Source organism: Alnus glutinosa, chromosome 11 (assembly GCF_958979055.1).
Source record: "Alnus glutinosa chromosome 11, dhAlnGlut1.1, whole genome shotgun sequence".
In the NCBI taxonomy this organism is placed as follows: domain Eukaryota; kingdom Viridiplantae; phylum Streptophyta; class Magnoliopsida; order Fagales; family Betulaceae; genus Alnus; species Alnus glutinosa.
This window is the reverse complement of record NC_084896.1, coordinates 20,275,185-20,347,273: the sequence shown is the minus strand read 5'-3', so window position 1 is coordinate 20,347,273 and position 72,089 is coordinate 20,275,185. Positions and strand designations below refer to the sequence as shown.

Sequence of the window (72,089 nt, the reverse complement as noted above, 5' to 3'; positions counted from 1 at the left end):
GATGCAGTAGAAGTGATATTCTTAGCTGAAATTCACTCGGAACTTGGGCTGTTTATTTGGAAGAAAGAGCCCAAATTTTTTCTCATATTCTGGATTTTTCTGGTTTTCATCAAACAAGGCAAACACGTAAGTTTCTATAGGCTTTCCAGGCTTCTTTGGAGTCCCTCCCTTCACGTGTTGAACCAAATTCGTAATATAAGTTCTTTCATTGTCAAGAGATGTCCCTGTCCCACCACCTGAAGGCCAACCGGATTCCGATATAACGATCTCCAAAGACCCCCCGCCAGTTTTGTCTAGCGCTGCGTAAACAGCATCCAAAATGGCGTCGAAAAGATTATGGTAATTGAGCGAGCCATCAGTCACTACAGTTGAACGAGCTGTGAAAAGAGCATAGTCAAGACGGATGCCTCTGGTGTTGCCAATGTAACCAAAGTAGGGGTACAAGTTAACGAGTAACGGAGATCGGTTGTTCACTAAGAAGCGGATGATCGGATCGAGGTGCGGCCGGTGATCGGACTTGAACGAACCTTTTGACGGAGGGAAGGATTCTCCAAGGACTCCGGTGTCAATGGCGGTGGAAACTTTGATTTGGTTAGCAAGGCCAACCGCAGAAATTGCGTTTTGAATGTTTTGCATGGCGGGGACAAGGAATTTTGCAAATCCATCTGAAGGCTTCACTTCGTTTCCGACAGCAATGTATTTGAACTTGACATTACCAAAGTTTTTCACATTGTTTTGGACCCAAGAATTTGCATTGGCTTGGCTCGAGGCAATGTTTTGAAGGTTATCATTTGGAAGGCCAAGAATGAGCTCAATATTGGAGCCTCGAAGGGCTTGGAGAGTTTCTTGGTCGGCAAAATAGATTCTCATTCTTTGGATGTTGTTTTGCTTATAAAGTGCGACAACCTCAGATGGCTTTGGTAGGTTGTTCCCGACTCTTCCATAACAAACACCAATTTGGGCACCTGCAATATTAGATTGAACAATAAGTCAACATTTAATTTTCTCTATCAAAAGTAGTTATCATGGAAAAGTTGCATATTTTGTCCTTTAACTCAGCTGAACTAATATCCTAAACTCAATTATTTGTGGCTGTGAGAGGCTGATCATGGCATGTGATAAGTTCACGACCTCCTGAACTTGGAATAAAAAATGAAAATGATTCATTTTACGGTCAAGATTTTGTTATGTTGCATCTAGTTAACGGTATACATATTGTCATGCCATTTAAAAATGTTAAATGACGTGGCAACATATATACTTTTAGATATTTGAAATCTAATATAAACCTCGAAAATTGAAAGAGGATCTTATTCCCGTAAACGATTTGTTTAAGACTATAACAAGGTTTAAGAGAGAGAGAGAGAGAGAGAGAGAGAGAGAGAGAGACCTGTTTGGCCTAGGGTGGCCATTAGCAGCCCAAGTAATAGCATTATGGAAATCATCGAAGGAGAGCTTTTGCCAGCATAATTGGATTTAGCCATTTGAACAAACATAGAAGAAAATAAGCTAAGAAGTATGCTTTTACCAATATCAAGCAAGCTGCCCTTTTATAGAGGGAGATAGAGGCTTCTGGAGTCCCCACCTTTGAATTGTCTTTAATTTGTCCATCTCCCTTACAAGGCCATTCATGTAGCTATCGTGGCGGATCTAGGATTTTAATTCACAGGGCGTAAAATAAAAATATAGAGCTTACCAAAAATTAATTAAAAGTATTAATAAATATAACTAACGAAAATAAATAAATAATTCGAAGAAAAAACTTGTCGTTCAAAATATAAAAATGCAACTTAAAATTTATTTTTTTCAAGCCTTTGATAAATTTATTTAGTAGGCTAGCAGCAGCTTCCATTAGAGTCTTCTTAAATGTAGAGAATCAAACTACTTTTTACTTCCCTATTCAATTAAACTCCACAATAACTTCCCTTATAATTTCTCTATACTATTTAAATATTTTTTAAATTAAATGGTAGGAGAAAGAAAGAGGAAAGATAAACCATTTAAATATTGTTTTAAATAAATGTTAGAGAAAAAATAAAAATTTCTTTATATATTAAAATAATGTTAAGGGAACTAATTTTGCTTTCCTAAATTTAGGGTACAACTTTTAATTCCCTTAATTTATGGAGGTAACAAGAGAGTTTGTTCCAATGTATTTTTTTAAGATTTTTTACTTTACATTTAGAGAAAGAAAAAAAAATGAAATTTAAAAAATCTGCTGCTAGTGCACGTATAACTGTTTGTTATCTTGTGGAACTTTCTCCCTACCTTTGAATGGTCTTCAATTTGTCCATGTCCCTTGTGAGGCTGCATTCATGTAGCTAGTCATATATACGAACACACTATGACATCACTAGGGCATGGAAGGACTCGGAGAATCGAAAAAAAAAAAAAAAAAAAGAAGCATTGTTCTATATCCTAAAACGTGGAAAAGCTAGTAGTTTTCTTTGAAAAAAATATTGTTCGAGCAGGGACGAAACTAGGATTTATTATTAGAATGCATCAAAACATTAATAAGGGGTCAAGTTTAATTTTAATAGGGCCAAACTAATTTTTACGTAAGAAAAAAAAATATTTACTTAACTATGTATAAATATATTTTTTTAAAATATTTAACAAAAAAATACATAAATATTTTGACTATATATTTATATATAAACATTTTAGTTAAAACAAAAATATCTTACGACCTGAGCTGTACAAAATTTTCTCCAAACATTTACTATCATATCTCTTACAATATATTGTTGTCCAACATAAATAATTGTTGAACAACTCTTATACAACTCTAACAATTTTTTTTCAAAAATTAATTATTGGTCATACATATCTAATGATTGATCTTATATAAATGTTATTAGAGTTATGCGAAAATTATAAACGTGTCACGAAGAATTGAAGGCGGCCAATATTGGACTGTAATGCATTGCCATTTTCCTGCCAATTCGATGCATCCAATATGGGGCTCAAAATTGATATCCACATATATTGGTTTATAGCTGGTGTCCAACGTAGACTGTTCAAAAACTGACGATTAATTTGATCATATTAGGACACCAGGATCTCTCTCTGGACATGGTCTGCTTGACTCTGTCGGTGAGTTGGGGGGCATAGAAAGCGATTCGATAAATTTGTGGATAAGACTTTACTTCACTCCAAAAGTCTTTGTTTATATTTCTGTCAAATCAATCAGAATAACGATAAAATTAGCAATTTTTTTTATCACATAATCATCTCGTAGATGCAGCGACTAGAGAGTAATGCTATAGGGAACAACGGAATATATCCAGAAGGCATGAGTTGGAGTGGCATTATTGTAATTTTGTATTTAACTTTATATTACCGCAATGCCCCTCCACCTATGCTTTCCGGAAACACTACCGAACATGTAGTAATTTCAGGAAATAATTTAACAAAAGTGTATTGAATTATACACCGTTTTAAGATAAGAGTACTGAACTAACAAACGTCTTAAATTAGAATATTCATGTTTCCAAACATCTCACTTAAGGGTATTCTATTAGAACTTTCTGTTAAATTCTGTCAAAATTTTTAAAATACTACTATATTTTTTTAAAAAAAAAATTATAAAATTTTTCAAAGATTGAGATATGGGTATTTTTGCGAATTCCGTTAAATTCTTATCAACACCTAATTCCTAGTATTTTTTTTCTTTTTCTTTTTCCTAAAAAATATGGGTATTTTAAGTACTCCGTTAAGATTTGCTGTCAAATCTTAACAGAGTACCCATAAGTGAGACGTTTGAAAACGTGAATATCTCAATTTAAAACGTTTGTTAGTTCAGTACTCTTATATCAAAACGACATATAATTTGAAATCTTTTTATATAGTTATCCCAACTCTTAAATCAATCTTTATCCTAGTAGTCTGAAATTGAGGAAATCGTATTTCATGCTCGGAGTGGCCATTGACTCCACTTTTTAACGAGTCAAGCACGCCATGGAAATTGCATCATTATTGCCTTTTATCTTGAGGGATTTCTCAGCACCATTGAATATTTTGTGCAAGTACTTTTCTCAAACAGGAAGCAAGGATGCCTTTCTCAATGTAATAGTTATTTATGGACAACAATTTTTCTCTTATGCGGAAGATATTTGTTTGGTTTAGTCTCTTAAATTGGCATTTGGATCATCTACAGTTCAAATGAATTCAAGGTATCCGGTTAGTGTTATTTGAGAGGTAAAATTGTCCATAAAAATGTGAAACGATCCTTATCCATAAAAACTAACTAGATCCCTTCTAATTCATTTGAACTTGGAAGGATCTTTGTCCCTTAAATTGACATATCTTCTTAAAAACATATAATTCTCATATGCATATTGACAAATGCTTTGGGCCCTTTATTTATTTATTTAGTAGATTTTTCGTGCTCTTTTAATGTTATAAAACTTATATTCTCCCAAAACATATAAAACTTTATTCTTTTATTGCACATTTATGAGGCAATGTATATTAAATATATTGGGCAGCAATTGCAATTTGATACATTTTAAGACGGTGGACGAAAACTATTTTCCAATTACTTTATTGTATGGTTGTATTGTTGTATGCCATGCTTACTTTTTTCCTTTTTTCAATGAGAAAATGCTTCAGTAGTGGTGCATGTAAAGTGCGTTTGATATTGAGCTTTCTTAAACAAAAAAAAATGTGATTTTAAACTAAATTGTAAAAAATTGATCATTTGGAATGGTATTTTTACAAAATTGAAATTTGAAAACATAAAAAATTTATGTTTTCAAATTGCAGGTAAGAGAGTATTTTTTTGAAAAAGCACAATTTTAAAGGCTAAACTTGATTTCAAAAGTTAAATTAGAATTTTATCGAACGCACAACTGTAATTTTAAAAATCAAATTTTTAAATCGCACTTTCAAAATCGCATACTCAAACGGATCAATAAAAGAAAAACAAATTTCCTATGTGTATTGATATCACGCGCAAACCCTATTGATGTTGCTAGATTTGAATCATCGTGATTTTGATACCCACAATAACCAAAGACTCGACTCAAATACCACAAAAGGCCCCCTTTTAAATCATTCATAGAAAAATGTTAACCATACAATTTATCTACAACTTTTGACACATACTTATCTTAGGGCGTTAAATGCTTACAACTTTCACTTTAATCATATACTGACATGCGTCAAAAGTTGTAAAAAAGAAATTATAAAAGAGTTGTATCTGTAACCTTACTCAATTTCATAATACTCTTCCAAGACCTTTAGGAGTTTCATAAATGAATTGGGTTTGAGGGCTTGTCAGTTGTGTGGATTTCAGGGTGTTCTTGTTGTATTGTTTTGGTTTCTTCTACTCGTTTGGAGCTTCTTGTGTATATTGTCTGTGTAATTAGGAACATCTTACGCTTTTTAATAAATTACATTATTAATCAAAAAGATAAATGAAATGAATTGAATCTCCCACTATCATTCCCATATTTGTCTCTTTAAATTCTGGTAAACTCTTAAGTTACATATGATACACGGAATAACAATTCCATTAGAAAAATAAACAATTTTTATTGAAAATATAAAAATGTGAAATTAAATAGCGTTAACATAGCCGTTCTCATGGCCCATTGTTAAATAAATAGTCATTCCTATATATATATATATATATATATATATATATATATATATATATATATATATATATTCTAACACCAATACTATTATATTCGACATTCTTCAATTCCTAATAAAATTATTCATTTTTTCTCATTAAAGAGATAAGGGCAAAAAGAAAATAAATAAATAAATAAATAAATTGACTCAACTTTTCATCAAATTTGAAGACGTTAGGGTAAGCGACATGATGTCTTATCACTAACATGGGCAGTGCACATTGGAGCTGGTCACGATTCCGTCCAGGCCCGGCTCAATGGCTAGGCGAGTTAGGCACTCGCCTAGGGCCCCCAATTTAATAAGGCCCCAAAAAAAAAAAAAATTGGGCCCAATTTTTTTTTTTTTAATTAAAGGCCCAAAAATACCTAATCATAATCGGAAATAATTTTTTCCAGTGAAATAAAGCCTCAAAGACAAGTTTGTTTGAAAAAAGAAAAAGAAAAAAAGTTTAATCATAAGATGAAACGGTTTTTTCTCAATAGAATAAGGCCCACAAAGATAGATTTGTTTGAAGAAAACAAAAAGGCTCAATCATAACCTGGAATGATCGATAGTATCCGATCCGAACGTAGAGTATGAGGTCATGGATCCCATCCCAGAGTTGGGACAATATGACCCGGTAGTGGAGTACTTTTTGTTGCAACAGGCTATAGAAAATAATTTAGCAAACAATGAGATTATGTTAAATCATATGATATGGGGTGTTCAACATGGAGACCCTGCTCCCTTTATTCCTGGACAGCATGTCGTGGGACAGCCCAATGAATTGGCTCTCATCGATCCTAGGGATGAGATTCCCTTAGCCCCTCCTGAACATGTCTTCACTGACGCTGAGAACGATTAAGTAAGCGATTATTTATTCTGAATGTTTAAGATTATTAAACATGCATGGTAGGATTTAAATCTCAGGAATGACATTCAATTAAGGGGGTGGAATGTAATGCCCAAGAAAATAATCACTTAGACTATATGCATCAATATATATATGTATATACATTAAATGGTATGTGTATATGTAATGCAACCGTAGGAGAAATAATTGTTCAGATCCATAGCGATCGATCCACATATTGCCGATCGATCCACCGATTGGAGATCAATCCATAGTGAAGATCGATCTCCAAGTTGGCGATCGATCCTCTACATCTGACGGTCGATCCACCTAGGGCGATCGATCAACACCGAGTTGCTGATTGCAACATGCACGAAACACTTATTACTGGTTATATAAAAAATCATCTTAACTAGTGATGATTTTTTGTTTATACAGGAACCCATTCCGTCTCTTAAATACTAGAAGGATAAAAACAACTAAAAATATAAGTTAGTAAACTAACGTAAGTTCACTTAGTTAGAAGCTAATCCCTTGTTAGTTAGAGATAACATATATTTATCAAGACTTTTTTGCTATCTGCTTCAATCCATGAGACACTTGCTTTCCCCCCAACCTTTGATCACAAAAACACCTGGGAGAGATCTAACTGTGAAGCAGTTCCATAAGAACCCATGCGTCGATCACTTGCTCATCTTCATTTGAACTGAAGCTCTCCTCCTCTCAAATTCTCTGCAACTCTTTTCTGTGCAGAAAAACCAGAGAAACACTCCTTCCCTTATGTTTCTCCTCAGCCAGAACCCAAAAACCAGAAAAGAACTACCTCTTCTTTCTCTCTTTGTGTGTTTCCGTCTATAGCAAGAAAAACAGAGCAGGAAAACCCAGTTTTTCCTTTCTTTGTGTCTCACAGTCGGTACTAGAAAATAGGAAACAAAACTAGGAAAATTCCTCAAAGAATCCTCTCTGCATCTCACGGCCAAACACCCTCCATTTATAAAAATCACTCTTATTTCTGTTGGTGTGGGTGTATGCCGGCCAACACTTAAAACAGAAGAAAAACCTCTCTGGGGCTCACGATTGCATCTCTTTTTAAAAGAAAACATAAGAAGCTCTCCCTCGTGTCTCCTGGCTATAATCAAAGAAGTGGAAAAATCCACTCTTTCAATAAGCTTTTTCTTTCCCTTTTTATTTAGATGGATTCCTTTTAGAAAATATTTAAGAATCTCTCTCTTTTATTTGGAGCTTTTGGTGAGCCTCAACAAACCTAACCTATGATTTCATGTGCCTGAAATAAATATATTTATTTGACAACTAAAATATTTTAAAAGTGTCATTATCTGCCCAAATATTATAAAGTATTTTTAACATTAGCTATAGTAAATTAGTAATGCCGTTACTTTGCCCAAATTAAATTAAGAATTGTTTATATTTATGCTGTTGTACTTCCATCGATCTTTTTCAAAATGTAAAACTCATTATTTATATTAACGAGGTCACTACGTTTATTTTATACTAAATGTATAAGTTTTTAATAGTAATGCCGTTTTAATATAAAGGCGTTATACTCATTAATTAAATAGATGCAATAATAATGCTTATTATACTTTGTACAATACATATATTATATATGGGTGTTGTTATGTCCACTTTAAAAAAAAATTAAAAATAAATATCGTGGTAACTTTCTTATTGAGAATAGGTGGTAATACTGCCAATCGATTTTATACCCCAATATAATTTTTAAAATAACATTAGGATTATAGTAAATTATTTGGAAGCCAAAAAGCGATAAAAATATAAAATAACTTTCTTAACATTTTGTACTAAATTATTATGGCATGTATATAACTGTATAGTGTTTAACAGTTTATAGTGGACCCCTATATATGATTAACTAGTTTGCTTCCAGAAGACTATCAAGCAGGCAAGGCACATATACGCTAATACTTAATTCAAGTTAAGACCTTTAATTGCAGATAATAATTTTCTAATTTTCAAAATGAAATTATATAACAGGAAGCTTTTTTTTTTTTTTTGTTCTTTTTTTGAAATCAACAGGGAGCCTTTTTATACAAAGGCAATAAACAACTTTAAATAAATATTCATCACAAAAGTAACAATATTTTCGCACATACATGATTTCAGAGTTGACATAAAAATAAAAAATACTTTAGAAATTAAAGCATTGGACAATGTCACGATATAGCTGGCATACCTAACCAATCTAGACTATATTAATCACAAAAGAATCATATTTTTGTGCATACATATGAGTTCAGAGTCTTCATCAAAAAAAAAAAAAAAGATTCCTTACAAAAGCTGTGTACTTCCTCCTTGATGCAAGGTTCATACCCATTAACACTTACACAAATGACTAACAGCAGTGTCATTCTTTATTAAAGGAACATTATGCTCAAGAACACGTTTTTGATGTGGCGGATGGTAGTGCGGTAGAATGAAGTTATGGGTGATAATTTGTGTTTGGATATAGGTTTTGGATCGTATCGATATATTAGTATAAAATTATATAAATTAATCAAATAATCTGACCTATTTAATTAAATGGGTCAGACTTTTCAACCCTAACCCGTTAATTTTCTACCGAATTTGTTTCGAGTTCGTAAGTCGTGCTAGAAATTGCTAGCCTTAGTATTGTGTGTCGAATTCGGGTCATATTGAGACATGATTATAAAACTATATAGGTTAACTATAATTCAATCCATTTAATTAAATGAGTCAAATATGTCAATCATAATCTACTAATTTCATGTTGGATTGTTCGTAAGCCATGTAAAAAATTATTAATCCTAAAATAAAGTATGAATTCATTGACACTTAAAGTGAGGCTCAGGTTTATGAATTTATAGATTATCCAATGAAACACTAAATGAAATTAAAGATATTTGCTTGAGACAATTTAATGTACACAAAACCGTTCAGAAAAACGGACATTAAAATTCAATTATAGTATGGAACAGTGATAGAGTAATGATGGAGACTCGAGCGAGATCAGTGAAATAGTGATGATTTATTTTATGGTTCAGATTAAATTTTCACATTTAACAATGTATGTAATTATCATGTCATTTAAAACTTTAAATGGCGTGATAGCACGCATGTTGTTAGACGAAAGAAACAGAATTTGCACTAGCTAGTTAATTCTTGTGATAATAATATTAGATCATGAGATCATGATCGACATTGCATGACTTCGGCTGCTTAACCAATCAGTAGCAAATTAAAGGGAAAATCAAACTGTTACACAGGAAAGGCATTAAAGTGGCATGATCAAGTCTGAATGTAATTAACTACTTCCCCAGAAAGTAAAAAGTATTTGCCATAGAACATTTGATCTTTATTGAAATAACCATAGTTTTGAGTCTACGGGATTACAAGTAACTCTTTATTTGTTGTCTTATTGTGCACTAAACTGCACTTATTCCAGGATGTAGTAGAAGTGATATTCTTAGCTGAAATTCACTTGGAACTTGGGCTGTTTATTTGGAAGAAAGAGCCCAAATTTTTTCTCATATTCTGGATTTTTCTGGTTTTCATCAAACAAGGCAAACACGTAAGTTTCTATAGGCTTTCCAGGCTTCTTTGGAGTCCCTCCCTTCACGTGTTGAACCAAATTCGTAATATAAGTTCTTTCATTGTCAAGAGATGTCCCTGTCCCACCACCTGAAGGCCAACCGGATTCCGATATAACGATCTCCAAAGACCCCCCGCCAGTTTTGTCTAGTGCTGCGTAAACAGCATCCAAAATGGCGTCGAAAAGATTATGGTAATTGAGCGAGCCATCAGTCACTACAGTTGAACGAGCTGTGAAAAGAGCATAGTCAAGACGGATGCCTCTAGTGTTGCCAATGTAACCAAAGTAGGGGTACAAGTTAACGAGTAACGGAGATCGGTTGTTCACTAAGAAGCGGATGATCGGATCGAGGTGCGGCCGGTGATCGGACTTGAACGAACCTTTTGACGGAGGGAAGGATTCTCCAAGGACTCCGGTGTCAATGGCGGTGGAAACTTTGATTTGGTTAGCAAGGCCAACCGCAGAAATTGCGTTTTGAATGTTTTGCATGGCGGGGACAAGGAATTTTGCAAATCCATCTGAAGGCTTCACTTCGTTTCCGACAGCAATGTATTTGAACTTGACATTACCAAATTTTTTCACATTGTTTTGGACCCAAGAATTTGCATTGGCTTGGCTCGAGGCAATGTTTTGAAGGTTATCATTTGGAAGGCCAAGAATGAGCTCAATATTGGAGCCTCGAAGGGCTTGGAGAGTTTCTTGGTCGGCAAAATAGATTCTCATTCTTTGGATGTTGTTTTGCTTATAGAGTGCGACAACCTCAGATGGCTTTGGTAGGTTGTTCCCGACTCTTCCATAACAAACACCAATTTGGGCACCTGCAATATTAGATTGAAAATAAGTCAACATTTAATTTTCTCTATCAAAAGTAGTTATCATGGAAAAGTTGCATATTTTGTCCTTTAACTCAGCTGAACTAAATCCTAAACTCAATTATTTGTGGCTGTGAGAGGCTGATCATGGCATGTGATAAGTTCACGACCTCCTGAACTTGGAATAAAAAATGGAGATGATTCATTTTACGGTCAAAATTTTGTTATGTTGCATCTAGTTAACGGTGTACATATTGTCATGCCATTTAAAAATGTTAAATGACGTGGCAACATATATACCTTTAGATATTTGAAATCTAATATAAACCTTGAAAATTGAAAGAGAATCTTATTCCCGTAAACAATTTGTTTAAGACTATAACGAGGTTTAAGAGAGAGAGAGAGAGAGAGAGAGAGAGAGAGAGACCTGTTTGGCCTAGGGTGGCCATTAGCAGCCCAAGCAATAGCATTATGGAAATCATCGAAGGAGAGCTTTTGCCAGCATAATTGGATTTAGCCATTTGAACAAACATAGAAGAAAATAAGCTAAGAAGTATGCTTTTACCAATATCAAGCAAGCTGCCCTTTTATAGAGGGAGATAGAGGCTTCTGGAGTCCCCACCTTTGAATTGTCTTTAATTTGTCCATCTCCCTTACAAGGCCATTCATGTAGCTATCGTGGCGGATCTAGGATTTTAATTCACAGGGCGTAAAATAAAAATATAGAGCTTACCAAAAATTAATTAAAAGTATTAATAAATATAACTAACGAAAATAAATAAATAATTCGAAGAAAAAAAAAATTCTTGTCATTCAAAATATAAAAATGCAACTTATAATTTATTTTTTTCAAGCCTTTGATAAATTTATTTAGTAGGCTAGCAGCAGCTTCCATTAGAGTCTTCTTAAATGTAGAGAATCAAACTACTTTTTACTTTCCTATTCAATTAAACTCCACAATAACTTCCCTTATAATTTTTCTATACTATTTAAATATTTTTTAAATTAAATGGTAGGAGAAAGAAAGAGGAAAGATAAACCATTTAAATATTGTTTTAAATAAATGTTAGAGAAAAAATAAAATAAAAAAATTATATATTAAAATAATGTTAAAGGAACCAATTTTGCTTTTCTAAATTTAGGGTACAACTTTTGATTCCCTTAATTTATGGAGGTAACAAGAGAGTTTGTTTTAATGTATTTTTTTAAGATTTTTTACTTTACATTTAGAGAAAGAAAAAAAATGAAATTTAAAAAATCTGCTGCTAGTGCACGTATATCTGTTTGTTATCTTGTGGAACTTTCTCCCTACCTTTGAATGGTCTTCAATTTGTCCATGTCCCTTGTGAGGCTGCATTCATGTAGCTAGTCATATATACGAACACACTATGACATCACTAGGGCATCGAAGGACTCGGAGAATCGAAAAAAAAAAGAAGCATTGTTCTATATCCTAAAACGTGGAAAAGCTAGTAGTTTTCTTTGAAAAAAATATTGTTCGAGAAGGGACGAAACTAGGATTTATTATTAGAATGCATCAAAACATTAATAAGGGGTCAAGTTTAATTTTAATAGGGCCAAACTAATTTTTACGTAAGAAAAAAAAAATATTTACTTAACTATGTATAAATATATTTTTTTAAATATATAACAAAAAAAAAAAAAAATATTTTGACTATATATTTATATATAAACATTTTAGTTAAAACAAAAATATCTTACAACCTAAGCTGTACAAAATTTTCTCCAAACATTTATTATCATATCTATTACAATATATTGTTGTCCAACATAAGTAATTGTTGAACAACTCTTATACAATTCTAACAATTTTTTTTTAAAAAATTAATTATTGGTTATACATATCTAATGATTGATCTTATATAAATGTTATTAAAGTTATCCAAAAATTATAAACGTGTCACGAAGAATTGAAGGCGGCCAATATTGGACTGTAATGCATTGCCATTTTCCTTGCCAATTCGATGCATCCAATATGGGGATCAAAATTGATATCCACATATATTGGTTTATAGCTGGTGTCCAACGTAGACTGTTCAAAAAATGACGATTAATTTGATCATATTAGGACACCTGGATCTCTCTGTGGACATGGGCTGCTTGACTCTGTCGGTGAGTTGGGGGGCATAGAAAGCGATTCGATAAATTTGTGGATAAGACTTTACTTCACTCCAAAAGTCTTTGTTTATATATCTGTCAAATCAATCAGAATAACGATAAAATTAGCAATTTTTTTTATCACATAATCATCTCGTAGATGCAGCGACTAGAGAGTAATGCTATAGGAACAACGGAATATATCCAGAAGGCATGAGTTGGAGTGGCATTATTGTAATTTTGTATATTACCGCAATGCCCCTCCACCTATGCTTTCCGGAAACACTACCAAACATGTAGTAATTTCAGGAAATAATTTCACAAAAGAGTATCGAAGTATAAACCGTTTTAAGATAAGGGTACTGAACTAACAAACGTCTTAAATTGGAGTATTCATATTTTCAAACATATCACTTAAGAGTATTCTATTAGGACTTTCTGTTAAATTCTGTCAAAATTTTTAAAATACCACTATATTTTTTTAAAAAAAAAAAAAATTATAAAATTTTTCAAAGATTGAGATATGGGTATTTTTGTGAATTCCGTTAAATTCTTATCAAATCCTAATTCCTAGTATTTTTTTTCCTTTTTTTTTTTCCTAAAAAATATGGGTATTTTAAGTACTCCGTTAAGATTTGCTGTCAAATCCTAACGGAGTACCCATAAGTGAGACATTTGGAAACGTGAATATCTCAATTTAAAACGTTTGCTAGTTCAGTACTCTTATATCAAAACATTGTTAGAAAATATAAACGAAAGCAGAAAAACGAAATGCTCCTAAGGCGCGTTACAACGTCGCTTTCCTTAAGAAATTATTTGCCCCCACCAGAAAGGTATGCAAAAAGGTTACAGCAAATATTTCTCCAGGATACAATGGAGCCCAGAAACCTCTGTTTGTTTTAATCTCGTTTTGCACTTACGAAAAAATTAAAACCGAACACTTTCAGATTTTTCTATTATATCAAGAGACAGAGACTTTTTTAATTTTAAATACAAAAGGTATCAGAAAAAAGCATTGAAGATAAAAGAAATTATATTATTTCTTTTATTAAACATTGTACAGCGACAGCAGTTACTTCTGTATAATATTGAAATAACTGCTAATCGAACCGTCCATAACTGCTTAAGTAACAGTCATAAACTGCTGTTTTAACACACTTAAATCTGACCATCAGATCAAATAACTGTCTATGATTGATTAATAATAACCATTAGATCGTTATTTATTAATCTCAACCATTAGATCAAATGTGATTTGACCTTACAGTTTATTTATTTGATTGTCCAGTAAATCCAACCACTGGATTTACCTAAGAAGCATCCTATGGTTTAGATTAAACCACTAGATCGATTGATCAGGACCATCCAAAATCGAAAGGTCATGATTAAATCCAAGTGCACCATCAAAGCGCCACTAGCGCCCTACAGCCCACTGCCACGCGCGCGTGTGCGTGTGCGTCCGGTGCTTCGCACCGTACTAGAGTATACACTCAAGCATTACTTTAAATGCTTAAAGTGTGTTGGTCCTTATAAATGCCAACTTCAGTTTCTCTTTTTCCCATGCGGGACTACCTTTCATTTAATGCTCTTTAATACCTTCCTTTTAAATCATTCCCAAGACACAAAATAAATATATATACATATTAATTTTGAAAATACTTTAACAAAAACGTCATATAATTTGAAATCTTTTTATATAGTTATCCCACCTCTTAAATCAATCTTTATCCTAGTAGTCTGAAATTGAGGAAATCGTATTTCATGCTCAGAGTGGCCATTGACTCCACTTTTTAACGAGTCAAGCACGCCATGGAAATTGCATCATTATTGCCTTTTATCTTGAGGGATTTCTCAGCACCATTGAATATTTTGTGCAAGTACTTTTCTCAAACAGGAAGCAAGGATGCCTTTCTCAATGTAATAGTTATTTATGGACAACAATTTTTCTCTTATGCGGAAGATATTTGTTTGGTTTAGTCTCTTAAATTGGCATTTGGATCATCTACAGTTCAAATGAATTCAAGGTATTCGATTAGTGTTATTTGAAAGGTAAAATTGTCCATAAAAATGTGAAATAATCCTTATCCATAAAAACTAACTAGATTCATTTTAATTCATTTGAACTTGGATGGATCTTTGTCCTTTAAATTGACATATCTTCTTAAAAACATATGATTCTTATATGCATATTGACAAATGCTTTGAGCCCTTTTTTTTTTATTATTTATTTAGTAGATTTTCCGTGCTCTTTTAATGTTATAAAACTTATATTCTCTCAAAACATATAAACTTTTATTCTTTTTATTGCACATTTATGAGGCAATGTATATTGTATATTGAATATATTGGGCAGCAATTGCAATTTGATACATTTTAAGACGGTGGACGAAAACTATTTTCCAATTACTTTATTGTACGGTTGTATTGTTGCATGCATGCTTACTTTTTTCCTTTTTTCAATGAGAAAATGCTTCATTAGTGGTACATGTAAAGTGCGTTTGATATTGAGCTTTTTTAAATAAAAAAAATGTGATTTTAAACTAAATTACAAAAAATTGATCATTTGGAATGGTATTTTTACAAAATTAAAATTTGAAAACATAAAAAATTTATGTTTTCAAATTACAGGTAAGATAATATTTTTTTGAAAAAGCACAATTTTAAAGGTTAAAATTGATTTTAAAAGTTAAATTACAATTTTATCAAACGCACAACTACATTTTTAAAAATCAAATTTTTAAATCGTACTTTTAAAATTGCATACTCAAACGGACCAATAAAAGAAGAACAAATTTCTAATGCATTAATGTTGTTTTACCTGCCACTAGCCTATGTGTATTGATATCACGCGCAAACCCTATTGATGTTGCTAGATTTGAATCATCATGATTTTAATACCCACAATGACTTGACTCAAATACCACAAAAGGTCCCCTTTTAAATCATTCATAGAAAAATGTTAACCATACAATTTATCTACAACTTTTGATACATACTTATCTTAGGGCGTTAAATGCTTACAACTTTCACTTTAATCATATACTGACATGCGTCAAAAGTTGTAAAATAAAAAGGGATAATTGCACCGTTGGTCCCTGTGGTATACTATAATTATTTTTCACTCCCTATGGTTTAAAAAGTTCATAAGAGGTCCTCGTGATATGCAATAATTACAAATTGATCCCTGGCGTCAAATTCTGTTAAAATTTTTAACAGATTCTGTCAAATGCTATGTTAGCGCCACGTGTCGTCATCTTATTGGTGACACGTGGCGCTGACATGTCTAATTTTAATAAAATAATATAATTTTATTAAAAAATGAATAAAAAATACTTATTTTTTTTTTAAAAAAAAAAAAAAAAAGAAAAAAACAAAAATGGGGAAAGGGGTGGCCGGGGGTGGCCATCGGGCCACCCTTAGTAGATCTAGGGGTGGCCCGAAGGCCACCCCCTGGGCCTTGGGGGTGGCGCGCGGCCACCCTCAGTGGCTGGGGGCGGCCAGGCCACCCCTTCAGCTTTTTGTTTTTGTTTTTTTTTTTTTGAATTTTTTTTATAAAAAAAATAAGTATTTTTATTTATCTTTTAATAAATTTATATTTTTTTATTACGGTAGACACGTGTCGCCATCTTATTGGCGACACGTAACGCTGACGTGGCATTTGACGGAATCTGTTAAAAATTTTAACAGAATTTGACGCCAGGGATCAATTTGTAATTATTGCATATCACGAGGATCTCCCATGAACTTTTTAAACCATAAGGAGTGAAAAATAATTATAGTATACCATAGGGACCAACGGTACAATTATCCTAAAAAAATATTATAAAAGTCAAAGATATGGTGAATCTGAACCAAATGAAGCAACTTCACGTGACACAGGGTTGGAAAATGTTAGATTTACAACACCAATACAACAACTGTACAACAATCCCTCACATGAGGGTAGGTCCCACATACTGGGGCCCACCCTCATGTGAGGGGTTGTTGTGCAATTGTTGTATTGGTGCTGTACAAGAATCAAATCCCCACAGGGTTTTCAGCCTTGTCCCGCACGCATAGGACCGCAGCGGGTCTGGTTCCTGTTGACAATCTGGGGATCGAGGTGTGAGTGACACGTGGACGGTGGAGGGACTGTAGTCCGCGTTTCACGGCAAAAGGAGACGAGTCTGATGGAGACGCGACCTGGCAAAAAAACACTCTCTCTCTCTCCCTCACTCTCTGTCTTTTACAAAAAAACACTCCCGAGTCCCATCAGACACGTAGTACTCTACGTTCCCTCGTATTCCTCTTTTGCCCCTCCACCAAACGCTCTATTCCTTCCTCGCCCTGCACTCTCTTCTCGCTGGATTCGTAATCGTTCTTCTTCGGCTTTCTCAATTTCATAGTTATTATATATTTCTTTTTATTTTATTAAAATATTAATTAAATAATTACTGATGCTCACTTTGTTAAAATATTTTTAAATACACAAAAATAATTTTTAATTTTATGTTACATTAAAACATTTTTTCAAACAAAAAAAATACCAACTAAAAAAACCTTATTATTTTAAAGGGTAAATGTCTAATAAATCTCTAAGTCAACGCGCGATTTGAAATCAATCACTCACAGTTTAAAAGGGAATTTTTGCACATTAAATTTGTTACAAATTTGAAATCAATCATTCTGTGATTTTTTCATCCATTTTCCCAACTTCCATTTGTGCCACATCAGTCTTTTCGCCATTTCATCTTAAAATGTTATTTTTTATTACAATTTTTTTTTTTTTTTTTAAGAAAATAAAAAATAAAAAATAAAAAATAAAAATAAAGGGTTTGGGAGCACCCTTCGGGAGGGGGAAGGCTTGTGAGCCACCTCAAAGGTACCCTATTTTAAAATTATAATAAATTTAATTAATATTTCCATGTACTCCTATATGTTGAGTTAAAAGCTAAATTAAGAAGAAAAAAAAAGCTTTAACTCAAGACAATTGCTCTGATAATATCTTAAATCACAAATAAAAAATTAATTTAATCATTTAATTAATATTATAACAATTTCTACGTGTATAGTTACATAAAATGAATGAAATTACCAAACCTTTCGTGCTATTGTTTTAAATAGGAGAAATAGTAGAGAATGGACACTTGACTGTCCCTCTCCCCATCTTTTCATTAGAAAAATGGATTTTAATCAAAAAAGTAAAGAGTAAAACAAAAAAAAATAAAAAATAAGAAAGTGACAACGGATTGTACTTTTTAATTAAAATTCATATTTTTAATGAAAAGATGGGGAGAGGGGACGGTCAAGTGACCCCTCTATTATTTCTCTTTAAATAGTGTGTAACCACCGAAGCCTAATTCTATTAGTTTGTCGATCTAGACGACTCCACTTTCATAGTTTTAAAGAATTTGTTTAATGTTCAATTATGATCATCTTTCTTTAATACATTAATCTATTCCTTATAGGACGGTAAAAAATAAAATAGAAAATGAAAAACTAGTCAAATAAACTGATAATAAGAAACCAAAAAAAAAAAAATACCCTTACATATCCGGTATCATTTTGAAGGCAAAGAAGCAATGAAACAAAATTGGAAAATGATTTATGGGGGACGGTTTTTGTTCTCCAACCGGCATTTTTTATTAAAAAATAATTTTTCTATCAAAAAGTAAGTTCTGATGTGACATCAGAACTTACTTTTTGATAAAAAAAAAATTATTTTTTAGTGAAAAGTGCCGGGTGGGGGACGGTTTCCCGTCCCCTGTGAATCGCGCCTCAACAAAATTAAGCATAGTTGGAAGTTTAACATTTTTAAACTCGTAGTGAGAGGGCAAGGCTCGTTTAGTAAATATATCATGGGATAAAGGGTAGGTAAAAAAATGTGTGACGTTGCGTTGTCGTTCAAGCGTGGGGTGGGACGGCAGCAGGCCGGTGTTTGGTACGTTTTGAGACACAGTTTATGGTCAACAAGTCATGTGTTCATATTCTTTAGGAGAAATGATAGACAGGGGACGTTCAACCGTCTCACTGTCACTTTTTATTAAAAAAGCATTTTTTAATTAAAAAGAAAGAAAGAATGATAAAATAGTATATTTTTTATTAAAAGAGAGAGAGAGAAGAGGAAGATCACGCGAAGAGCATGTCTTCAATCTTGATAGAGCCGCATAGCGTCAGAGTTACATCGGTCAACGCGTGGCTTGCTTTGTCAGTAAGGTTTTTGAAGAACGATCAATGGATCTATCTTATGCTTGCAATATTTGTCTAATTTAAAGGTGTGTTTGTTTTGAATAATATTCGGAATAATATTATATTTTATTTAATTTTTTCAAATTTTATCTTATAAAGTCAAACCTCGTAATTCGCATAATGAATTCGAATAATATTCGGATTCAACACCAAAACGGACCATAATATTAGAGCTACTATCTCCTATTGGTTGGCAATTCCAAGGATGTTTGCCCCATTGAACAGAGGAAATCATTCCAGACAAATTGATTGAGTTTTCAAGTTCTACTATAGATGGAAAATTAGTGGAGGATCTCAAAATGACAAGTTAAAATATTTTACCACCCACGTATTAGTTAATTGTGTCTTCATATTTATTTTTTCTTTATATTTTTAATAAAAATTAAAAACAAGCCTATATAACAGACTTTATATAACAGACTTTTAAGTTTTGTAGCTACCGTCTATCACCTGGTGTCTCCACAGGTGATAGACGGTAGCTAATAAACTTAGCTTACACAAGATAGTCGCCATGCTTTTGCCTTTCAATTCAGTTGAGCACCAAACCGTGACTTCTTCCCAATCTAGTTTCGGATCATTAATCAAACAAAGACTCCATTAAAGCTCTCCAAATCCGTCTACTAAAAGTGCATTCAAAAAACAAATGATCCTGGCTCTCTTGTCTAGCATGGCAGAAAAGGCGCAACATATTGCTAGTCAATCCCCAACTACACAATCTGTCCCGAGTAATCAGAGCATCCTTAAAAGTTAACCACAAGAGGAAAGCATGCCAATTATCAAACCATAAAAACGTCTTGCTCCCATCTCCAATCTTGACTCAGATGAATTCTTTTGCAAGCTCTATAAGATTTAGTAACTTCCTCCAGCTCCACAATTTGCATTTTATATTCTCTTTATTTTTCCCTATAAATAAAAATATTATTTTTAATTTTTCTTTTTTATTCATTTATTTTCTTCTCTCTCGTTGTCTTATCTCCGTTTTCCTTTCAACGCAAGATGCAGAACCTAGCCGTCGACACAGAAGAGATGCGGGTTACGCTAGCAGTTGATTTTATTCGACCAAAGACGAAGAGGTATATCCTGATCGGAAGGTGTCGTAAAGCTTAAATTTTCAAAATTTCACGACGCGGCCCTGTTTAGTAACTCTTGCACTTGCAGATCGAGACTATCATACTATCTCTCTACAGGCCTCCGCCACATAGGAGTTGCAGTCCTGCATCTCCATCTTCAAAGCCTCTGACGTGCCTTCATCTCTCCCTCTCAAAATCAGAAAATCTAACCCAAATGAGAATAAAAATAATTTTTCTTTCCCTTTCTCACCCCCCTTTCCCCAGAATATCTTCTATATCACCGAAAAAGTAACCATAAAACTCTCAAACAGAGACCTTGAAATCTTGTGCAACCCAACCCCCGGGTTTCCTTAACTTCTAGTATTTAAATCGTAGCCGTCGGCGAGGGGAGGATCTAAATCCAATGGCGACGCAAGGGCAGGCAGTAGTGGACCCTGCTGTACTGGACGACATAATCAGAAGTTCAGAACGTTAACAAAAAAAAATCATAAAAGTAAACTTTTAAGTGCATTCATAATTTCTCTAAATTTATCTTTAAAAATTTACGAAAGAAAATAATTGAAAATATGAAAATTTGTATAGCTTAATGATTAGAGTTATGAAAATTAATGCAAAATAATAATTAAAATAATTATTGTTTAATATAAATAAATATGAACTAGTTATAAATAAATAATTCATTGTTTAATATAAATAAATTTGAATCTGCCATCCAACAAAAATTTGGATTTATTTTATATATATAAATTTATTTATTTTTTACATTGTTTAGAGGTAACTTATTATAATATTATATAACCTAGTATTAAATGTGTAACAAATAAACCTAAATCAACCCCCACCTCTAACAATACGTTTTTTTTTTCTTTTTCCCCAGGCATTTCAGGCCACTGTTTACGTTGCTAAGTTATTATTATATTATTTTTGAGTTTTGTGTGGGTAACCTGATGCAGGTGGGAAAGTACTTGCTTCAACCAGACCCTTTTTTGTTGGTGTTTTTATGTATTTTTATATTAATGCTCAATTTGTTTGGTAGGGCATAAAATCATTTCTGTAAAATTATATTGATATTTTACAGTGTTTGGTATGGGTGAAAATAAAGGTCAACGGAAATCATTTTCAATTTGACTGTAAAAACTTCTTTAATTTTTGGAAAACGATTTACAATTTTCTCTTCGTCCTTCCACATACATTTGATATCCGATTTTCGGAATCCAGCAATTGTCGGTCGTTGAAATCTAGCCGACGCCGAATTCCGGCCGAAACTGTCTGGAATATTGCCATCGTCAGCAACTGGCCGGATCTGGCCAAAATGGCCGGGATCCAACCGGATACGACTGGATCGGAAAGAGTCCAGCCAGAATCCAGCCAAACCTTCTTGCCGGACTATGATTTTCTTCTTTCGTAATTTTTTCGTACGAGCCAAATGTCGAAAAATATTTTCAAGAAATTCATTTTTTTCTGAAAATGATTTCGACGAAAATATTTTACGGTGAAAAATCATTTTTCGTCAAAAACAAACGGAGCATAAATTGTATTTACGGCTTAACATGATTTAAAAAATTACATAAACCAATGTTTGAACTTCCCTATGGCATTGTTCGGTAAGGGTAAGGAAATTTTCCCACCCCTTTTCACTCTTTTAAAAACAATCAATTTTAAAACATTCTAACTCTATATCACATCAATAATTTTTTATTATTATTTAAATAAAAAAAATTACTACAATACAAATTTTTTTAACTTTTTTATATAAATTCTTTTTATTTTATATCATGGCACGTTCGTGATGATGACGATTCTGTGTGAGTCAAAGAAATTAAAGAAAGAAAAAACATACCTAACAATTTTCTTCTCAATCTTCTTTCACCCTCGATAATTAACACGTCGCAGTAATCTAAATAAATTGATCTAATTAAGATTTTATGCTGGTAATTAAATGAAAAAAAATTTCGCACTTGTTTCTCCTACCTATAAATTAATGCAAAAAGTTTGGGGGCCGGCTAAGTTTTTTTTTTTTATTTTTTTTATTTTTAATAAAAGGAGAAATTCATTGTTCAATACAAAGAAATATTCTTTGCAAAGAGAACATTCCAGATCATAGGAGGGCAATCTCCCATCCAAACATAATCTAAACATTGAGTACTGGCTAAATTAGCCAAACAAATTGCTGCAGCATTAGTATCTTTACAAACAAGGTGAATACCCACTTTGGACAGACCTTGGATCCTGAGTTTGGCATCCTCAATCAAGTGCCCGAATCTGCTATCACAGTGCCCACTCCTCCTCATGGCAGCCACCACTACTCTATTGTTCCCCTCCAGGTGCACGTGGGATGCACCCAATACGCCTCCCAGCTTGGCAACAAACCAGGCCCCCAAAGCAGTAGTGATGAGTGCCAAATATTGCATATGTGGACCCCTTAATTTGCATTTACTAAACCTTTAATTTTATTATTTTCTAATGTTTTTTGTTAGTTTTGGTATTTTAGTATTTTGCAGGTCATTGAGAGAAAACAATAGCTTTATGGTGAAAGAAAGCACACTTTGAGAAGACCTAGATGATGTGGTTATGTTCAATCAAATCAAGGAGAGGACTAAATCAGAATTTCTCTAATTGGAGTCAAAATCGGATTAAAATTCAGATTCTGCACATGTTATAGTATTTTGATCATAACTTTCAGCTCAAGTATCCGATTAAGGTGAATTAAGTGGCGTTGGAAAGCTAACTCAATTTTCTACAAATCCTTACGAAATATGATTTTTCTAATTCGGATGTTTGCTATGCCAAAAGTGCATCGCAATAAAATACCGCAAATTTGGACGGATTTGGAGTCCTTTTCCTTCTTAGATTGTGTTTTGAGTCTCTTACTCAAACTAGGAGATTAACCTCCGATTTTTCTAGGAATTATAGGGCTCCTAGGATTTGTTTTCTCCCTATAAATAGACCTCTAAGGCTCAAGAAAAAGGGGGGAGAAGCTAAAGACCAAATCTATTCTTTTCTTTTTAGTTTAGTTTTTCTTTAGTTTAAAATTTATTTTTTATAGTCATGTGTAGCTAGTTTTTCAACTAAGGTTGAGGATAAATCCTCACCATTGAAGAGCAACAATATTTTCATGTAAGTTTATACTATCCGATTTTATTTGGTTTAATTTTTTCTATGTTTTACTTCTTTTCAATTTTGTGGAATGATTCTTGGATATCTTTTGTGATTCAATGATACATTTGATGATTTGAGATAATTTCACATAATTGATTGCTTGAGTTTTTATTTATCAAAACGTTGCATATTCATTGTGTTTCGTTCTACGGAAACATTTGATGATTTGGTTAAAACCGGATATCTTTTGTGATTTGTGCAAAGAACGGATTCATTAAATGATTTAATGATTTTTTGAAGCATAGTAGAACATACATAAGATTTGTATGGTGAGAACTTTGGATGTGTGTTGATGAACATGAGAATATGTTGCTATGATTTGGTGGGTGTGGATTCCAAAACCTTAGTATCTTTTCTTTTGTTTTATTTTATATATGTTTTTCTTTTTGTTTTATTTATTAAAATCAAACTTTTTTTTGGAACTAGGTTAAGATTTAATTAGTTTAGATATAAATTTGTTTTTCAAGAACACAATTCCCTGTGGGATCGACCTCGCACTTGCAAAACCCTTTATTGTAAACGATTCGTGCACTTGCGAGTACAATTAAAATTCACATCAAGTAGCCAGGGAAAGATTCAACGGAGAGGGAAAAATTTTTGTCTGAGCAGCAACAAACTCACCTTTATCATTCCTGATCAGTACCCCAATGCCTGTCCTCTTTACTGCAGGGTTAGGGGAGGTAGCCCAGTTGATCTTGACAAAGCCAGGAGGGGGGGGGGGGGGCAGCCAAGACACTGGCTGGCCAGGGGGAGGAACCTGTTGCCCGTCAGTAGAGGAGACTGCAGAAAAGTACTCCCTCACTATTCTTTGGGCTTCAAAAACAAGGCTCGGGGGGGGGGGGGGGGGGGGGGGGGGGGGGGGGGGGGAGAACTCCCTATCAAAAACAAATGCATTCCTTCTCAACCATATCAGACGGAGCACCACCAGAGCCATAAGCAAATCCTCCCCATCAAGTTTTCTCAACAGATATTGAATCAGCCCCTTTCCATCAACTTGCCCGAGGGTCATCTTCTGGATTTTCTTTCCACAGCCTTGCCACACAGCCATATAAGAAATGCACTTCCAGAGGATGTGGAAAACATCCTCCCTACCTTGCAAACAAATAGGACAACCAAGCTTTGGAACTACCTTCTTATAGAAAAGGTTCAGTTTTGTTGGGAGAAGGTCATTACTCACTTTCCACAAATTTTTTTTTTACCACAGCCGGAGCTTCCACTTTCCATAACTCTTGCCAAAAAGCTTCCTCCTCCCTCGCGCCAGAGCTCTCTCCCCTGGATTGACTTTGCTGGTTCCGCTCCAGAAAGTAAGCACTTCTAACTGTAAACTGGCCATGAGAAGTACCCTTCCAGATCAGAGTGTCAGGAGCTTGGGACGAGCTTGGACAGATGCAGCAGATCTGGGCAATTTCATCCTCCCTAAAGTTAGCTTGTAGGAGCTGAGTATTCCACCACCCAGAGGTTCTGTCAATGAGGGCACTCACCTTAGAGTTAGCCTCCAATCTGTGATGAGGGGAATGGAACAAAGTGGTTAACGGGGGCAAAAGCCACTTGTCTTTCCAAATCCACACAGATTCACCGTCCCCTATCCTCCATAAACATCCCTTCTTCCACTACCCCTCTAGCTTGGAAAATGCTCCTCCATGCGAAAGAAGGGCGTCGACCAAGTTGTGCCGTCAGGAAATCCCCCTCCGGGTAGTACTTGGCTTTCATCACTCTAGCAACCAAGGACTTAGGGAATTTGAGCAATCTCCAGCCTTGCTTTGCAAGCAGGGCCCGGTTGAAAATCTCCAAGTCTCTAAAGCCCATCCCACCTTTCCTCTTTGGAGCCCCCAAACGACCCCAACTCATCCAGGTCATACCATTAGCACCCACTGTTCGGGGGGCCGGCTAAGTTGTAATGTTGTAAACGCTTCTGGCTTTGGCATGCATTCACGTACTGTATGGTCCAGCTAGCAGGCAATTTCTCAATTTTTTTTTTTTGAAATTCAAAATTGGTTTCCTTCGAAATGGAATACCAAAAGTGAATCTTGGGAGCACCGTTATAATGCCTCAGATTTTAAGATATAAAAAATTATATCTTAAAATAAAATTTATGACCTAATAATAAGACAAAAGAATAAATATGAATATTTATGAAAATAAATATTCATTAATTAAGAAGCGTTTATAGTTTTAATTTGATAAAAATTCAAACGGACGTTAAACTTTGGAATAACGAAAATAGGGTCAAACAAACTCCGTTTTGGTCGATTCAAAAGCTAGAATGCTATTCTCGAAGTCTTCTAGCTACCCTCCAAATTTCATTATTTTTAAATTCCGTTTAGGGTATGAAATCACCCGCGAAAAATACTACCTCTGATTTGGACAAAAATTTAACATTAATAATTAATGGGCCCATTTTATTCATACATGAACTCAGCCCATCAGCCTAGCCCATGGAACCAGATCAGCAGCCTATATACATATTGAAGAAAAGTTACAACCCAAGTGAAGCCCTCAATCACGCAGGCTTCTTCTTTGTAGATATTTTGTCCAAATATCTTACTCTTTTTAGAGCCCAAGAATAGTTCTCAACCATTAGATCAGATCAAAAGGAGTTGATTGTAACGCTGCAAAAGGCGTAAGTGAAAATTTCGATTTCTACGTGATATTACAACATCATCAGGGTTAAGAATTGGTAGCAGATTTTTTTTTTAACGACTAGAGAATATAACACATCAGAGCTGAATAAATTACCTCTAAATAAATTTTACAACTTGATGTTTTCACATAATAAATACATCATAAAATAGTAACATATATGTCTCATATAGCACTGTTATAAAATACCAACCACACTGTAATAAATGTTACAGCACCAAAGAAACATAGAAGAATGAGTCTGACGCATAAAAATAAAAGGATAAACTAAGCAGGGTAGTCCATCATACCCAAAAGGCGGTAGATAGTCTCATTTACCTAAATAAAGATCTGAACAGTCTTGGTACTCTTGGTATTCCCCGTCCTCAGTCCCTGCAACCATCATTCATAAGTTTGTGTATAGTACCACAATTCCATATACCCATAAGTGAGTCAACTGTTTTCAATAATAATATAATTCCTGATTTATTTAAGAAATATACAATGCAATGAAGTAATGATAGTTTTATATGCACAATCTTATTTAATTTAGTAACCATTGTCTTCTTGCAGAATTCTAGTTATAGCCATTGCTCAGTTAACAGCTTATACTAGAGACCTATACTCCTTCCAATTGAAGCCTATGCTTCATATATTTAAAGCATACACTTCTTTTATCAGGAGCCTATGCTCCGTCCAATTGAAGCCTAGACTTTATATATTTAAAGTCTATGCTTCTTTTATTAGGAGTCTAAGCTCAAAGCTTATTAGTTATTAGATTAAGTTGGAGACCTATGAATCCAATTTTGTTATTATTAATTCTTTCACAGGGCATACGCTCCCACCTTTATAATTTTATATCATTAGATAGAATAACGACATTAATATATCTAATGCCTAGTAATGTTTTAAAATATTTGAGCATCATAACGGCGTCTTAAAAATATTCTCGTTTTCACAACAAATATATTTCAAACACTTATTTTCAACCGAATAATAAAACCATAACCTAGGTTTATAGAGGCTCACCAAAGACTTCTAGAAAAATGGCTGAAATTGCACCCTTGCTGCAGACACGAGAGAGTGAACTTTTCAGTTTTCTTTTTAAAAGAGATGCAATCCGTGAGAGAAACAGAGAGTTTAAGAGGGATACAAGAGAGCGTTGAAGCTCTTCTTGTGCTGGCCGAGTGGGTGAAAGTTAGGGAGTGAGAGTTTCTGCTGCTGCTATTTGGGTCTTGCTACCGTGAAGACAGAGAGGGTTGAGATATAGTTTCTGCAACCTGTTTGCTGTAGGGAGAGCAGAAGAGGAAATGGAGAGGATATTCTTTTCTACTTTGCTTTGCTGGTTTAAAAGAAAGGGTGGCCTGCTGTTTTTCTGCAAACAGAAAAAGAGAAGAGGAAAAGAAAGTTTAAGAGAACTTTCCCTTTTCCTTTTTCTGTTACAAACCGAAGCAGAGAAAGAGTGGGGATTTCTTTGAGAGTTCTTCTCTGCTGCAACCGAGAGAGAAACAAACAGTGAGTTTTGAGAGATTGATCTTGCTGAAATTAAAAGAGAAACAGAAGGACCACAAGGACCCTTTTCCTGCAAGAGAGAAACAGAGGACTTTCTTTGTTAACCTCTTTTGCTGGAAATTGAGAAACAGAAACAGAAAGAGAGAGATGAAGCTTACTGTTTTCTGTGAAGAACATAAACTGCTGCTGGAAGTAAGGAAAGACAAAAGAGAGGAGAGTTGTTCGGGTAACCCACTGCTGCTACAGGAATTTAAAGAAAGAAATAGAGACAGAAAGGACAAGAGAAGAGCTTGCTGTTTCTGGTGTTGTATACAAAGAAGGGGATGGGTTCTTTTGGGGTGCTCTTGCTGCTGCTATACCACTGAGAGAGAAACAGAAAGGGAGAAAAGAGAGAAGAGGGCTGCTACTGTTTAGCCGAGAGAAAACAGAACAACAAGGAAGAAGAAGAAGGGAATTGGCGTGAAATGCGAAGGGAGGTGCTCTCCTTATAAACAAAAATATGGATGGCTAGGATAGCTTGATTTTGATGTGCTCAAAGGGCTAAGAAAGGTTCTTGGGCAGCAAGTTCGGTGAGTTGTTGCATGACATGTGTGAAGAATTAAACAGAAGAGAACCATGTGAACAAGGGAGTTGCACCTACATGGTGAGGTGTCCATGTAATCATGAACTTGATATGAGAAAGAATCAAAGAAAGGGAAGAGAATAGAATTTCATGCATGGATGAGGGGCTTCACCTAGGCATATGACTCATCAAAAGAATCTTAAGTAATTATTAACCTTATCATATCTCTTATCTATAACTAACTATCCTTAATTTCTAACTTAGAGAACTTAACTAGTACTTAACTTCTAACTAAATGGTGAGGTGTCCATGTAATCATGAACTTGATATGAGAAAGAATCAAAGAAAGGGAAGAGAATAGAATTTCATGCATGGATGAGGGGCTTCACCTAGGCATATGACTCATCAAAAGAATCTTAAGTAATTATTAACCTTATCATATCTCTTATCTATAACTAACTATCCTTAATTTCTAACTTAGAGAACTTAACTAGTACTTAACTTCTAACTAAGCAATTAATTTGCTATAGCCTTCATAACTTTTAAAAGCTGGAAATTAAGGGGCTAAGTTCATGGATTATCAAAATAATTAATGGGTAATGATGATTTTGATAAAAATCAAAGGCCCAATAATTAATAATGTTGTATATGAATTTTCGTTCAAAACAGGGGTACTATGTTTTGTAGGTTTTTTTGTGCCCTAAACGAAGTTCAAAAATTATAAAATTTGAAAGGTAGATAGAAGACTTCGAATAGAGTTTCCTATTTTTGAATCAACTAAAATGGAGTTCGTTTGATCTTATTTCCGTCATTCCAAAGTTTAAGGTCCGTTTGAACTTTTATCAAATTGAAACTATAAACGCTTCTTAATTAATGAATATTTATTTTTCTAAATATTCATATTTATTCTTTTGTCTCATTATTAGGTCTTAAATTTTAATTCAAGACGTCTTATTTTATGTCTTAAAATCTAGGACACTACATCCCTCCCTCTTTAATGGAATTTCGTCCTCGAAATTCGTAAATTATGCTTCGCATAAAGTTTACCCTAAAAGAAAACTTTAACTTCTTACTTAGTGACACAGATTTTAAGTGTAATCTCTAATAGGTCATTCCATCCTTAATCATATAAAAATATCCTGAGAGAAAAATGATGTAAGAAAATAATGTATATTTTCTCTCTATCAATCATCTCCTCATAATTTTAATTACTAGGGTCTTTTATCTTATTCTCTTTTATTGAAATTCCATCTACCATTCTTAGGAGTGAATCTTATTCATGAATTAAAGTCTCAACTTCAACATGTGATCATTCCTAATTGTCTAAAAAGGTGTGAGAAAATAACATCTTTATTTTCTCAATTCTTTATCTAGGTACAACATTTAATATAGTACCATGATCTATTTTATAGGTTCGACTCATCGACTAAAGCACGTATGGTACTAACCTTATATGGTACCATGGTCTTTTATTTGTTCTGTCATCAACACTAATGTTCTAAGTAACTAGGAAATTGATTCAATTTAGGGAAAAATGCAATGTAGCCTTCCAAACTACCATCATTTCTTCGGATGGTCCCCCAAACGACCAAGGCTTGCACTCTGGCCTCCCAAACTACCAAAATCTTTGAAAAATACCCATTTTGGCAAAATATCCTCATAATACTCTTGCCACGTGTCATTTTTCAATTAACAAATAAAAAAAATTAAAAACTAAAAAAGACTAACATTTTTATTTTTTATTTTTAAAAAAATATTACAATCGACCGGAAAACGTACTACTTCTTTCCAGCATCGTCATTGGGCACAATGCTCGCCTGCAGCTCGGCAATTTCCTATCATTCGATGTATATGATATTGATCTTTCGAAGGTAATGAATTATTCCAATCTGAATTTGGTTTTGTTACAAACGACGAGCAAGTCTATCATCGTTGTGGAAGACCTCGATTGGTTTCTGTTGGAGAAATCAACGGCTGTGAGCCTGTTCATATCCATTTTCCTCTCTGTGATTTTTTGGTATTCAAAACGTTGGCCAATAGATACCTAGGACTCAAGGATCACAAGATTTTCTCTCAGGTGGAGGATATTTTTCAGACCACGGCGAGCTTAAGCTCGACCGAGATTAGCGAGCTGATGATTGCAAATCGGAACTCGCCAAGCCGGGCTATAAAATCAGTCATCTCGGCGTTGTAAAAAGATAGTGATCGGAGGGGTGTCGGGAAGATCGGGTCGTGATTGGGAAATAATGCAACCTCAAACACCCATTTAAAAAAAAAATAAATAAAATTTTAGTTTTTATTTTTTTGAATTTTTTTATTGGAAAATGACACATGACAGGAGTATTATGGGGATATTTCGTCAAAAGAGACATTTTTCAAAGGTTTTAGTAGTTTGGGGGCTAAAGTACAAGCCTTGGTAGTTTGGGGGACCATCCGAAGAAAGTGTGGTAGTTTGAGAGACTAAATTGTATTTTTCTCTTCAATTTAACTATCATCAATTAATCCTTTGAGTATTATGGCATATCACCGTGTCACTGCACCATCTACAAGAGTAGTTACTATAATAGGTAGCAAGTCTCCTTTGCTAAGAGTATTTACCATTAGCAACACAAATTACATTTTGCTTCTTTATTCAAGTAAACTCTACAATAACTTTTCTTATCATTTCCCTATATCATTTAAATATTCTTTAAATTAAATGTTATGAGAAAGTGAGAGGAAAAAAAAAGACTTTTATATTAAAATTATGTTAACAGAAGCAAAAGTGCTACCCTAGATTTAGGGTATCACATTTGGTTCTCTTGTTTTAGGAAACACTAAGAGAATTTGTTGCATATAATTTTTAAGAGTTTTTCCTAAATTTAAAGAAACTACTATTAGTGCTCTAAGCCACTTCAAATTAGAGTAGGATCCTCTTCATTTCATGGTCATAATTTGTTATTACATTTAACGGTGTACGTGATACCATATCATTTTTTTTTTTTTAAATATATGTTAATATTAATTTTATGTACACCGTAATCCTAATAAAAAAAATAAAAAAATTGATACTATCTTTGTCCTTTCAAATTGGAGCTCCAAACTAATTTAATACTGTTGCAGAAAGTATATTCATTGACTTGACTCTTGAGTAAGCAAGCTGGTCAAGGCCGGCCAGTAAATTAAACTAATTATTTTCTTTTTAAAAAAAATAGGTCTTTTGATTAATGTAGAAATAAAGATAAAAGAAAGAAAGAAAAATAATAGAGGGTCCTTACTCCATAGTCTACACGGGTGCTATAGACTTTAGACTCTAGGATCATTTTATAGACGACTACATTTAAGAAGATTAAAAAGTCTTCGGGGTTGTTGAACATTAAATAAGTACCTTTAATTTATCAAAAAAAAAATTACATTTAGTATCTAAATTTTTACTTTATTTTATTTCCATTTAATCTTTAGATTTATTTATTTATTTATTTATTTATTTTTTATAGCTAATCTTTAGGTTCCTAATATCAATATCATATCATTGGACGCCAAATAATAATTTTCAATCCATAACAAAGTTCGTGGGACTGTAATGTTATATATATATATATATTACGAAATTTATATTTAAGGTAGAAAACACATTAACATGTATATCATTTACACTCTAAAACATTTTGAACATTGCTTAAACAAAAATGAAAAATGAAAAACAAAAAAGTGATATTGTAGGAGAAAAATTGAGCATGTAATCAAATAATAAAAATCCCAAGTTAAGTGCACCTCTTACCAATTTAGCATGTACGCAAAAGTGATGCGGCTGGAGGATCTACATCGTATGAGGTAGACAATGAAGAATTGGTGTGACTATGGCTTGAATATGGATTCTGTCCTCCCTCATAGTTACTAGAACCACTGGAAATAGAAAGTGGCATTGCTTGTCTATTCACTACTGGAGCAAGATGTGTTGGCCCTGGCATATATGATGAGAGAATAGGCAATGGAGTCTCAAAATTGAGAACATGAATTGTTTCCCTTATTGAAGGCCTAAGGTTTTGATCAGGATGAGCACACCAAAGCCCAACAATCATCAAGCGCTCCATTCCGTGCTCATCAAAATCTCCACCCAACCTTGGGTCAGCTGCTTCAAGTACCTTTCCTATTCCATAGAGCTCCCGAACCCACTCTACCAAGACTACTTGATCTTGAGGGGCATTGGTCTTGATAGGTTTTCTTCCACAAGCAATCTCCAAAGCAACAATTCCAAAACTATAGACATCTGACTCCTTGATAGCATTACCGGTTGTGACACATTCAGGAGCCATGTAGCCCATGGTGTCAGCCAAAACAGTGGTTTGTGATCCTTTCACATGGTCTACAAGCCTAGCTAGCCCAAAATCTCCAAGCTTAGCATTGAAGTTTGAATCAAGCATAATGTTGCTTGATTTTATATCCCTATGTACCACGCACTGTTCCCATTCCTCGTGCAAGTAAAGCAATGCTGACGCTAATCCTTGAACAACTTTGTACCTCGTTGCCCATATCAATAAGCTTTCTTCTGTAAAAAGATATGAATCTAAACTTCCATTGGGCATGAACTCATAGACGATTAAGAGTTCTCCTCTTCCATGGCACCAACCAATGAGTTGCACCAAATTCCTATGTCTCAATCGACTAATGATTTTAACTTCTGATGCATACTCTTTTATCCTATGTTTAGACCCTTTTGACACCCTCTTAACGGCAATGAAAGAGTTTAAGTCCCTTAAAAATCCTCTATAAACCCCACCAAATCCATCCTGGCCTAGCTTCTCTTCCTCACTGAAATTATTCGTGGCATGAGCCAATTCTTGAAATGAGAACCTCTTTGGTCCTGTTCCCCTTTGGAATTCGTCGTCCATGCAGCTATTAAGGGCAAGATCCTCTTTGGTGTGACTCCTACTCCTCTTCCACATGTAAAATAAAATTAAAGCCAACCCACCAAACAAAAAAGACCCTCCAACACCCATCCCCATTGCTAATCCAAACCTGTTGTTTTTCTTTCGGTTGGGGGCCGGATCCGGATTCGGGCTCGGACTGGTTGCCACTATTGGTTTGGTTACATTAGTATCTTCCGAAGTTGAAGTAAAATTCCATGTGCAGATGGTATGCATTGCAGGAGAATCTCCTGTTGCGGCTGAGAATCCAAAAGTTACCCATTCAGGCAGGTGATCTCTCAAATCAACTTGATAAGAAAGAGACTGCTCTACCATAGAATTTTTTATAAAAGCAGTGAGAAGAAGACTCAAATTATGAGAAGAAGAATTATAAGTAATCCGAGCTTCATTGATTAGCCCTTGAGTAATAGAAGTATTACTCCACCACCCCTCCCATGACACAGTAGCAACAGATTCCATGGAGTTTATATCAATACCTAGATGTACGCCGGGCCGTCCGGGCGGATCCCATGGTTTGTTTGGATAGATGTCAAACTCCACAGCGACAAAAGGATTGTCGGTTGAGTCTAGTACCTGGTTATCGTTAGTGAGACCCAGAGAGCTACCAATTGTGACATTATTAGGAACTGTTGAACCAGTGGCGGGAGGTGCTAGGAAGAACGCAAGCCCATCTCCATAATTAGTACTATTTTGCGAGTCAATAACAAAAGAAAAATGGGTAGTGAAATCTGTGAGGTTTCCAGATGCCTTGTCCCACAGGTGCATGGGACTGGCATACGTGGCTCGACCAATAGACCCCTTCACGACCTTGTTGTTGGTGAGTTGGATGACTTGGCCTTCAGCAAAAGCTCTGTCATATTTTATACGGGAGTCACTAGAAGTGAAATTGGGGAAGTTGAAAGATATAGCACTGGTAACTGGGCTTTGTACTGAGAAGAAATTGGTGATCATTAAGAGATAAAAGAGGCTTAGGGACTTCGGAAAAAGGAAATGTTCGATTTTGAAGTTGTAAGAAGCCATGGTTGGAGCTTGAAATTGCATATTGTAATGAAAAAAGCTAAAATATATAGAGTGGAAGTACTCTAAAAGAAAGTCTTCTAAGACAAAAGTCTCTTTAACGGGACTCAAGTCTTAGATTATGTAAAGGGAGACCGATAGGCTGAAACGGGAGTCACGAGACTCAAGTCAAGTCATCCATTATGTATTCAGTCGGGAGGGAGTGCGTGTGTGTGAGGAAACTCTCCGGGACTCGGTCATGATTTGAACTTGGAAGGTTGGGTCATGATTTGACTCGGATCTGATTGATATTCCCTTTCCCTTCTCCCTCTGGCGCGCAATGATGGACAAATTTTGGCTGGAGGGCTGAAAAAATTCAGCCATTTTCCAAGATAGGATAGCCTTTTTTTCCTTTTATTTTACCCCTGACATGAAAACAAATTCAGCAGCTTAAACAGTCTTTATAGGGGTAGAATAGGTTAAAAAAAAGAAAAAAGATAAAAAAAACATGTTTTGCTTGAGTAAAACAAGCTTTTTTTTTTTTTTTTTTTTTTTTTTTTTTTTTTTTTTATCCATTTTATCCCCGGAAGGAAAAAAAAAATTGTGCAAAAAATGGGAAAAAATGGCTGTCCTATCAAGAAAAAGTTGGCAAATTTTTTCAGCCTCCAGTCAAAAGCCTGTCCCTTTAGTGCGCGTCAAGAAAGAGAGAAGGGTAAGGGGATATCAAACAAGGCCCGTATGTAACATGAAAAGCTAAAATAAAGTGGAAGTACTTAATAAGAGAGAAGCCAACCATTATATGTCTTCAAATTAACACGGTAAACATTAGTAGATTTGGCTTACGATGCCCTAAAAAAAACAATAGATTTATGCTGTAATTAATTTTAGAGTTCAGATTTTTTTTTTTTTTTTTTTTTTTTATATGTTCACACAAAAGGAAGAGAGGAATTCGAAATAGTACATTCGCTTTATGAGGAATGGTCCCCAGTCGATTGAACTACTCTTTGAGAACCAGATTTAATTTTACTTGTTCTCTTTTTCGATCTCATGAAACTCTTGGAATTAAATTTTGATTATTGAAACAATTATACCATAAACGCTGCATGTTTTTTATGGCACCTAAACCAAATTCGAAGCTATCCAAAGAAGAAAAAAAAAAAAAAAAATCTTAAATTGTTACTTTCGATACACCTATGTCACATATTTATATATATTACCTACCATATGAAAGAGAGTAGTGTACGTAAAAACAACAATACATTTTTGACTGCTGAAAAGAAATAAATATTTGCGTAGGTAGGTAAGTAAGCATAACCACTATATCTCTGATCGATCAATTGGATGTGATAGCTATAAATGTAGAAACAAGTTGGGCTGTGGTAGATATAAATTTCCACGATCAAATTCAATGGAAGATAAAGGTGTAATCAACTAATCTGCATGTGTCAGTTCCTCTTTAATTTGACAACTCACAAGCAAATGTCCTTTTTTTCCAAACCAACGAGCACGCCAAGCTTTGCTTGCGCAAAACGAGTTCATATAATTAATCATATTCAAATGTCCAGGTACAGAAATCACGAAGTCTAATTCCTTCCTCTCTCTCTCTCCGAGTCTAGGCAGTTTTATTGTTGAAGACTTGAAGGCGACTTGCTTATCCTTATCTTAGCTCTTTGATATCCGAGTATTTCACAAGATTGGAAAATTGCACCCCTCGTTACCGACTTTATTGGCTCTATCCAAGCTCTCTCATCGCGAGTCATAAAAGTCAATAAAATTATAAACTTTTATGCTTATTGTTAAACTACCTAGTGACATCTCATAGTGATGTGTCACTCACTGCCACTCATGCTGCTCAAGCAGCCACTACGCATGCCATGCATGCCAAGGACGTGTCTAAGACTGCCAGCAAGAATATTGCTATGCATGACAAGGTTGATGTCATGTGTAACACAGCTACAACGACAGCTGTTGACAAGGAATACTTGCCAATTAAGTTGGCCGCAGCAAATCACTCAAGCCGAACTAATTTGGTATGTCAATCAGCAAGGCTGCAGACCATCAAAGGAAACTTACCCCAACAACAAATGTTCTATACAAGGCAAATATTGAATGAATCAGGAAATCAATATTTGCCTTGCATTGCTGATTCTCTCACGATCAATAAAGTCCAATCATACACAGGATCCTCATCAAGTCCACATATCATCGAAGGCATTCCAAGATATTCATTAAGCCTACATGCCATCAAAGGCAATCCAACCAATCGTGCAAGGCAAGCATTTCCTCAATCAGGAAGTCAATGCTTGCCGTGCTCATCAAGCACATTGCTGATGAGCAACAGTAGCCACACATCAAGGGATTACACAACTTCTAAGGAAAGAATAAAGGAGCCGTTTGTCAATTAGTATTATGTGATTGTAAATTTGACTTGCCTTATCTATTCATGTACATCTGTATATATTCTTGGTTTCTGCATTGGAATAAAGTTAAGCTAATAGTTTCCTCTGTATATCAATTCTTTTTACTTATTGGCATTTGGCAATATTTGGCAAGTTGCAATACATCGTGCATTGTCAAAACAATCAACATTTTTACATTTTTCAATAACAATTAATATTAAAATATTTCAATTTTTTTTACTTTTATCTCACATTAATAATTTTTTATTACAATTCAAACAAAAAAAATTCACTAAAATACAAAATTTAAATTTTCACTTTTCTATACAATTTTTTTTTTTACTTTATATCACATCTATCACTTTTTACTAATTCCAAAATTAATAACCCACTACTCTGTTCTACACAAGTAATTGCCAAGCATACCCATTATGTGATACATTAAGCCGCGTTCAAATCTTTTTGTGACTGCATTTTCATTGTTCTTCTCGTGCTCCCTTTCTTCCTATCGTCAGTTGAAAGGACCCACATCCTTTCTCTGTTTACGCTTGATTTTAGTGTTTTTCTATTCTTTTGTTTGTTCTTGGTTCATGTACCTTGATATTAAAAAAAAAAAAAATTTTAAAAAAAAAAAAAATTTAAAAAAAAAAAAAAAAACCTCCACTCCACCTTCGGCCACATGCGTGTCATCTTGGAAGTGGTTCCGATCCGTCACGTGCTCATGTTTTTAAAGAAAACAATAAAAAAAATTGGAGTGGCCGAACCACTCTCGATAGCTTGTTTAAAATAGTGTTCAGAATTTACAATTTGTAAACTATATTCAAAAAGTATAAAACTTTGAGCTATAAATTATTATATTCTCTTTTACAAAATTTATTACATAAGTAAGAAAGAATATTTGTTTAAAAGACTTATTCATAATAGCTTTAATTTACAAGAGTGCAGTCATGCCATGCACTTTTTATTCTGCTTAATTTCATTAATTCTGTACTTTTCATATATTTATTTTCTAACAGATCGTACATGCTAGCATCATAAATATGAATGTATGGTGATGGAGACTGGCGTATGGAGTGATGCCATGTCTTGGACGTCATTTGGCACCCATACAATATTAGTTGCTTTTCTTGTAGTTAGCTCTTTCCCATATTTGCGATTGATCTCTCATAAGCAAAAACATTTTTGTTAGAAAGCAAGAATAACCTACTTGCTTTTGAAATATAATGATTTCTAACTGCGTAATATTATTTAATAAACTGTTATATAACTGTTGCTTTTTTACAAAATTATAAATTATAAATTTTGTTTTTTTACATGTGCTAATAAAATAGTTGGTTCGCAATGCATATTCTTCCAACTGTATATAAATCTTATAGGAGTCTACTAAATAATATTATTCTTTCCAATTAATAATTGAATCATTGGTTGAGATTGCAACGTTAAGTTTGTGTGATAATTGTAAGATAAAAATATAATTTCTAGTATTACCCTTGTCACAAATCTTTACACTATTACATATAGCAAATCTCCCTTGTCTATGCCACTGCAAATTGAAATAGGATCCTCTTCACTTTTTTAAATGTTGTGACATTATGTGTACCGTTACATTCATCAACTTTAAAGATGTGTCAACATTAATTTCGTACTAAACCCAATAACAAGATAAAAGGGTCCATGGTCTACACGGCATAATTGTGAGAACCCATATAGACCCTAGGATTACTTATAGACTACCACATTTAAAAGGATTAAAAAGTCTTCGGGGTTGTTGAAAACCAATGCATTGAAGGTGAATTTTCACGCACTGTTGAGGCAACTGGATTTAAACAGACACCAACATATTCCTTAGAGCACTAGTAGTAGATGCCCTATAAGTGGTTCCCTTCTCTAAAATAAGAAAAATTTGAAAAAAGTTATTAAAAAAAGAAGAAGAAGAAGAAGAAGAAGAAGAAGCCACAGCAGTTTACTATCCTTGGATAGCACTTTCTTTATTATAATAATAATAAAAAAAAACCCAGGGTTCTCTCTCCTCTCACGTCTCCCACTTTCTTCTTCTTCTTCTTCTTTCTTTTGCTACCGATGGGAGTAAGCCAGGAAACTCCAACAGTCCAAGCTAATAATCGATGACTCCCAGTCGACGCTCACCATGTGTGACTCCTCCCGCCACCATGTAACGGCCCTGGACCTATTCGGGTTCAATCTTCGGCGCCCTCTCGCCGGACCTCAGCCATCTGCGCTTCCTCTCCAACCTTTCGTCGCCGCCAACCAGCTCTCTAGGCCCATCCCCGGCGAGCTCTCGTCTCTCTCCGGGGTCTCTCTGACGCGCTCTCGCCGTACCTTGGCCATTTGTGCTTCCTCTCCAACCTTTCGTCGCCGTCAACCAGCTCTTCAAGCCCATCCTCGTCCTCAACAACAAGCTGAGCAACGCCATCCTCAGTTGGAAATTTTTCGAGAAAGTCACATTGCCTAGTCAAATTTGAGAAAATCCTCTAGTCTTTGATTTTCTTTCCCAATTGTTACTAGTAATTTTGAGGTGTTTTGATTGCAATTGAAGGTTAAGGAGGTGGAGAAATTCAGAAATGGCAACTCCAATTCAAAAATGGCACCTTCTGGAATAAAGTGAAAAAAGAAGAAGTAAAAGATAATATATATATATATATATATATATCGAAAAAGATAAAGGAAAGCTGTTGTGGGATGTTTTTGTATAGGAAAAAAAAAAGTGCTTTGATTCCCCAATTTTTCTCTAAAGTAAAGAAAATGGTTGCTACTACTCCTAGTAAATATATGTCACTTAGTCACAGGATAATAATTAATAATTTATTATTAAATAGGGATTATATTTTATTTAATCTCAAGAACTCACATGTGTGACATTATAATACATCAAACTATTATTTTGTTGCATTTAAGCTCCTTCGGTTAGAGTCAGCCGTCTCTTTGGATGAAAAAGTGGTCATGTGTCATGCATATGATCACTTTTCTGACAGCCTTCTTATAATACCCCCTTCTTTTTTTTCTTTTTCTTTTTTAAACCAAAATAATAAACTTAATTTTTTTTTTTGGTCAAATTCACCATGCCTTTTCCGATAAAGATCCAACTGATTGATATTAATTCTCAAGCACCGAGGGATCCAATAGTTTGGGCCAATGCTGCCAAACAGATTTTGAAATTGCGGCTCAAGAGACTCTTGAACCAGCAATTACCTAGTGTCCTCAAAATCTCATCGACGAAGAAGTTGATCGAGCGGTGGCGAGGTGGCACAATTATGTGAAAACAAGTTGGGACATAGGGCTTGTTTGGCAAATCCATTCCCTCATCTCCAAATTTCTCTTACAAAATCAACTTCAAAACATTTCAACTCTTTTTACTTTTTATATTACATCAATTACTTTTTATTAATATTAAATAAAAAAACTCACTGCAAAATAATTTTTTTTTTTTTTTCACTTTTCTATACAAAAAATTCAAAACTTTTTTCTTCTTTATATTACATCAATCACTTCTTATTACTATTAAAAAAAAAAAATCTCCAAAACATTTACGAAACACACCTTAAATTTCTAAGCTCAAATTCAATGCAAGGTGAAGCAATCAGTTCAATTCCTCTTTAATTTGATGACTGACAAGCAAGTCTCCGTTTTTTTCCAAACCAACAAGCACGCCAAGCTTTTCATATTGAAATGTCCAGGTAAATTGCCAAGTCTTTTTTCTTTTTCTTTTTTGTCTTCTTTAATAAAGGAAGAAGGAAAACAGAAAAAATCAAATTAAGCAGGTGAGCCCTGATAAGCGTTGGATGTTGTACATTCAATCCCCTTAACATGCATACGTTAATTTCTTAACATTGTTATTTGTTTGATTTTGTGCAATTAATTTCATTGATTTTGGGCTTAAAGCACACTGTGAGAAGACTTAGAAGATATTGGAAAGCTTAACCAATCATAATAGAAGACTTATATGATGTGTTTAAGTTTAATCAAATCAAGAGAATGATTAAATCAGAATTTCTCTAATAAAAGTCAAAATCGGATTGGATTCAAATTTGGATTCTGCACATGTCTCAATGTTTGGATCATAACTTTTGGTTCAGATATCGGATTATAATGAATTGATGGCGTTGGAAAGCTAATAAAAAATGCAACAAATATGTTAGAAATATAATTTTCCTTATTCGGAATATTACTATGCCAAAATCGTCCTGCAATAAATGACTACAAATCTGGACGATTCCTATTCCAATTTGTACTAGGATTGTTTCATAATTTGACAAGAAGACTCAAGAGACTATTTTTATGGAATTCCAAGGGCTTCTAGGTCTTGTTTGCTCCCTATAAATAGACCTCTAAGCTTCAAGAGAATGTGTGCTTGTGCTTGTGCTTAGTTTTAGACAGAAAACTCTTCTTGAATGCCTGATAAGTTGAAGAGGAGAAGAATATGGCAGGAAGCCATCCCAGCACCACGATAAGCGGCTAAATTTGTAGTAGGGTGTTGATGTTGCCCTTTCCAAGTAACAATGGCTTAATTGTGTTTTAATTTGGGATTTTCTATATGCATGATGGTTGTATAACTGTGAGAATTGATCTTAATATTTATATTCAATTATTATGACTTTCTTATCTTGTCTTAGAAAGTCATTTATATTGATTGAACTCAATCCTTCATATTTTCTTTAATTATGTGAATGATTGTTATACAATGGCTTTAATTGACATACAATCAAGATGATTAGATAGGATATACTTAGGAAAGACGGATTGTACTACACCCTAGTTTAGTGTAATTTAGGTAGACAGTTTGTACCAATCTAAGATGGGTTATATTATTCTATTGATTATGTGTATCCTATTAAAGACATAGCTAATCCATACCTAAGGAAGACAGGTTGTATCGCATCTTAGTGGTTAGGTGGACAGTCTGTGCCAACCGATTATGGATTATACTTATTCTTTAGAGATAATTTCTTGACTACTCGAGTGAGACGAGCTCTATATCATGCATAGTATGAATTTTTCTTGTTAATTTATGATTGATCATTGTTATGCGGTGAGTGGTGAAATCAATCCCCTATTTTTTATCTCATCCTTACTCTATTTACATTTATGTCTTTTACTTTTATGTATTTATATATAGAAAACAAAAATCAAACATCTTTCAAATTAAGTTTTATTTAATCTTGAAAAACTTGATAGCAATTCCTACGCAATCCTTGAGGTTAGACACCCTCTTTATAGCCTTATCCTATAAGGATTCGTCTTATTGCAAGTGGTTATTTATTATTGATATATTTTGGTCAACAAAACGACTACATCAAGCCCTGCTGAAAGAAAACAAGAACATAAAAGTAATTAGAAACTAAGTGCGAAATAATAAAATAGAGAGAAGAGATTTTACGTGGTTTGATCTATGACTTACATCCACAGGATAAAGCTCAAAGTACTACATTATACACTTAGGGTCCGTTTGCGTTTGCAATTTCAAAATGTGCGATTTAAAAATAGTGATTTTAAAATGTGGGATTTAAAAAAATGATTTTTAAAAATGTAGTTAAATGTTTGGCGAATTCGCAGATTAGCCTTTAAAATTTTGCTTTTTCAAAAAATACCTCATTTCTTGCAATTTGAAAAAGTTGTTTTCTGCGTTTTCAAATCCCAATTTTTTAAAAACGCAATTCCAAAACGATTCATTTTTGGTGATTTGGTTTAAAATCACACTTTTTTGCTTATCTAATCGCAATCCCAAACACACCCTTATTCATTTGATAAGTTTATAATACCAAAGGCTCTATTTATAGGGCTTACAGAAAAATATAATCATAATCAAATCCCTTAATTTATGGTAATTTTGATATCATCAAATGCATAAATTCAAGGTAATATAATATTTATCAAAGGCAATTATAATTCTCATCAAATCCTTAACATCAATGTCATCCAAATATACTCTAACATCCGCAACCATAAAAACCAAAGGAAAAAAAGCAATACAGATAGAAACACGATCGGTAGGTAAATTGCCAACTCGATCTATTCCCTTGCAGTGAGCCTTTTTTGGTCCCATTTCCAAGTCTTGTGCTTCATGATAAGACAGTTACTATGTCACTACCAAAAAAAAAAAAAAAAGAAAAAAAAAAAAAAAAAAAAGAAAAAAAAGAAAAAGGCCTTTTGAGCCATTTTTGTTAAAGCCATTTTTAACTAAAACGGCTCCATGATCGATCACATAGATCATATGCACCATGTTCCACGATCGATCACATGATCGTACCATGATCGATCACATTATCGTACCACGATCGATCACATATATCGTATGTACCACGTTCGATCACATAGATCGTATATACCACGTTCGATCACATAGATCGTACCAAAATCGATCACATAATCGTATACCACGATCGATCACACTTAAATCCTACCACGATCGATCACATAGATCGTACTACGATCGATCACACATGATCGTACCACGATCGATCACATATATCATACCACGATTAATCACATAATCCTACCACGATCGATAACACTTAGATCGTACTACTATCAATCACATTAATCGTACCATGATCGATCACACTTAGATCACGATCGATCACATGATCGTACCACGATCGATCACACATGATCGTACCATGATCGATCACATATGGTCATATCACAATCCATCACGCATGATCATGTGATGGATCGTGGTACGATCTATGTGATCGATCGTGGTACAATCTATATATCTCCCTCAAACTACCATTCAATTGTCAATGTCCTCCAAAACTACCAATTGTGTCAATGTTCCCCCTCAAACTACAAAAAAAAAAAAAAAAAAAAAAAAAAAAAAAAAAGAAGTTAATGTTCTCCCTAAAGACAAAAATATCATTCATAAAATTATTAAAATTAAAAAAAAATAATAATAACAAAAAATTATAGAAAATAAATAAATAAATAAAAATTGGTTTTTTATTTTATTTTTTAATTCAGAGCTAAGTAGTTAGTATATATATTAACTAATACACACACTTATAAATAGTAAGTAACATATGCAACATATATTAATAAATTGAGTAAAAAATGTATTAATAAATTTATTAAAAATTAAAATCTATTGGAGCCGTATACTATATTTAATTAACTAGTATACTATATGCTTATTTAGTGTGTGTGTGTGTGTGTGTGTGTGTATATATGTGTGTGTGTGTGTGTGTTTATCAAAAAATTAAAATTAGTGATCGGGGCCGTTTTTGGAAAGAAAAAAAAAAAAGCTCTAATTAGAGTCGTTTGTGCCATAAAATGGCTCCAATTCGAGCCGTTTTGGAGAGGGGGGTGCGCGGGACACAAAATCGTGTGCCGCGCGACCCATTAAAAAAATTTCATGTGTTTTTGAACTGTCCCGCCCCCCCCCCCCCCCCCCCTCCCAAAAAAAAATTCATGTGTTTTTGAATTTTGAATTTATTTTTTTTATTTTTTGACCCATAAAATCGATATCTCTATCTCTTTCTTTACTCTCTTCTCTCTGTGATCTCCGTTGATCTCTCTCTCTCTCTCTCTCTCTCTCTCTCTCTCTCTCTCTCTCTCTCTCTCTCAAACACCATCTTTGGTGCTCAAGAGACCCAATTGGCGGAGCAAGAAGCCGATTTCCGGCGACTGGGCAAAGGTTCAACGACGACAGAACCAGGGGAGGCTTCTGGCGGCTTGAGACATGATTTCCGGTTAGTTTCTGCACAATGACTTCCATACTTGTTAAATAACAGATAACAGAGCCTCAGAAAAATATGTTGCTTTATTTGTGATCTCCCAGTTCATATTTGATCTCTATTTTCTTTTTTTTTTCATTGATTTTTTTTTTTTCAATTGTTAGGTAGAAAGTCCTAAAACTTTTTTTCCTCTTTTATGATTATGCAGATCCCAAGGGGTGTCCCAGTTGCAGCAATTGAAAAAAAATTGTGGGTTGTGGTAATGTTAGTAGTCAAATAATCTTGATGCTATGACAAATTTAGATGAGTATTTGTTGGTTTGGTTTGTGACATTTGTTGATGGGTATTTTGATTTGGGGTTATTTTTGAACGGATGTATATGGTGTATTGAAAAGGTCAAAAGGGGTTTTGATATATATTTTTAATTTAATTTCTTTTTATTTAGAGTCGTTTTAGGGACCTTAAAATGGCTCTAACTATTTAAGTTCGTTTTGTTCCAAAACGACTCTAACCGTTTTGATCCGTTTTAAAAAGCGGCTTAAACAGGTTTGAGCCGTTTTTATTAAAACGGCTCAATTTGGGTCTTTAATACTTGATGTGTTGACCTGTTCTCAAAACGGTTCAAAAAAAAAAGGGGGGCTCAAAACATTTAAAGCCGTTTTAAGGCCTTAAAACGGCTCTAAAAAAATGGCTCAAAATACTTATTTTTTTTGTAGTGTGTATTTGATAACATCGACCCTCTTTTTGCTAAATAATTCTAGAAGTCTCTCATGTGTCACTCTTGTGTACCCTAAAAAATGATGTCATTTTTAAAATTACCATTTGACCAAAATTCAATAGTGATTAATCACAAGCCTATTGGTGATTTTAAAAGCCACCTCATTTTTGGACGGGTACAAAAGTGACACATAAGAGACTTCTAGCTAGGGGTGAGCAAAAACCCGCGGACCCGCCCCAACCTGCACCCCCCACCCCTAAAAACACGGTTTTTTGTGTTTTTTTTTTTTGCGGGTACGGGTCCAAAAATGGTATACCTGTGCTGGGTGGGGCGGGTTGCGGGTTGGGGTTTTTAAAACCCCGGGGACCCGCCCCTCAGGAAGAAAAACTAAGGAAAAAAGAAAAAAAAAACCCAGGGGACCCGCCCCTCAGGAAGAAAAACTAAGGAAAAAAGAAAAAAAAAAACCCAGGTCCATTAAGTCAGTAACCCTGGCACCCTTCTTCAATTTTTTCATTTTTCATTAACCCTTCTTTGCCGCACACCCATCTTCGACTCTTCCATGAGTTCCAACACCAGCACTCCCCACCTCCTCGCAGTAGCCACTTCTCCATCTCTCATCCTCCTCCTCTTCTTCTTCTTCTTTCACTTCATGCACACTTGCAGTACCCAGTACATTTCTCTCATTTTTTTTGCCTCCCAAACGGCGTCGTCTTACTGGCAGGGTCGTAGTGGCTTCATCTTCTAGTCGCCGATCCTGTGGGGACGTCACAAAGTTCAAATCAGGGTTGACAAGGAGACTCGGAACAGCGGGAAGATCGTCGGCGCTCGCTTCAAGACCGGTATTGAATGATTCCCCTCTCATCTTGTAACCTGCTTGTGATTTGTTTGGCTTTGGTTTGAATCTGGCTTTGTTTGGCTTTGGTTTGAATCTGTGAGTTGTTAGACTTTCTCTTGTGTATGAGTTTGTGACTTTATGAACCCTAGATCTGGATTTTGTTGGAAACCCGCATATCCCCGCACAACCCCCCCCCCCCCCCCCCCCCCCGCCTCACATCACCCCGCACCGCACGGGTTCTCCCCATTTTGTGCGGTTCGTGGGTGCAGGGGTGCGGGGCAGGGCCAAAAAATGGGCATCCCCCCCCCCCCCCCGGCCCCCCCGACCCATGCTCAGCCCTACTTCTAGCATTACTTTAGATTTATGGTATCACATTTAGTTCCCTTGGTTTAGCAAACACAAAGGAAATCTGTTGCATATGATTTTTTAAGAGTTTTTCCTACATTTAAAGAAATTGTTGCTAATGCTCTAAGCTAGTTCAACTTAGAATAAGATTATCTCCATTTCATGGTCAAAATTTAAAATTGTTGCGTTTAACAAAATACATAATGCTACGTTATTTTATAATTTTAGAAGACATGTTAATATTAATTTTAAGTATATCGTAAACTGCATGAACTATAAATCCTAAAAAAATAAAAAATTGATACTATCTATTTTATTTAAAATTGAGACTATCTTTGTCCCTTCAAATTGGAGAGCTCCAAACCATTTTTTTTTTTGGACACAAATTCAATTCTTATTTATAGAATTCAATTGAACTAAAACTTAACACAAAGGGACAAGACATTCCATGCATACAATATCATAGATTATTGGAGGAATGTCTTCCAACCAAATTAAGTCTATGACAAAGGGTAACAGCCTCTTTAACTAGTCGAGAGCTCCAAACCATTGCATTATATGGTGCTTCTTAGTAGTTATCATGGCTCAATCTATCATTGTCAACAAGTCGAGAGTATAACTCTTGCATCTTGGCTAACATACATTTATACGCTAATAACATTAAATAAAGCAATCTTAAATTCACGCCATAACCTGTGAGACTTTTCAACACATTCAATGAAAATTGTGCTCAAATCCAGGACCTGTTCAAGGCATTTTGCAGATTTACTGTTTCTTTGTTCTTCTGTGCAGTGATTATTCGTTTAAGTTTTTGAGATGATTTGGCGTAAGCCCTTTATCAAATGGGTTAATCAAGGCATTTTGCAGATTTGCTGCATGTTGCATGAATTAAGCACACATGATCTTTCATTCTCTAGACATATAACTAGAAGAAAAAAAACAAAAAAAAAAGGAATAGCGTATTGATCACAAGGTATTGAAGGCATAACTTAAGATTTCTTATCGGGAAAACTTCACTTATTATTCCTGATCTTTTATCACTTTTGCAGTCATACTTATAAACTTTAAAAAATGTTAATTTAGTGTATCCTTCAATTCCTTCAATTTATTTATTTATTTTTTAATTTCACCACTCCGTTAGAATTTTCCATTAAATCTTAACATAGGGGTGAAAATTCTTAAAATACCCATCCATTTTTTTGGGAAAAAAAAAATTGTAACTATTTAAGCTGGTTAGGATTTACAGAAATTTACAAAAATACCCATGCGTGAATCTTTGAAAAATAATTATATCTTTTTGGGAAAAATTTAAAAAACTCCATCAACTAACAACCAATTTTAAAATAGTTCCATAAATTTTCAAGTGTACTAAAGTAACCCATCAAACTACCAAGGTGTGCCAAAAATGCCACTTTTTTTCCGATAATATCTTTATTCTCCTAAAAACTAAAATAAAGAAAAAAAAAAATTATTTTGGATAAATGTAAAATTAGTCCCTATATTGATCATGTAATGTCACTTTCTGTGTGGGTACGTGGACTTTTCCCAAATTATTTTGGGGGGGGGGGGGGGTAGAGTTTAGACCATCATATGAATTTTTATTGCTATTATTATTATTATTGTTAGAATATTTGGTGGTTAACTAAAGAGCTTGTAAGTTTGGGCTTTAAAATTTATAAACTTCTTTATTTGAAGAATTATGTTGTTAGAGGCCCATTCCATATTAACATGCCACCACGAACGAATACCTCAACCAAAAGTGAGTATGCAACTACTATTTTTGTACATTTACTTCCCTTTTGCCAGTTAGCGTTGTTAATTCGGATGATTAACTCATTTATCTTTTCTACCTATTTTGCCCTCACAGTCAATATAATTAGGATGCTTTCCTCATTCTCTTCTCTTCCACCTTCCTGACCATCGAGGCTATGAAGCAGTGTGGCCATGGCTATAATGGCCCGCTTTTTACAAAAAAGCGTAAGTGAAAATTTCGATTTTCACGTGATATTACGACGTCATCAAAGTTAAATAATTGACAGCGGAATATATTTTCTTCTTTAAAAACTTGGGAAACATAACACGACAGAGCTGACTAAATTACTTTATTACACTAAAACATGAACCACGAATTCTAATACAATAAATACACTTAAAGCAATAATATATGTGCCACATGCGGCATTTAATAAATACCATTGTTCTTAACTAATCCGAATCATCACAAATGCGTGTTCAAGCTCGGATCGTTTAAAATTCGGACAAGTTCGAGCTCGATCAAGCTCGAGTTTGTTAATAATGACATTCGAGCCAAGCCAAGCCGAGCCGGGTTACTTGACAAGCTCGGCTTAACTAGAACTCGATGTAGGTTATTAAATTTTTTAATGTGATCAAAACGGAGTTCAAGCCCAAGCTTGTGAACAACCTCCATACTAATTATTAATAACTTAATATGTTAGTTTAACATACTAAATACTATTATCAAAATATTATAATTAATATGTAATACAATATTTACTTAGCTAGTATACAATATGCTTTTTTTTCTTTTTCTTTTTTTGACATGTCCATAGAAGAGGGGGGAGGGGGGAGGGGAGATTTGAATTAGTGATTTCCGCTTCATGAGGCGTGGTCCTCAGCCGATTGAGCTATCCCTTATGAACTATTATATGCTTATTTAGTATATATATATATATATATATATATATATATATATATATATATATATATATAATATACAAAATAAAAAATAAAAAATCGAGTAACATATAGTTAATTACATTTACCTAGTATATGTTAAGTAACTAGATAATATGTTAGCTTATGAAGTAACTAGTTAGTATGTTAACTAATACATACACATATAAATATTAAGTAACAAATATAACATATATTACTTAATTACTAATATACATGCTTAAATTTATATAACTCATTTTTAGTAATATATTAATATATATACACACATATATACAAGAGATATGAATGAGCTAACGAGTCGGACTAACGAGTTAGGTAAGCAATTTGGTCAAGCTTTAAACGAACTGAACTCGCGAGCCCCTATCAAGTTTTGTCGAGTGAGTCAAGTATGTATCACTTACTAATCGAGCGGGTTTCTACAATAACGAACGAGTTTCTACAATATGGATCGGAGCTCAAGTTCGGATCAGACTAAACTGAGCGGGTTGTCGAACGGATTGGTTTATTTACATCCCTACTTCCATTCATCCTGTATAAACTAGTATGTGGTTGTGGTTAACACCGCAATCCCATACTATCGGAAGAGTGAGTCAATTGTCTCCAATAACATAATGAAATACTGAATCATTCAAACGCACACCATACAACATGACAATGGCAGTTATATATGTATGCATAATCTCATTTACTCATTCTTGCCTCAAGACTTAAAACCTTCAGTCTTTGCCTTAGGTCTTAAACTTGCAGTCTTATTCTTACTTATTGCTTCAGGATTTAAACCCTAGTCTTATTATTATTGGTGATTCACTGAACAGTGCTTAGGGACTCTAACCACCTTTGGACTTATTAAAACTTCTGGTCTGAAACAATGTTGCCTTGGGAATACAACCTTCGGTCTTTGTCTCGGGACATTAACCATCGATATACATGATTAATTGATGCATTGGGGCGTGAACTCCCAGTCTTCGCCGTAGGACGTTAATCCTTGGCCTTTCTTATTAACAGTCCCATAATCCTCCCACAGTAAATATATTGCAATGAAAATTTATATGACATACCATTTATCACAACATCATAATAATCAATATCACCGTATAATCTAACAAACCAATATCACTATATGCAAAACTCCAAACAACATATGTGAAATGCCAAACAACTCATATACAATTAAATAAAACAGAAATCAAAACATCCCCCAGTGAGTAAGAAATACTCACAGTTATTTTTTTGCTTCAAAAAAAGTGTTCACACAAATATTAACTGCAATATCATTTAATACCAATAACAGTTAATTAGTACAATCCACTAATAAACTCATATTAACACTATTTTCATTTTTATCTTTTAAACCTTAACATAATTTCTAACATCATTTAAATATAGTAACGGCATATAAAATAGATTAATCATAATGCCACATATTCCATGTGGGCATCATAACAACATTTATTATTAAAGACCAAAATATCCTTTTACATTTAAAATGGTCCTTTACATATTATTAACATAATATCCTTTATAAAAATAGACATAACAGTTTTAAACCACATATGGCTTATTTTTATAACAATGAACTTTATGAAATGGAGGATATGTGTGAAAGAGAGAACGAGCGGAAGAGAATAATGGGCTACATTGTATTGAGTCTTGTTCATTATAACATATTACAAGAGACCTCTATATATAAAGAGGCTATGAGTAGTGACCAAGAAACCATAGAGTAATTAAGGTAGGGAATAAACCGTATTAGGAAATATAATAAACTTAGAATAATATAATATTCTAACATCCCCCCTTAAACTCAAGGTGTAACCTTGTGTTTGGGAAAAAGAAAGGAATTTTTTTTTTTTTTTGCCAGAAAAATCGCCGGAGTTTGGCCAGAAGGGGAGCCAGAGGCGAAGGACGGAGGCTGCTGGTGCCGGCCGCGGATGGTGGTGGCTGCTAGTAGCAATGAATTATTTTGCCCTTGTATTGGGCCTGAGATTGGAGCCTTATAAAATAGGCTAAATTGGACCGGTTTAATTGGGCCAAAATAAGCCAAAATCCATGGACCATTGAATATGGTCTGACCCGAAATTAAGTGGCTGTTAGAAAACTGTGAAGAAACCGAGTCTAACCCGCTGGGTTGGGTTGACAAATGTAGGACCGATTTGAAAAATGTGAAGAAACCGGGTCAACCCGCTGGGTCGGGTTGACAACTTAGGGTCGGTTTACTTGGCGATCCAAATGGATAACGGGTTAAACCCGATCGGGTGACCTGTAGGGCTGATGTGGCATTATGATAGGTTGACACATCGAAGGTAGCAGAACTGGAGGCGCGTGAGATACACGTGCGGAAGGATGGAGGCATGTGAATCAGAGAACCAGAGAATTCAGACAGCACGTGGAGGCGGGTGGAAGGTCCGATGGCAGAGATCACGGCAGATATAGAATCTTCAGCGCTGGATCTACCTATTAGCAGGGCCACGGATGCAATTCGCTAAACACAGCGACACGTGGGCCAGAAGGCTTGAAGCTGTGCTCGGTGCATGGCGGCGCGTCAGACATATGATGACGATGACCTCGGCGTCTCTGGACTGTGAGTCTCCTGACCTGTCTACTAGTGCTATCACAGAGGCCATTGGCCGAGTATGGAGGCGCGTGACAACACTGGTAGTGTGCTTCAGGGGCACGTGCGGCTGTCGTCGACGGCGGATCTTTTCCAGGTCATAAGGTCTGTACCTTGTAGACCTGATTCTGGGATTGTTTTTCCAGATGTGGCTACGATGAAGGCGTGGAAGAGACTGACATAAATTTTAAAAGCGTGAGGCAATGTGCGGATGACTGGAATTATGAGGCAGCCGTAGAGCACGTGAAGGACGCCTGGAAACATCACAGACGTTTATTGAAGGCCATAGGAAAGTGGCTATGATACCATGTTAATTAAATATATCAAATAGAGAATATATGGACTACATTGTATTGAGTCTTGTTCATTATAACATATTACAAGAGACCTCTATATATAAAGAGGCTATGAGTAGTGACCAAGAAACCCTAGAGTAATTAAAGTAAGGAATAAACCCTATTAGGAAATATAATAAACTTAGAATAATATAATATTCTAACAATAACATCATTAATATAATTAATGAGTTTTATATTCTAAAAACATGTGAATAGAATATTAACATAAAATAACCTTATTTTAATCTTTATAAAATATGACAGAATAACGGCATTTGTATTAACAATGCCTAAAATATTTTTAAAATATTTGGGCAGGGGCAACAACACTTTTATAAAACATTTCTTTTTACTCGGGCATCACAACGGCGTGATTTATTATTTAAATACGCCACTTAGAATACCCTATTAAAAGACAACTTAAAATAATAAAAGAGTAATGTTTCTTACACAACTCTCGCACAACTTTTGCACAACTCTAACTACTTTTTGTTATGATCAACCATTGAATTTGTTTTCCAACATGTGGGTCCTAAATATTCAATGGCTGATTTTAAAAGAAAGTTGTTAGAATTGTGTAAAAGTTGTACAAAAATTGTGTAAGAAACATTACTCATAATAAAAACTGTAAAATTATAAAACATTAAATCAAAACTATTAATTAACTTAAAAATTACATAAAATAAATCAAAGCCCTATTTAGAAACTTACAGAATATATTAAAAGCACTTCATGAAACGTTGAGAGAGATAAGAGAGAATCCTTTTATCTTTTATTTTGTATATTTCCTTTATTTTTATCTTTTTCCTCTTTTTTCCATTTATCCTTTCTTTCTCATCTTATCCTTTTGCATCCTTTGTGACCGAGAGACCCACTTGGTTCTACTCCTTTCTTTTTTTTCTTTTTTTATGCCATTCTCTAGATACTTGCTTTTCTTCTTTCTTTCTAACTCACGGAACACACGCACAGAGAGATATCCTTTTATTCTTTCTTTTTCTTATCTTTCTCCTTTTATAATTTTCTTGTTCTGGCCGACATACACAGGGAAAATTTCCCTTTTTGTTGCACCTGAGCCGAGAGAATAGAGAGAGTTCAATAGAGTTTTTGAGAGTGAGAGAAGACTTACAGAGAGAGCTTCCTCCTTTCTTCTTGTTTTGATGTTTCTTTTCTTTTAGCCTAGGACCCGAGAGAAGAGAGAACTACTCTGTTTACACAAACCGGAAGAGAACAGAGAGGGTAAGGGAGAGATTTCTCTCTTCTTTTCTTTTCTTCTTCACCCACACACACACAGAGCAGAGAAGGAGAACCAGATTTTGTGCTGGCCGTGAGAAAATAATAAGAGAGAAAGGAGAGAGTTTCTGTTTTATTTTCAGTTTCTCTTTGCTGGGCTTGCTTCCTACTACCTGCAAAGAGAGAATCCAAGAAGAAGAAAGAACATAGCTGCTACTGGACTAATCCGAGAGATATAGAGTTTGAGAGGGAGATAAGAGATGAGGATTTATCCTCTTTTCTGTTATAATTCTTCCAAGAACAGCATCAAATTGCTGCCCAGAAAAACCCACAGAAGATTGCTGCAAAAACCAGAAGAAAACAGAGAGCGAAGAGAAAACCGAGAGAGAGTTGGAGGAGTTTCTGAGAGAATTTTCTGAAGAAATGCTATGCGATTGAACTGAAGGGTGGGTGTTCTTTTATACAGAATTGGGTGGCCAAGATCAATGTAGCGCCCAGATTTTAAAATATAAAATAAAACTTCTTAAATTAGAATTTAAAACCTAATAATAAGATAAAAGAATAAATATGAATGTTTATAAAAATAAATATTCATTAATTAATAAATAATTATAGTTTCAATTTGATAAAAGTTCAAACGGACCTTAACTTTAAAATGACGAAAACAATGTCAAACGAACTCCATTTTAGTTGATTCAAAAACTATGAAACTCTATTCAAAGTCCTCTATTTACCTTTCAAATTTTATAATTTTTGAATTTCGTTAAGGGCACAAAAAAAACTGCGAAACATAGTACGCCTATTTTGGATGAAAATTCATATATAACATTATTAATTATTGGGCCTTTGATTTTTATCAAAATCATCATTACCTGATGATTTTGTCCATCCATGAACTTAGCCCCTTAATTTCCAGCTCTTAAAAGTTATAAGGCTATAGAAAATTAATTGTTTAGTTAAAAGTTAAGTACTAGTTAAGTTCTCTAAGTTAGAAATAAATAATAGTTAGTTATAGATAAGATATATGATAAGGTTAATGATTACTTAAGATTCTTTTGATGAGTCATATACCCATGTGAAGCACCTCATCCACGCATGAAATTCTCTTCTATTCCCTTTCTTTGATTCTTTCTCATATCAAGCTCATAATTACATTAACACCTCACCATGTAGGTGCAGCTCCGTTGTTTACATAATTCTCTTCTCTTTAATTCTCACACATGTTATGCAACACCTCACCAAACTTGCTGCCCAAGAACCTTTCTCAGCCCTTAGATCAAATCAAAAACAAGCTATCCTAGCCATCCAATTGTGTTTATAAGGAAGGCACCCCCCCCTTCACATTTCACGCCAATTCCCTTCTTCTTCTTCCTTATTGTTCTGTTTTCTCTCGGCTAAACAGTAGCAGCGCTCTTCTCTCTTTTCTCCCTTTCTGTTTCTCTCTCAGTTGGTATAGCAGCAGCAAGAGCACCCCAAAAGAACCCATCCCCTTCTTTGTATACAACAGCAAACCAGAAATAGCAAGCTCTTCTCTTCTCCTTGTTGTCTCTATTTCTCTCTTTAAATTCTTGTAGCAGCAGTGGGTTACCCGTACAGCTCTCCGCTCTTTTGTCTTTCCTTACTTCCAGCAGCAGTTTATGTTCTTCACAGAACACAGTAAGCTTCATCTCTCTCTTTCTGTTTCTATTTCTCAATTTCCAGCAAATGAGTCTAACAAAGAAAGTCCTTCTCTGTTTCTCTCTTGCAGGAAAAGGGTCCTTGTGGTCCTTCTGTTTCTCTTCTAATTTCAGCAAGATCAATCTCTCAAAACTCACTGTTTTTCTCTCTCGGTTGCAGTAGAGAAGAACTCTCAAAGAAACCCCAACTCTTTCTCTGCTTCGGTTTGTAACAGAAAAAGGAAAAGGGAAAGTTCTCTTAAACTTTCTTTTCCTCCTCTTTTTCTGTTTGCAGAAAAACAGCAGGCCACCCTTTCTTTTAAAACAGCAAAGCAAAGAAGAAAAGAATATCCTCTCCATCTCCTCTTCTGCTCTCCCTACAGCAAACAGGTTGCAGAAACTATATCTCAACCCCTCTCTGTCTTCACGGCAGCAAGACCCAAACAGCAGCAAAAGAAACTCTCACTCCCTAACTTTCACCCACTCGGCCAGCACAAGAAGAGCTTCAAAGCTCTCTTATATCCCTATGTAAGAACCAGCTTTTTTACAAAAAGGCGTAAGTAATTATGTTTGGATAATTACATGTCGTTACTACTTTAGAGATGATAAAACTTGCAGCGGAAAAATATGATTATCTTTTTTTTCTTTTTCTTTTTTTTCTTTTCAAACATCAAGGACAATTTCCTTACAATACATTTAGAGCGTTGATTGAAATTCCTCTAGACATACATTAAAAGTCCTTTACACTAATTACAATGAAACACATGTCACAAATGAGACAAAAGCATACATGGAAAGTTTACTAAATACAAGTAAATTTCTAAATATGTTATTTAAAAACGAGTACAAATATTAATAATTATAAAACAATGAAACCTAACTACATTAGCTTTAGATCTTTTAAGCTAGCAGATTATCCCAACCATTATCTTCAGAACTTGCACGATCATCTATGAGATGGTGGTTATTACCACAACCCCATAGTTACATAAGTGAGATAACTGTCATTCAACAATATCATGTATTATGTGTTATTTAAGGAGAGAGATAACATAATGATGAGATGACAGTTTTCTTTGCAAAGTGTTAAATAATTTAATATAGTCATTGCACTCCACTCATTTTGAGCCGTTACTCGATTAGCAACTATCTTGGAGACGTTCCTCCTACATTACGTTTTATTAGCATATTTTTCGCACTAGCAGAGTACGTCCCACGTCACTCTCCTAACACTTTGAGAGACGTTCCTCTCAATCTTAATTATTAAGGTTTTTGGTTCATGCACTATTCCCATCCTGAACCTTTAAGAGACATTACTCCCAATATTGATAGGTTTATTATTCACAGTATGCAATAATCATTCTCACGCATCCAATTAAAATAAAACATAAACATAACACTATTGAAATCCAGTATTAACCTTAGTAAGTAATTTATACTTACAACCTTTTTGTGCAGTCTCAGTTCATCATCTGCATCAAATATATATACATGTGCGTAGAGGGTCAATATTATCATTATTACTAAACTCATGCCTAAACATGAACACTAATCACACATAGAAACAATTATCTCTTTAATTGAAAAATCATTTACATTTATTAACATTTAACATAACATGGTTAAGTCTCAATATTATTTTCAACCATAACACCTAAACCCATTTTCTGCAAAAATACTAACACTTATAACAAAACCTAATCATTTTTCAACCATAACACCTAAACCCATTTTCTGCAAAAATACTAACACTTCTAACAAAACCTAATCATTTTTAGGGAACATCAATCCAAGCACCGAATCTCACATTTTTTATTAATACATTAATTTAGCACCTACTTTCGTCATAATAGAACAATTTTTAAACAAAAAATCATGTGGTTAGAAATCAATCCAGCAGCACCACTATTATCAACCTAATCGGCCCAACATTAAAAGCCATGTTTATTTTTAACTCTGAAAACTCAACTTCAATTATATTTTCAGCCAACCATTGAAGATCACTCAGGACTCAAATATGCACACATATACCCAAACTCACTTTAACAAATAACAATAAAATCTCCCTCCAAGCTTTCAGCCAAAAAGAAGTCTAAACCCCATAATACTTAAATTCGGTCAACACTACATATACAACCGAAACACCACTTACACAAACATTTCCAACAACACTCTATATAGAAAACCATATTTCTAGACTCTCAAGTTAATTAATATCTATTAGTTTAAACAAACCAATTTAAACTCTAGAGATATCATAATTGAAACAGGAACACATTCCAACACAAGTTTAACCACCAATTCTCAAGACAAACAGTCATTAAAGCACCCATTTTTATACATTAAGTCATTAACTCTAAAATCACCAAATCAAAACTCTATTAGCATAAAATCACTTATTCTGGACACCCAATTTCACTACTGTCAATGGTTGAACCAAATCATATTACAAATAAAACAGAGAAGACATCTTCAGATATTTTCCAAAACAGATGCAGTCGGCCAACCCTTAAAATCATTTTGAAAACCTAACCTCAATTCCAAAACATCACAGTTTCGGTTGGCTAGCAAAATAGGGAAGAACCACTTCCCCACACACACAGTCCAGCAGGGAAAAACACCCAAATCAGTTCATCACAGTCAACAACAGAGACAATTTTAACCTCAAAACCATTCGGCCAAAATCACAACATTCAATTAATCCAAAACACTGCTCAATACACTACACGGCCAGCAAGAACACCAAACAGAATCATCAATACTCCAAATCACAGTAACCTCACAGAACCCAAATTTAGCTCAGCCGAAATACACAATACTCACACACATAAAATCAGTCAACAGGGACCCAAAATCATCCAATCAAATATCAACAAAAATCCATTATAACTCAAATAAGTCACAAGAAATTACCTTGAGAATTTCTTAGAAATACTGGAAAAATCGTCGGAAATCACTAATAGAAGTCGCCGGAAATCACCCATTGAAAAGCCCAGCCTTGAACCGCCGGAAAACCTCACTGAAACGGCCGGAAATCGCCTCTGGTCTCACCGGAAAATCGCCCCTCAACTGCTGGACGACGACTCGCCACCAGCCCACCGTCGACCCACCGGAAATCGGGCTCGGTCATCGGTGCTGACCCACCGTGGATCGGGTCTCCTGGGGTCCTTTCGGTTTCAGACTCTCTCTCTCGACCGATCTCTCCCTCTCCGACAGCATCTCTCTCTCTCAAACTCACTCTTCTCATCTCTCTCGTCTCTCTCTTGATCTCTTTGTTCTCTCACTCTCTCATTCTGTCTGTGACACGGGAAGAACAGAGGTGAAGAAATGAAGAACAGAAAGGAGGAGAAAGAATTAAAAGAAAGAAAAATGAGGAGGAAGAGGAAGCGGAAAGAAGTAAAAGAAGAGAGAGAAATATAATAAATTTTTGTAGGAAATATGATTAAGTTTCGAATGATATTTTTCGTACTATACTTAGAGGTTAAGTTTTCATAAAAATATTCATCATAAAAATATCTTGGGATACTTTTTTTTTTTTTTTTTTTGTTTTTTTAAATACATCATAAACGATTACAATAAAAAATTAAAAGTAGAAACACAGGAGGGCTTGGACAACCCAAAATTTAATTTATGAATGAAAGTACGCGGGGGCAATGCTTCCAAAGATGCGGACCCTTTAATTTGAGGCACTGATGCCACAAACCCGAGGTCACCATTAAAGGTGATTTCACAAGTGTATTGAATCATAAGGACTCAAACACCAAAACAGGGGTAAACTGGGAGTAAGGGAGACAACAAAGAAGCCCAATAAAACAAACAAACAAACACAAAAACAGCAAATACAGCAGAAGTCCTGTTGATGGAGAAGGAGTGGGAGCCGTCCGTGACGGCGCGTGAGGTCCACGCACCACCAAGGGGAGGCCTCTCAGCAGCCGTATTTGCCGGCGAAGCCCAAAAACACCGGAGGCAATTGAGGTGGAAAGCGGGGAGAGCAACCATGGCACCCACGCGCCGAAGAGAGCAGAGAGCTCTTTGGAGCGTGTGTGCCACGCGTGGGGGAACAGAAGCCGGCGGAGGGAACGACGACTATCGGTGGAATCCAAAGACGCCGGTAAACCCGTTGGTGAGGTGCGTGTCTTGTAATTGTTGTTGGAGGAGTGTAGATCTAGATCCGAAAAATTGAAACGAAACCCCTTGCCAAAAATTTTAAAAAAAAAACGCAGTGGAAGGTGGAGGAAAAGATCAAGAACAGCTGGTATATAGACTCAAGCCACAAAAAAACAAGGAAAAAGCAAGTAAGATAAGTGGGTAGATGAAAGCTTATGCCTTATCTTCAAAGGCTTGAAAAACTGTAAAGAAGCTAGATAGGTGGGTAGATAGAGCTTAGGCTTTATCTCCAAAGGCCTTGAAAACGGTAAAGAAGCTAGATGGGTGAAGTGATAGATGATGGAAAGTGAGAAGGAGGTGTGGGTGCGTGTTGGGGTGGAAGGAGAAGGTAGGAAAACAGAGATGGGTGTTAGGGAGGGAAGCACCTCCCATGGCGGTTTGCACAGGGGAAATATCAGGGAATGGGATAGAGGAGAGAGAACGGAGCGTTTACTCGAGAAAATGTTTTAAATTAGGGTCTTAGTATCTTGAGATACTTTATTTGTGGATAATTTTATCTTGGGTCTTTATCATTATGTATAATTCATTAAAATTATAATCTAAGTCCATTTTGAGTCTAGTTCGTTTCATTGTTAATATTATTATCTTAATAATATTATAACACCATAAATATATACCAAATATATATAATTTACATAATAATATTATTCATCAATATTATTATATTAATTAGTCCACTGAATAATTCAGTTTGTCTATTTAATAATCCAGTAATATTATTAAAGCCTAATAATATTATTCTTTATTTATAAAAATCATGGTTTATAAATAACAAGACTAAGGAATAAATTCATGTAACCTTATTAATTTATCGGGGATAAAATATTTTGTCTAAAGCCACGTATTTTATTAATTACTGGATGTGAATATTGTTTCCTACAATATTAAGTCGTTTGAGTCTTGTGGATCAAACGTCAACTCTAAACTTGTCTATTTTACGAAATAATTCTTAGTCATTGTTGATGATTATTCTCGGTATACTTGGGTTCTTCTTCTTCAGAAAAAAAAAAAATCAGATGCATTTGAGCAAGCTAAAAAATTGTTCAAGAAAATTCAGATTGAGCAAAATTGCTCCATCAAGAGAATCCGTAGTGATCATGGGAGAGGATTTGAGAATTCTAGCATTGAAGAATTTTGCAATTTTCATGGTATTCAATAGGAATTTTCTTCTCTTATCACTCCTCAACAGAATGGTGTAGTGGAGCGGAAAAATAGGGTAATCCAAGAAATGGCTCGGGTCATGATTCATGCAAAGGATTTAGCTCAACATTTTTGGGGAGAAGCTGTCAACACTGCATGCCATATCATCAATCGAGTCTATCTAAGGCCTAAGACTAACAAGACTCCATATGAAATATGGTGGGGAAGAAGTCTACAATAAAGTATTTTCGGGTATGCGGAAGCAAATGCTACATACTTCGAGACCGAGAAAACTTAGGCAAGTTTGATGCTAAAAGTGATGAAGGAATCTTCTTGAGATACTCCTCTACTAGCTATGCTTGCAGAGTGTTTAACAAGAGGACTGGGACTATCATGGATCAATCAATGTTGTGATTGATAATGAAGAAACTGGGTCTTCTAGTAAGGGGGAGCACTCACATCCTATTGACGCATCTGTGGAGCCATCTAGTACTATTACAATCTCAAGATGAGAAGGCCACTCCTCCTTAAGAAGCTGTGCCTACAAAAAATCAAGTTAGTGATGAAAATCCAGCCAGGAATTATGACTCTTCTCAAGATGAACTTGATGCTGTCAATCACCCCAAAGAGCCATCTTCATGCGTCAAACTGAATCATCAACACAAGCAACTTCTTGGAGATGTTAATGAAGGTCTTCGACTAAGAAACAGAGTGGTAAATCAAGTTTCTTACAACTGTTATCTCTCTCAGTATGATCCCAAGAAAGTCGAAGAAGCTTTACAAGATGAAAGCTGGGTGGTTGCTATGCATAATAAATTACATCAGTTCATTAAGAATGATGTATGGTCTCTCATTCCTAGACCTCTTGATCACAAAATTATTGGGACAAAGTGCATATTCAAGAATAAGTCTAATGAACATGGCAATATTGTTCGAAACAAGGCTCGTCTTGTTGCTCAAGGGTACACACAGATAGAGTGAGTGGATTTTGATGAAACTTTTCCTCTTGTTGCTCGACTAGAGTCTATCAGAATTTTGTTATCCATTGCATGTCATCTTGGATTCAAGCCCTATTAGATGGATGTCAAAAATGTTTTCCTGAATGGTATACTTCAAGAAGAGGTCTATGTTGAATAGCCCAAGGGATTTCAAGATCCTCATCATCCTCAACATGTCTACAAATTGAAAAAAGCACTATACAACCTCAAGCAAGCCCCACAAGCATGGTACGAGAGGCTTACAACTTATCTCTTGGCACAAGGTTTTACAAGAGGTCATGCTGACCGAACTCTGTTCATTCGAAACAAATGTGAGCACAAACTTATTGCCCAGATTTATGTAGATGATATCATCTTTGGTATCACAATTGATTCACAAGCCCATGAATTTTCTAAAGAGATGAAGAAAGAATTTGAGATGAGTATGATTGGGGAAACAATCATCTATTTCCCTCTCCACTGCTGAAGCGAAGTACATAGCTGGTGCATCAGTTGCCCTGGTTGAAGCAACTTTTATATGACTATGGCTTTACACAAGGTACCATGGCTATTCACTATAACAGTATAAGTGCCATCAATATTTCGAAAAAAAATCAGTTCAGCACTCTCACACCAAGCACATAGACATCCAGCATCACTTTATTCGCGATTTGGTTGAGGCCCAGGTGGTATCTTTCTCTTTTGTGCTCAATGACAATTAATTGGCTGATATTCTTACTAAACCTCTTGATGAAGGTAGGTTTGAATCTCTTAGGAAAGCGTTTGGTGTCTATGACATATCATGAACATGTCTCCTCTCATGCTAGGGATAGTCTTTCTTGTGTTCTTTAATTAGCATTCCCTAAGCATGTCTTCATTTTTTTTTCTACTGTTTTTTTTTTTTTTTTAATATTTGCATTTTTTTTTTAAAAAAAAAAGGGGGGGAAGATGCTGAGTATTTTTTTAATAGCTTTTCAGATATCTCATGTTTTCTTAACTGATATCTTAGTCTTTGTGCTTTGATGAAATATTCTTACATGTGCTAGAGAATATATTGATACTGTATATTACGGTACTCTCCATATATTGGAGGATTTGATTTAATCCTCATTAATTATAATTGATTATAATCAAATCAGATTTGAATACATTCAAATCTGATTTGATTATATTCTCTCTACATACCATTTTGTATTCTTTCTATATCTCTATAAATAGGGATCATTTGTATTGTAAATAATCAAGCAATAATAGTAACAATGTAGCCCTTTGGGCTTTACTCTGTGGACATAGATCATAGATCGAACCATGTAAAATCTTTTGTCTCTATTTTCTATTATTCCGTTTTATTTTATTTTAGCATTATGTTTTCTTTCATGGTATCAGACCTATAGGCTAACGCCAGTATTTGATCTAATGGGGGCCTGTGAAATTTTTTGTTTTCTTGTATTTCTTTTTTCTCTTGATAGTCATTATTTTGGAGAGCTCCTCACCATAGATTTGCGTATTATTGACAAAAAAAAAAAAAAAAAAAAAAAAATTCTCCTTTCCCCGCAGATGTCTTTTCTTTTGGTATTGTTGTTCTTTTTTATTCAAAAATAAAACATAAAAAAATCCTGTGTTGGCCTGTGTCTCATTTGGAAACAAAACAAACCAATTTTCAAATGGTTTTCTCATGCGTTTTCATGCACGGATCTGGATTCAATCAACGATCCAAATGAGTTCTTACTACCATTCGTTTATGCCGCCGCTGTCCTCTTCTACAGATTCGGTTTTGGTGTTCGGCTGTGCCTTTTTTTTTTCTTTTTTTTTTTTTTTCTTTCCGATGGTTTGATGCTGTTCGCTGTTTCTCCGGTGGCGTTCGGTGGTTCTTTGGAATCCTCCGGCAATTCGGGTGTTGTTCTGTGTTGTTCGTTGATTTGATGCGGTGTACGATTTGATCGTGATTTGGTGCTGTCGTGGGGCGATTTGATCTGGTCTGGTGCCTTGAAAATACTCTGGGCTGTTTTTCTGGTGCGAGTCTGGAGATTCTGGTGATTGTCGGAAATTTCCGGGTAATCTGGTCTCGTGATTTTTCCGGTCGTCTAGTATGATCAGGTGGTTCTGTAAGCAGTCTGGTGTTCCCTATGTTGAAGAAAAAAAAATGATGAGAGGGAGACAGTTTGTGTAGGGCAGACGCAAGGTATGAGGGAAAAAAATAGAGAGAGAGAGAGAGAGAGAGAGAGAGAGAGAGAGAGAGAGAGAGGAAGGTTTGGTTATTTTATGCTGCATGGGATTCATGTATACTCTCTTGAAGATGAAAATGTTTGAAAAAAAAAAAAAGAAAAAAAAAAAGAAAGAAAGAAGAAGAAGAAGAAGAAGAAGAGAGAGAGAGAGAGAGAGAGAGAGAGAGAGAGAGAGAGAGAGAGAAATCATTAAAAAGATGCCAAGTTGCCCATATTATTTTGGCCCTTTGTTGGCTCCTTAATTTGGTCATTGACTCATATTTTGGCATGTGGTATTATTTCAAATCCATGTCTATTTTAGCCCATAGTTGGCTTCATATATTTTTGGCTCCTGTATTATTGTTTCAAACCCAGGCCCATTTCAGCTCATTGTTGACTTTTATATTTGGCTCATAGTTAGCCCGTTATTTGTATTTTGGCATTTGTGGTCTTATTTTAAGCCCATGCTCATTTAGCCCCCAGTTGGCTCAAAGAAGAAGGAGGAAGACGAAAAAGCAGAAGAAGGAAGACGAAGAAGAAGAAGAAAGATGTTCTCTAAACTGGGTTATATCCGACCCAACATATTTTAAAAAAAAATAAAATAAAATAAACCCAAGATTTCAGAATCTTCCACATTGAGTTTGCATGGGGATGTCAGAGAATATATTGATACCGTATATTACGGTACTCTCCATATATTGGAGGATTTGATTTAATCCTCATTAATTATAATTGATTATAATCAAATCAGATTTGAATACATTCAATTCAGATTTGATTATATTCTCTCTACATACCATTTTGTATTCTCTCTATATCCCTATAAATAGGGATCATTTGTATAGTAAATAATCAAGCAATAAGAGTAACAATGTAGCCATTTGGACTTTACTCTGTGGACGTAGGTCATAGACCGAACCACGTAAAATCTTTTGTCTCTATTTTCTATTATTCCGTTTTATTTTATTTTAGCATTATGTTTTCTTTCAACATGTACATGAGATAATACAGTTTCATATCTACCTAGTTTTTTTGCTGCATTTAAAGCTTAATAGTTTATTCCGCTCATGCTATTGCTTTTGTGCACTCTCAAAGCTCCTTTAAGACATTTTTTTTCTTTCTCTCGTTATAATCTGAATATCATTTGAGAAACTTTTTAATGTGTTAGTTAAATTGACCAATTCACTAGTTGAACCTAGAACCCATAAATTCTAGCACCCTCTCCAGGTTACAGCACCAAGAAAAAAAGCAATAAACTCATAGACAATATGGATAATAAAAGATCCACTGCTGAATATGCTCTTAATTTTTTTTTGCACTTGTCCTTATAGAAAGAGTTAGTGACCAAATCATTGTGGAAATAGACGACCGCTAACAGACTAAGTAAAAGAAAAAAAAAATGTTGTTTCTTAGGAGGAATATATCAGATGAGGGTGATTAGGCCCTAGCAAGATAAGGTTTGACTTTTAACTGATCAAACTTCTTATTTTTCTTGACAGGAAAATCAGGTGTTATAACCAAATTTATGATCTTTTTATCTTATTGGTTAAGCTTCACACACAACACGCATGACATTAGTTGAGTAAATTTCTAATTTCATATTTTTGCAGAAAAATTTTGCTCATGATTACTTAACTCTCAATTAAATTTTTGGATTTTTTGAGTTGCTATTTGACTATTTTTCTTAGTTTTTTAAATACATGTGTGTTTTGGAAGCTCACATTGGAAAAGTTTTTACACTGATTTTCTGTCTAATTTTTTTTTTTCAATAATTGTTTTTATTACTTTCTGGACTATTGAACTTTTTAGATAATCTAGACTTTCTGATGCAGAAGGAAATCGGACGCAACTATAGAATTAATTAGTCTATGATGTGGCGATGTGATTGGTTTGATTTAAGCAAGAAAGGGAAGGGTCAACTACTCAAGAAGGAAATAAGAGACCTTTGGCAAATTGTGATTTAGAAGATATTCTCTACCGAGTTGTCAACATCCATCAAGAGAAATACTAAGAAGGAAAGAAGAGACTATCGACAAATCTCTTGATTCATCTTTTAAAGAATTCTCATATTTATATTTACGTTGTCGTAAAGTAATATTATAGTTATTATTTTTTTTCCCTAAAATATGGTCATTCTTTGGCACCAAGTATTTTCCATTAATTTGGAGATATTCTTTGGTACAAAGTATTTCCATAATATGCTTATTTGTATTTATTTCAAGTCTTAGAAGATTTATTAGGCTTTTCGGGATTTTGCTATTTTTGGCAAAAATTCTCCTAAACCTAATTTTTAGCTATTTAAGCCCGGCTTGTGGGCGTTTTTTCGACAGCTTATTGTTATTGATTAATTATCAAAATTCAGAGTTTTTCTCTCTGTTTGGGGTGATTTTCTTGTTTCTTCCTTGCAAAATACTTATTGGTTAGCCTACAGAATAATCGCTATTCTGTTCCGGCGTCACTTTCATTTTACTTGGCTTATTTACTCTATTTTACCATTTATTCTTTTATGACAAAAATGGGGAGTAATTTTTATTTTTTGTAGAGTAACCAGTTTTGTCCCAAAATGGCCAAAGAATGAGTTTGTTGGTTTTTAATTACTGGCTAAATTATGTTGACAAAAAGGTTACTATATTGGGACACAAATTACTCGAAAGACTTTAAGAATAATCTTGCAAGAATATTGTTCAAGAAAGGAAATAGCCAAATTAGAAGAAATATTGCAAGAATATTAATCAAGAGAAGAAATGGCTGAACAAAGAGAGTATAGAAGAATATTAATCAAGAATGGAAGGTGCACTGATTTGGAAAATATTCTGAAGATATTTTTGTTCCAAAAACTAGATTCCTTGCCGCAGTCTGGACAGCCTCCAACCGTGTCTAAACACAAGTTACAGAAAGTTTGTGTCCCCTGTCCGACACGCTTCAGCAAAATATTCAATTACTGATAGATGTCCGGACATGCGTTGACGAGTAATGCTACATGTCATACCTATGTCCCTCTTGTGTCCCTCTAAAAATGAAGTGGCTTTTAAAATCACCATTAAGCTTGTGATTGATCAAAATTGAATTTTGATCACATGGTGATTTTAAAAGCCACATCATTTTTAGAGGGACACAAGAGGGACATGGGTATGACGTTTAGAATTACTCTGCGTTGACCTATCCGGACACCACCGCTTAGGAAATTGTTCATGGCTTATTTTAGGGTTTCCAGAACCTGTTTAAAGGGGCTTCTAGGCAATGTTTCATCAAGAATTCTTGTAGAGAATTCCATTGTGCTAAGAGAAGGTTTATTAGGGATAAACGTTTATATGTATCTTTCTTAGAGTTTTTGTTTGTTATTGTTGTAACCGTTCAACCGTTGAAGTCTAATTGGAGAGGATCTCCAGTTAAGAGATCAATAGAAGAACCCTCCAGACGGATCTGGGAGAGAGGCAGGCAAGTAGGCGCTTGTTAGAATTTAAGAGAATGACTACTACAAATGGTTGTGAGTACAAACTTTTTGTAATTAGCTATTTCTTTTGATAATTGATTTCCTAGGTTTGGCTGTCCCGAAGTGATTTTTCTATTTGAAGCAAAATGTTTTTACTTCGTAACCAAATATCTGTGTTAATTCTTTTTACTGCTTTACATATTTGGTTGAGGTTACTTAGGAGTCTACTTAGGAGTCTAAATTTATTTTCAAGACCAAAAAAGGCCAACTACAATGGAATAGACTTGGCAATTTACCTACTGATTGTGTTTCTATTTGTATTGTTTTTTTTTTTTTTTTTTAGGGTTTTATGGTTACGGAGCTCACCTGCTTAATTTGATTTTTTTCTGTTTTCCTTGTCCCTCTATTTAAAAAGAAAAAAAAAAAAGAAAAAAAAAAGAAAGAAAGAAGATTTGGCAATTTACGTGGACATTTCAATATGAACTGCTTTGAGAAAAGCTTGGCGTGTTTGTTGGTTCGGAAAAAACGGAGACTTGCTTGTCAGTCGTCAAATTAAAGAGGAACTGATTGCTTTACCTTGCATTGAATTCGAGAGAGGAAATTTAAGGTGTGTTTGTTAAACTTTTTGGGGATTTTTTTTTTTTTTTTTTTCATAGTAAGAAGTAACTGATGTGATAGAAAGTAGAACGAAGCTTTTGATTTTTTGTTTCTATAAAAAGGTGAATTTTTTTGTTTTGTAGTGAATTTTTTTTTTTAACTTAATATTAATAAAAAGTGAAAAAAATTAAAATGCTTTAAAGTTGACTTTTTAAGAAAAATTTGGGGATGAGGGAAGGGGATTACCAAATAAGCCCATAGTATCTATCACATCCCAACTTGCTTCTACATAATTGTGCCACCAAGCCACCACTCAGCTTCTTCGCCGACATGATCTTGAGGACGCTAGGTAATTGCTGGTCAATGAGCCTCTTGAGCCGCAATTTCAAAACCGGTTTGGCAGCATCAGCCCGAACTATTGGATCCCTTGGTGCTTGAGAATCAATATGAATAGGTTGGATCTTCATTGGAAAAGGAATGGTAAATTTGACAAAAAAATAAAAAAAAATAAAAAATAAAAAATAAATAAAAATTAAGCAAATTATTTTGGTTTTAAAGAAATGAGAGGTATTATGGGAAGGTCGTCAGAAAAGTGATTACGTGCATGACACATGACTAACTTTTCATCCAAAGAGATGGCCGACTCTAACAGAAATAGCTTAAATGTAACAAAATAATAGTTTAATGTATTAAAATATCACATATGGGAGTTCTTGAGATTAAATGAAATATAATCCCTATTTAATTATAAATTATGAATCATTATCCTGTGACTAATTGACATATATTCACTAAGGAATATGTTGGTGTCTGTTTGTATCCTGTTGTGACGTTGTCTCAAAAGCGCGTGAAAATTCAACCTTTTTTTTTTTTTTTTTTTTTTTTTTTTTAAGTTTGAAAATTCACATTCGTTGCATTGGTTTTCAACAACCACGAAGACTTTTAATCCTTTTAAATGTGGTAGTCTATAAGTAATCCTAGAGTATATATGGAATCTCAAAATTGTCCCATGTAAACTACGTTTCTTTTTAGTGCAATATGAAATTAATATTGGCACCTTTTTTTTTTTTTTTTTTTTTTTTTTTCTTTTTAAGTTGATGTATCTAATTGTATATATAAGGCTACACCATTTAAAAAAGTGAAGAGAATCCTATTTCAATTTGAAGTGGCCTAAAAAAGAAAGATTTGCTATCTGTAATGATTTGTGTAAGAAATCACATTTTTATCTCACAATTATTTCAAAATGCTGATATGGCAATCCCAACTAACCATTTAATTAGTCCTTATCAAAAATATATATATATATATATATATATATATATATATATTTCTCACATGGAGTGGGACCCATGTAAGTGGGACCTACCACATGGATCTACCTCATGTAAGTAGAGTTGTGTAATTGTTATGTATGGTTGTTGTGCAAGAATCACCTCTCTAATATATAACAGTTCTCTTGTGACAAATAAGGTCCGAATCTCTAAATTTCATAATTATACATAATCTACGTGTTCAAACCTGCTTATTTAATCTCTTTTTAGCTTTTCTTGTTACAATCTGCAATTTCTTCTCATCAGTCCAAACCTCCCCTCATGGTTTTCTACGTGTTCAAAATCAAGCACCTCCCATTTCCAAAGTCCCTAAGCCTCTTTTATGTCTTAATGATCACCGGTTTGTTCTCAGTACCAAGCCCATTTACCAGTACTGCTGCTATACCCTTCAACATAACCAGTTTCATCTTTGGTGACTCCCGTATAAGATATGAGAGAGCTTTCCCTGACGAACAACTCATCCAACTCACCGGAAATAAGGACAATTCAGTGTCTGAAGTAGTCCTATGCACGTGTGGGACAAGGCATCCGGAAAGCTCACAGATTTCACTACCAATTTTTTGTTTGTAATTGATTCTCAAAATAGAACTAGTTATGGAGATGGGCTTGCATTCTTCCTAGCACCTCCTAATGGTTCAACAATTCCTGATGTCTCACTAGGTGGCGCTATGGGTCTCACCAAATATAACGAGACATTCAACTTGACACACAACGCTTTGGTCGCGGTGGAGTTTGACATCTTTTCAAACACAGGGGATGCGCCTGGCGTACATGTAGGTATTGATATAAACTCCAAGCTATCGGTTGCTAATGTCCCATGGTTCAGGGATAGTATTTCTATTGAGGAAGGGAAAATTAATGAAGCTCGGATTAATTATAATTCTAGTTCTCATAATTTGAGTATTCTCTTCACTGGTCTCATAAACAATGCTACTGTATGGCAGTCTCTTTCTTATAATATTGATTTGAGAGATCACCTACCTGAATGGGTAATTTTGGGATTCTCAGCCGTAACAAGAAGTTCTACTGTAATGCATACCATTCGCACATGGGATTTTAGTTCAACTTTGGAAGATATTGTAACCAAACCAAGGAAAAACAACAGGTTGGGATTAGCCAATGGTTTGGGTGTTGGCGGGTCTTTTTTGGTTGGTGGGTTTGCTTGAATTCTGTTTTGCTTGTGGAAGAGGAATAAAAGTTATACAGCAGAGGATCTTGCCTTTGATAGGTGCATGGATGACGAATTTCAAAGAGAAACAAGACCAAACAGGTTCTCATTTAAAGAATTGGCTCATGCCACCAATAATTTCAATGATTAAAAGAAGCTAGGCCAGGGAAGTTTTGGTGGGGTTTATAAAGGATTTTTACAGGACTTAAACTCCTTTGTTGCTGTTAAGAGGGTGTCAAAAGGGTCTAAACAGGGGATAAAAGAGTATGCATAAGAAGTTAAAATTATAAGTCGATTAAGACATAGGAATTTGGTGTAACTCATTGGCTAATGCCACGAAAGAGGAGAGCTCTTACTCGTCTATGAGTTCATGCCCAATAGAAGCTTAGACACATCTTTTTACACGAGAAAGCTTATTGATATGGGCAATGAGGTACAAGGTTGCTCAAGGACTGGTGTCGGCCTTGCTTTACTTGCATGAAGAATGGGAGCAATGCGTTGTGCATAGGGATATAAAATCAAGCAATATTATGCTTGATTCAAACTTTAATGCTAAACTTAGAGATTCTGGGCTAGCTAGGTTTGTGGACCACCGGAAAGGGTCACAAACCACTGTTTTGACAAGCACTATGGGTTATATGGCTCCTGAATGTGTCACAACTGGGAAGGCTAGTAAGGAGTCAGATGTCTATAGTTTCGAAATTGTCGCTCTGGAAATTTTTTGCGGAAGAAAACCAATCAAGCACAACGCCCCTAAAGATCAAGTAGTCATGGTGGAGTGGGTTTGGGAGCTCTATAGAATAGGAAAGGTACTTGAAGCAGTTGACCCATGGCTTGGCGGAGATTTTGATGAGCAGCAAATGGAGTGCTTGATGATTGTTGGGCTTTCGTGCGCTCACCCCGATCGCGACCTTAGGCCTTCAATAAGACAAATAATTTATGTTCTCAATTTTGAGACTCCATTGCCTGTTCTCTCATCAAATATGCTAAGGCTAGAACATCTTGCTCCAGTAGTGAATAAACATGCAATGTCACTTTCTGTATTCAGTGCTGCTACTAATTATGAGGGAGGACAAAATCAATTTTCAGGCAATAGTTACACCAATTCCATTGTGTTCACTTCATCCTCTACAGCTTCTCAATTTTCATTGCTTTTGCGTACGTGTTAAATTGGTAAAAGGTACACTTAATTTGGGATTCTTATTGATTGTTTAGGTGTTCAATTTTCTCCTACATTATCACTTATGTGCTTTATTTTATATTTTGTGTACATGATATACATGTATTTTTGGCTTTCAAAATGAAATATGACTTTTTGTACAACCCCAGAAAAGGATAAAAAAAATATATGATTTTGCTTGGAATTGAAGGCTAATAATGGTATTAATAGCCCCACAAATTTCTTCAAGAGCCCCATATAACAATGGCTCTGTAACTATGTACTGAAAAATATATTTGATTTAAAATGGAAAATGCACCAAAAATAACAAGAACAATCCAATCCATACAACCCAAAATCAGATCAAGCTAACGTCATGGGAAAAGCCCGATGGCCATGTTTATAATCAATAAATTGATGGATGGATGAGTTATCATTATACAAAAACCAAATGAAAACAGAGCAAAACTATAATTTATTTTGGAGGCTCAGGATTTTTTCTGTCACGGATGAAAAATTATTCCTCGGCAATTACATTTTTTATTATTATTATTAATTCTATTCAAAAAGCATATAAGAACCGAAAGAAAACATAACCGAATGGAAAAATAAAGACAAATAGTGGAATAATAAAATAAGAACACAAAAAATTTTACATTATTCGGTGGTTTAGTCTATGACCTACATCCTGAAGATAAAGTCCAAAAGATTATAATACAAAATGCTATATTTTTAGAGCTTAGGGATGAAATATAATCCTAATCAAATCTCTTAATTTAAAGTGATTTAATATCATCAAATTTCTAAATTCAAGGTAATCTAATCTTTATCAAACAATACAATTCTCATCAAACCCCTAACTTCAGGGTAATCCAAATATACTTTAACAAGAAGCACATGCTACTAAAGAAAAGACATGATTCTCACATGCTTATGAACACATGCATGTCACTTTTAAAAACTAGATTGAAGAAAAATTCTTTGAACCTAATTTATTGGAAATTTTTGTCTCCATCTGGGCTTTAAAAATAATATCTAAACGGACAAAAATTTCCTACAAACCGATTTGTATGAAATTATATATTATCTACATATAAAAATGACATGTATCATTTAAACATGTAAGAAGCACATGTTTTTTTTTTTATTATTAATGCTATTAAAAAAGTATGAAAAAATCACATGCTATTAAAAGAACATGTATTTCTCACATGTTAATGGACACATGTCCTAACTAAACCTCAATTAGATCAAAGTTGTCTTGTTATTATTCTAGGATTTTAAGTTTGTGTTATATTCTTACCTTTGCAGCTTGCCACAATAGATTTTAGATCTAAATTGGACTAT

General features: G+C 34.5%; 3 protein-coding genes, 1 long non-coding RNA gene and 1 pseudogene across 8 annotated transcripts in view; 1 reads left to right on the top strand and 4 right to left on the bottom strand.

The window, feature by feature from the left end:
- Nucleotides 1–1,491, bottom strand: part of LOC133881945 (glucan endo-1,3-beta-glucosidase, basic isoform-like) — a 1,603-nt gene extending 112 nt beyond the window's left edge. The window contains exons 1-2 of the mRNA XM_062321024.1: nt 1,391–1,491; nt 1–965 (exon numbers count right to left, since the gene is read on the bottom strand). The exon at nt 1–965 is cut by the window's left edge and continues 112 nt beyond it. Of these exons, the coding sequence (XP_062177008.1) occupies nt 22–965; nt 1,391–1,484 (1,038 nt within the window). The 5' untranslated portion in view covers nt 1,485–1,491 and the 3' untranslated portion in view covers nt 1–21. The remainder of the gene's footprint in view (nt 966–1,390) is intronic.
- Nucleotides 1,492–9,808: 8,317 nt separating this feature from the next.
- Nucleotides 9,809–11,432, bottom strand: LOC133881923 (glucan endo-1,3-beta-glucosidase, basic isoform-like). The gene is made up of 2 exons (XM_062320997.1): nt 11,307–11,432; nt 9,809–10,885 (listed from the first exon to the last, which is right to left on the bottom strand). Exons 1-2 carry the CDS (start codon nt 11,410–11,412, stop codon nt 9,942–9,944), a joined length of 1,050 nt encoding a protein of 349 aa, XP_062176981.1. The 5' UTR covers nt 11,413–11,432; the 3' UTR covers nt 9,809–9,941.
- A 12,874-nt stretch (nt 11,433–24,306) lies between these two features.
- LOC133881014 (L-type lectin-domain containing receptor kinase IX.1-like) lies at nt 24,307–34,203 on the bottom strand. Of its 5 annotated transcripts, XR_009902488.1 has the most exons (4): nt 27,744–28,242; nt 27,103–27,655; nt 26,413–26,466; nt 24,307–25,551 (listed from the first exon to the last, which is right to left on the bottom strand). XR_009902488.1 is itself a non-coding variant. In XM_062319982.1 (2 exons), the coding sequence occupies exon 1, from the start codon at nt 34,093–34,095 to the stop codon at nt 31,912–31,914; it is 2,184 nt and encodes a 727-aa protein (XP_062175966.1). In that variant the 5' UTR covers nt 34,096–34,203; the 3' UTR covers nt 26,165–26,466; nt 31,908–31,911. The 5 variants fall into 5 exon arrangements, 1 of the variants encoding a protein (XP_062175966.1); XR_009902485.1 differs by lacking the exons at nt 27,103–27,655; nt 27,744–28,242 and adding an exon at nt 31,908–34,203; XR_009902486.1 differs by lacking the exon at nt 24,307–25,551 and having other exon boundaries at nt 26,165–26,466; nt 27,744–28,238.
- Nucleotides 34,204–50,299: 16,096 nt separating this feature from the next.
- Nucleotides 50,300–58,006, bottom strand: LOC133882030 (uncharacterized). The gene is made up of 3 exons (XR_009902622.1): nt 57,480–58,006; nt 52,808–56,038; nt 50,300–51,597 (listed from the first exon to the last, which is right to left on the bottom strand). It is a non-coding gene; the product is annotated as an uncharacterized LOC133882030 (long non-coding RNA).
- Nucleotides 58,007–68,921: 10,915 nt separating this feature from the next.
- The window catches only part of LOC133881203 (uncharacterized), a 10,308-nt pseudogene continuing 7,140 nt past the window's right edge, over nt 68,922–72,089 (top strand).

Coding starts and splice junctions, on each gene's coding strand:
- LOC133881923 (XM_062320997.1), bottom strand. CDS start 11,412: ATGTTTGTTCAAATGGCTAAATCCAATTATGCTGGCAAAAGCTCTCCT. Junction 10,886..11,306: donor GGCCACCCTAGGCCAAACAG/GTCTCTCTCTCT, acceptor CTAATATTGCAG/GTGCCCAAATTGGTGTTTGT.
- LOC133881014 (XM_062319982.1), bottom strand. CDS start 34,095: ATGCAATTTCAAGCTCCAACCATGGCTTCTTACAACTTCAAAATCGAA.